At 37.4% G+C, this 72089-nt stretch overlaps 3 protein-coding genes across 4 annotated transcripts in view; all 3 read left to right on the forward strand.

Annotated features, from left to right (window-relative positions):
* LOC120314606 (olfactory receptor 10A7-like) overlaps positions 1 to 319 on the forward strand; it is a 6124-nt gene extending 5805 nt beyond the window's left edge. Inside the window, exon 2 of the mRNA XM_039357867.1 lies at positions 1 to 319. This exon is cut by the window's left edge and continues 1211 nt beyond it. The gene's annotated coding sequence lies outside the window, so the exon portion shown is untranslated.
* An 8251-nt stretch (positions 320 to 8570) lies between these two features.
* On the forward strand, positions 8571 to 41823 carry LOC120314609 (cytosolic phospholipase A2 gamma-like). Of its 2 annotated transcripts, XM_039357870.1 has the most exons (14): positions 8571 to 8825; positions 9451 to 9567; positions 13248 to 13390; positions 23416 to 23614; positions 23947 to 24055; positions 24727 to 24867; positions 25193 to 25246; positions 26060 to 26119; positions 28722 to 28847; positions 29945 to 30070; positions 30871 to 30978; positions 38394 to 38548; positions 39018 to 39186; positions 40485 to 41823. In XM_039357870.1, the coding sequence occupies exons 1-14, from the start codon at positions 8802 to 8804 to the stop codon at positions 40640 to 40642; spliced, it is 1689 nt and encodes a 562-aa protein (XP_039213804.1). In that variant the 5' UTR covers positions 8571 to 8801; the 3' UTR covers positions 40643 to 41823. The 2 variants fall into 2 exon arrangements, with proteins under 2 accessions (XP_039213804.1, XP_039213806.1); XM_039357872.1 differs by lacking the exons at positions 9451 to 9567; positions 13248 to 13390.
* Positions 41824 to 46284: 4461 nt separating this feature from the next.
* Positions 46285 to 49425, forward strand: LOC120314608 (olfactory receptor 6B1-like). Its single transcript, XM_039357869.1, has 2 exons — positions 46285 to 47028; positions 48128 to 49425. The coding sequence occupies exon 2, from the start codon at positions 48150 to 48152 to the stop codon at positions 49104 to 49106; it is 957 nt and encodes a 318-aa protein (XP_039213803.1). The 5' UTR covers positions 46285 to 47028; positions 48128 to 48149; the 3' UTR covers positions 49107 to 49425.
* The last annotated feature ends 22664 nt before the right edge of the window (positions 49426 to 72089 follow it).

Here is a 72089-nt window from a genome sequence, read left to right on the forward strand (position 1 = left end):
AATTTTTCATTCTTTATCTGCAAGAAATGGTCAGTTTGCCACCCTCCTAAAGACACTCACATGTTAGTGTTCTTTTTTGTGGAGTCCAGAAGTTCAAGGACAGCCTAAATGAGTGGTCGCCAAAGTGTATGTGTGATACAAAATAAAGCAATATCTTCCTTTTTTTCTCTTCAGTCTCCCATTACATTTCCTTTTTTTTTGCTGAATTTTATCTACTCTGTGTTTCCCAACATCCACATACATAAAATTTTATATAGTGGACTTTCACAACTTTCTATCTTCAAGATGATTTTGTATTATTATTATTCCTCATATCCCTGATCATTGGTTGGTAGTTATGGAAGTCATAGTTCAGCATATTCAAACACACAAGTTGGAGAAAGTATCTTAGGACTAGCTATTCAAAAGCCCTCAGATTCAGGTTTAATAAAATTCAATATTCCTTATTCGCATATCAGATTATTCATGATTGTGAATCCTTTGAAATGCAATGCTACTCTTTAAATACACATCACTGGAGATTTTAAAGAAGATATTGGACAGCTATTTGTCCAGAATGGTATAGTGTCTCATGCCTGAGCAGGGGGTTGGACTAGAAGATCTCTGAGGTCCATTTCAATTCTGTTATTCTGTAAATACATTTTTTTCAGAGGTGTATTATTTATATATTACTAAACCTCTTGGCATGTAAATAGGGCAACAATTTTTGAAACAAAGTATCAATGCTGCTAATATTGAATATTCTTGCTTTGACAAAATATGCAGAACTGTCTGGTACTTTTAGAGTTAATTCAGATGAGAATGAGAGAGGAGAGAAAAGTGTGCAGAAGGGAATGGAAGTGAATCTTTGCCCTCCAGGTTAATTGGAAGATGTGAATCATGACCCCAAAATAGGGGAGGGGAAATGCCTGGAATGTTATGTGCAAAGGAAGGGAAATTCAGATCTTGGCATTCTTCATGCTGTGCTGACACTCCTTTACACTAATAAAGGCTTTTTAGGTTAAACAATACCTGAAAGTTCTTTGAAGTGTTTCATTAGTCAGACACATGACATCATGCCAAGATCCGCAATTTTTTTAAACTAATTAAGGGGTCCTGAGCTCTGGTCACTATTCCTAAACTAAAGGGATAGACTGACAAAGATTTGGGGAAAATCTCATTATGGAAGGAGAAAGATGGCTTGAGGCCAGCACCTCAGCAGCAGCTGCTTTCCCAGAGAAGGGAACACAGCAGCAGCAGCAGCTTCCCCAGGGAGTGGAGCAGCAGCCAGCCAGCCAGGGAAGAAAGAACTTTGGTAGATCTCCCAGCTGGGAGCAAAGACTTCAAAAGCAGAATGGAGAGATAACAAAGTTTTGGGTAAGTCACTTGGAAAGATTTCAAAATCCAGAGGTGAAAAGCAGAAATCAATTCCTGCAGAGAGGAACCCCCCTCCCATTGCACATCAGAAAGCCTTTCAGATCCTGCCTTCCCCTGCCAGGGACTCCAACCCTGAAGAGAGAGGGAAATCCAGTTTGAGGCATCTGCAGCAATGGGGAGATTGGGTTCCCCAGCAGATGGATGGTCAGCAATCTCTGAGCTTGCCACTGGTAATAGAGGCCTTGCAGAAGCCAGGAGATCAGCAACTGGTGGGAGACCGACCACAGAAGGGAGATTGGCCACAGCCCCCAAACATGCAACCCCTGGGAATAAATCTGCAGCCAGGATGGGGTCAGCAGCAGCAGCCACAGTGGGGCCCCCAACAGCCTATAATTGTACCACTTTTCAGAGCAACCTTCGATGGGGACCCAGAGAAGCTGGTTTTTTTCCTCAACCATGTGCATTCTCATTTGAATTGCTGGGCCTATCTCTACCCGGACCCCGGGGCCATGGTCGATGTGATTGCGTCTAGCCTAGAGGGAGAAGCATCCAAATGGCTGAACAATTTATATAATGAGCAAGCCCCCAAATCCTAGGGCTGAGAGAAAGATTTGAGGACCCATCTATTGGTCTTAAAGCAAGAGAACAAATCCACAAAATAAAACAAGCCAGAAGGCCTGCCCTGGAGTATGTGTGGGAATTTTGCAAGATAGCAGGTCAAATAGAGGGGTGGCCTGAACAATCCTTACTCCATCACTTCATTGAGGGATTAGACAATCACCTCTCTCAGGCCTGCATCTATCAAGCTGTACCTGATCAGCTGCAAGAATGGTACCAGGCATCAGTGAAGCTAGACGTTCAGCTCACCCACTATAAGAACCCACCCCCACCTGAATCTGAGTAGCCACCAAAGCAACCCGGACAGCAATCACACCCATGACAACATCCAACTACTGAAATGGCTGAGAGACCCAGACCACCTGCAGGCTCATCAAATAAATGTTTTCGTGTGGACAAGAGGGACATCGAGCAGCAACCTGTCCAGTCCCCTACCTCCGACTGCAGAGCAGACCGGAGCCAGTGATGAGAAGGAAACCTGCTCAGTGGCTATGAGAGAAAAATCCAACCGGGTCACACAAGAATCTGTGGGCCAGATTACACCCCCCACACAGGAGGCACTAGCATGGATGATGGACTGTCAAACAGCTTTTGAGAATTTAAAGAGACTATTTGCTGCTGAACTGGTCCTAAAGCACCCCTGCCCAGATGAGCCCTTTGTGATTCAAGCCAATGCCAGTGATGTGGCAGTTGGAGCTGTGTTACTACAAAAGAACAAAAGTGGGGTCCTGCAACCCTGCACTTACACTTCTAAGAAATTTACTGAAAGCGAGTAGAGATGGGCAATCTGGGAAAAAGAGGCCTTCGTGATTAGGTGGGCACTATTAAACTGGCGACACTATCTAGAAGGGAGCAAGGTGCCATTTGAGGTATGGACAGATCACAAAAATCTAGAAGCACTGAAAACTCCCCGCAAATTGTCCCCAAAGCAAGTGCGGTGGGCACAGTACTTTAACTCCTTCAACTTCACTCTAAAGTACATACCAGGAGGAAAAAACTTCCTAGTTGATGCGCTCTCCTGGTTACCCCAATACAAAAGTGAACAGGAGGAGGTTAACGAGGCGATTATCCCCAATCCACAAACTGCCACTCAACTTACGCCTCGCAGAGTCCTCAATCCTGGTGACCCTGGGGTAAAGAAAATAAAACGAGAGCTCCTCACCGATCAATGGTTCAAAGTTAATCAAACCTCCCTAACGTGCAGGGATGGCTTGGCTTACAAATTGGGGAAACTATATTTGCCAGAAGCTCTCCATCTTAATGCTCTCAAACACACCCATGATGTAAAACAGGCTGGACACTTTGGATATTTGAAAACCCTACACCTCACCCACCGGCAATTTTGGTGGCTGGGGCTGAAAAGGGATGTGGAAAACTATGTAAAGCACTGTATGTGCCACAATGAAAAGAATTCCAGGGAAACCCCCTGGGTTACTGCAACCTGTGGCAGACCCTTCTCAACCATGGAAATAAATAGCTATGGACTTTATAGTAGACCTACCTGAAAGTAGAGGAAATACTGTCATCTGGACTGTGATAGACCTGTTTTAGAAGCAGGCTCATTTCATCGCCTGCAAAGGACTCCCATCTGCCCAACGACTGTTCCTGAACCAAATTGTTCCTGAAACATGTCTACTGGCTGCATGGCGCTCCTAAGCGAATAATTTTGGACAGGGGGGTGGAGTTCGCAGCGAAGTTTTGGAGGAGTTTTCTTAAATGAATTGGATCATCTCAAGGTTTATCATCTGCTTTTTATCCTGCCACCAATGGGGCTGCAGAATCCACTAATAAAATGGTGGAGCAATATCTTAAATGCTATGTTTCTTACCAACAGATGAACTGGAGTGACCTCCTCCCTTTTGCAGAGGTGACGTACAATAATTCTGTACACAGCAGCACTGGCTACACACCTTTCAGAGTGGCCACAGAAAAGAGTTCAGCCCAATACCTGAATACCCTCAGGTGCCCTCCACTTCCCAGACACTTGACCAATGGGTGAGGGGGTGGGAAGAAGTTTGGTGAAACACAAAAACTGCTTTAAAAAAGACTTTTGAAACCTATAAAAAGCAAGCTGATAGAAAGAAGGCTCCCCAAAGAACATTCCAAGTTGGGGAAAAGGTTTATTTGTCAACTAAATATCTACGCCTCAAATTGCCCAGAAAGAAATTGGACCCAAAATTCTTGGGGCCTTTCCCCATATTAAAGATCATCAATCCAATCACAATAGAACTAAAACTCCCTAGACTTTTAGGGAGAATTCACCTAGTCTTCCATTGCAGCTTGTTGAAACCTTTTCGGGGCTCCACTTTAAGACCTCCCCTGAAGAAGGCACCTGGGCCCTCGTAGCTGCAGGACAGACACACTATGAAGTGAAACATATTCTTGACTCTAGAATTTTTAAAGGGAAATTGCAGTATCTAGTACAATGGAAGGGATACCTGTTGTCTGAAGCTACCTGGGTGAAATCCAGTGGGGTGAAAGCTGACAGGCTCATCAAAAGGTTTCATGCAAAATACCCCAACAAACTGAAAACTAGTCATTAACACATGCTTTTGTTTACATTACAGGATCTGTCCTTTTTTAAGGGGGGGGGTCGGATGTCAACACTGCTAATATTGAATATTCTTGCTTTGACAAAATATGCAGAACTGTCTGGTACTTTTAGAATTAATTCAGATGAGAATGAGAGAGGAGAGAAAAGTGCGCGGAAGGGAATAGAAGGGAAACTTTGCCCTCCAGTTTAATTGGAAGATGTGAATCATGACCCCAAAATATGGGAGGGGAAATGCCTGGAATGTTATGTGCAAAGGAAGGGAAATTCAGATCTTGGCATTCTCCATGCCGTGCTGACACTCCTTTACACTAATAAAGGCTTTTTAGGTTAAACAATGCCTGAAAGTTCTTTGAAGTGTTTCATTAGTCAGACACATGACACAAAGTATCTCAAGCTGGCTAACTAAAAGTATTCAAACATTAGGACCCATGATTCCCAAAGGAATGAAATTTGGGGAAGTTGCACCTGCTTCAGCACTATTGGTTGCTATTGCACTTTGGACTGCTGCTGTCATATGATCTCCATTTTCAATGTTTTGTGACAGTTTCCCAGTTAGTCTCACAATCCTCAGTCCCTGCCCTACCTACCACAGCTACTTATCTGCTTGCAAGAAAGGGAAGGAGAAGGGAAAGGGGAATCAGAAAGGGAAGGGAGGAAGGAAGGGGGATTTCTGGTACTGCCTGACCAATTCCCATAAGGAAACTCAATATGGAAGCTGGCAGGAAATTAGAATATGCTCCTGCTCCCACTGTTTTTTGCCCACCACTTCTCTGTTTAGATAATGAAATATCTCTAAAATGATGTCCCAGTTGGGGGGGGGGATAATTTAGTTTATTTTCCTTATCTTCTTATTTAAGATATTCCTTATCTTATGGTCTTTATTCATTTATCTTTTGTTATTTTAAGTATTTTTGCTATTCATATCTCAGTCTCCAGTGTTCTTTTAATGGTCTCAAATTCATCTTTCTATTTCATACCCAATAAACAAATCTTTTGTGGGCTTGTGGGAAACTTGAAGATTCCTGCATATCTTCCTCCTCTCTCTTCTTCTCCACCTCCATCTCCACCTCCACCTCTACCTCTACCTCTACCTCTGCCTCTGCCTCTTTCTCATTATGTTGCTATGTAAACTTGGTATTTTTGCTATGTAACAGTCAGTTTTTGGACACAGAATGCTTATAAGCAGTACATTTATTAGTTCAAATCTGACTGAGCCCTTATCAGTACCTTTACTTATTCCATTTTTTATTTGGAAAATTGATAATTGATTCATATTCAATTAAGTTAAAGATAGATATGAAATGCCACAAGAAGTAGAAGGTAGTAAACTTTTTGGCATGGTTTTAACATCATGTACTTTTGAAATAATAGAAAATATGTGTAGATCATGTTTTAGATTTTGGTTGTGGTTTGTTCTCCCAGTTTGTTTCAGTATAATTGCTGAAAGTTTTGTTACCAAACTAACAAAGTTTGATAATAAAATGTTCAGAAATTATATTGAAACAAGCTTGGAGAACAAACCACAGCTCAAATCATGTACTTTTCCCCAATAAATTGAACATTTAATTGGTGATTGGATATACATCTTACTCATTTATATTTAATTTAATAAGGACATAGAATAACATTATTATGAAAAGTCTCAGAAAGTTTGATTTCTTCTATAAAGTTTTGCCAAAATTTTCTTCAACAATCAAGAATGTGTTAGAGTTGGATTTAATGCTAGAGTTAGTTGAATTGTGATTTTCAGCTCATGTCTCTATATTGCAATAATTGTGAACCTGAAAGCATTATCTCAAACTCTACATGGAAAATATGAAAATAAGACAATAAACTTTTTTCTGGGAATTGACATCTTTACTCTGGCATAGGTTTTTGAAGGTTAACATACTTTGTTGGATGTTTGCAATATCATTTTGAGATAGGACAAATGCATACACTAATAATTGTCATATGAAAAAAATATTCAAACTTGCTGGTCATTTCCTACTCTCCATAACTGCTTACAGGCAACCACACTGAATCTCATTCCTTATTCCTGATTTGTCATGGCTCAGAAATTAAGCAGAATTGGGCATTGCTAATACTTTGATTATAAATGCCAGAGAAGCCCTGAGCCACAGTCCAGATAAGAAGTTGAAGCAAGAGTGGTGGCACACCTTGGAAGAAAACAATGCAAACATTTTCTGTATTGTTATCAAGAAAACTATATCAATCTATTCATGAAATCATTGGATTCAAACATGACTTGAAAAACTTTAGATTTGTACCTCAAGAATACATTTATGTTAATCTTGAGACTTTAGACTTATACCTATACATTTTAGTCAAATGAAAACAGTAATTAAAAAGAGTTATAATAACTTCACTCTTGCAAAATTATGCATGGAAATCTTCCTTTTCTTTTCTGTTTGAAAATTATTTTGGTGCTATTGTTCGATTTGAAATTGTTCAATTTGAAATGTCTCCCATGATGGCAACTTCAGTGGGTTATTAAAAATAGTTTGAGATGCTTGTGATAACTCCCAGAATTTTTTTCAGAATGACATTTTAGTGCACACCTAATTTATTAGAAGATGAAAACCTAATTAATACATAACTTTCTCAGTTAATACATATTGAAGAATTACATTTATCTGTTTTAGATGATTAGAGAATGGAAGGTTTTTTCAGCATCAAGTATCTTTCAACTTTTAGAGATACTTGAATTACTTCAATGTTGAAGTATTATGCTGCAGTTGGTTAGGATATAATAATAGGAAAGTACTTAAATATATGGTTATGTTGAGGCTTGAAGGCATAATTTCATATCCCATGTGAATGTGTCTGTCTCCAATCCAATATGCATTTAAACTTAAAGCATTATTTTTGTTGATTTTCAGTCATTTCCCCCTTTTCCTTTCATGTTTGCCTTTTTCTTTTCTTTCTCTTCTCTTTTCCCTTTATTTGCAATTTTCTCTAATGCCCTTTTAAGGGAAAAAAGTGGCTCACACTGATTCTGGGAAATCAGGGTGTTCATAAGCGTCAGACATGGTTGTGCATGACAAAGAGTACTTTGCTTTCTAAATATTTAAAAGTAATATTTCTATAATGTTTCAAATTCAAAAATGTTGGCAAATGAAGAAATATTCAGCCCACTGTGAATTTTAAAATTTACAGACAAATCCCAAGTTAAATTATAGATTTATTTTGAACTCCTCAACTTGTATATTGACATTTTAATCTGGGAAATAAATATTGTGAAACTCCTAAATAAATTCTGAATGATCCTTTTAAATTGTTCATTCCAGTTTTAACTTGCAGGTTACCTAAACTAGACAAATAATTTACACTCATTTGAAACTACAAAAGATATGCTATATAGCTATGAAGTATATGCTAGATAGTTGTGAAGTATCATATATAAAAAACTATAAGTGGTGCCTATGCATTTATAAATTTTTTCTCACTCCTGAATCCTTTCTGAAGTGACTCATTAACATTCCTGAGGTATGACTCTGTAAATACAGTATTCAGGCAATAATCTTATTAACCCTTATTTTACAGAAACAATGCAACTGTTTTTCAGCAACTGTGCTTTGAAAGTGTTCCAAGTGCTACATAATAGGAACTTGTGAGATACCTGTCACTTGAGATATCAGGTTGCCATTCTCTTCTATAAAGCAAGAATTTGAAAGAGAAAAAGGTCAAGTTTCGGAGGCAACAAAGTTATCAATCAAACAGTGGAAGGGTTCTTTCAAGACAGAAAAATACTCAACCACCTTGTTTTAAAAATAAGCATCCATCCAAGAGTCCTTTATTTCCCCAAATCTGAAGCTTCACAGAAAAATAAAAGAGAGATGGGGGGGGGGTTATTAGCACAATTAATTTTATTCCCTGTGAATATATCAACCAAATAAACTACTCTTAACTTTTTAAAACTAGCCCTGTCTTCTCTATGCCTTAGTTTCCTTGTAAATGCCACATTAACTGACCTCTTGTGGAATAGAATGAGTCATCAGCAGTTAGAAAGCCAAGAGGAGCACAAAGAAGAACTGTTGAAGGGATCATATTACTTATCAGCAGGTTCCAGACTATTCTGGGGCAATATTCAGCACTGTCTGCTTCCAGGAGAGCTGTAACTTACCATTTCATGAAACAAAACATTGTGGTCCTTCTGTAAACAGAAGAATTTTTTTTTGCTTGCCAGAATTTATAAAATCTGAATATTCAGAGAAAAGTTACTATTGACTCCGTGTTCCCTATATTGACCCAAAAAAGCCTGGAATACAAAATGGAAACAAATGTGGCTGGAAAGGTAAAGTGACTGCCTCTATTTTCACACATCAGTAAAATTAAAAATACAGCTGTACATTTTATTTAAAAAAATAACGTTGCACATTAAGATGAAATCACTAAGGTTTGTCTACAAGATGCAGTAAAGTAGTACTAATGAATGCAGACATTTCCTTCCTTTCCAATATTGCAAAAGTTTAATGTAATGGAGCATTAAAGGGAAGGGACATTTGTTAAATCTAAATTTCTGTCTTTGATGTAATTCACATTATTTGCATTTATATAATTTGTAGACAAATTAATGAAAATGACCTAAAAACAAAATATACATTTATACAAATGATGTAAATTGATGTACATGAGTCTCTTGTCTGAATTGCTTTGGAAAGAATAAACTGTTAATTGTGTTTGGTGTTGGGGAGTCTAAATAAAAAGTATGGCATCCAGTCTGAACAACTGAGGCTTTAATACAATGTTATTTGAAAGAATTTTATGTGTAGACTGAGGGAACATCATCTCTACAGCAATGATTCCAGTTAATCAGTTTGCCTGAGAGTCAAAATGTGGTATTAATTCCCCTTGTTGTCAAACTTGCTAGTAAAGTTGAATATATTTTCGTGTCTTTCTTGTGTATGTGTATTTGGTAGGGAAAAATCGAAGTACGAATTTCAAAATCTCTCTCAGAGGGTGAAGAAGTAGCTATAAGTGCTCGGAAGAAAAAGGTGGAAAAAGCTCTTGCTAAGCTTGGGATGCAGTGTGATATGGTAGGTTTTCATTAATATGTCTACCTGAGAGAGACTAGTAGCAAACCATGATAAATGCTACAAAGTCTCTGAAGATGTTTTATCTAATGAAGTCAAAATTTAAGCAATTGTTTAATTTAAAAGACTTTCTATGTCACTACCATCCCATTTCCCAGCTCTTTGAAAGCCACATTTAATTGATATTAAAATATTTCCAGAATTACCTTTTTCCAGGTTTATGGCAGTGTTTAAAGTGTTAAATATATCTCCTAGACAACCATAGACATACAGGTTGAAAAAAATCTACATGATGGTAGGAAACCAGAGAGAGGTACTGCTTTCTTTACTCCTATCTCATGGTCATCCAGAGATTTTCAGCTCAGATATGGTAGTCATGATCAGCTTTGTCTATTTCTCACATAAACTTCCCCAGGTTTTGATTTTTTCCTTCATTTCCTCTTACCAGGGGGATTTATTTATTTTATTTATTTTTAAAATTTATAAGCCGCCCCACTCCCGAAGGACTCTGGGCGGCTAACAATAAAAAACACATAAAACATAACAAAACAAACAATGCAAAGACAGTCATCCAGGGGTCAGGTTTTATAAATCCCAGGCCTGCCGGAAAAGCCAGGTCTTAAGTAGCTTACGGAAGACCAACAGGGTGGGAGCGGTCCTAATCTCCGGGGGGAGCAGGTTCCAAAGCATGGGCGCCATCACAGAGAAGGCCCTCCTCTGCGTCCCCGCCAAATGGCACTGCTTGGCCGACGGGGCCTGAAGGAGGCCCAGCCTGTGGGATCTAACAGGACGTAGGGAAATATGAGGTAGCAGGCGGTCTCGCAAATAGCCTGGCCCTGAGCCTTATAGGGCTTTAAAGGTAATGACCAACAGCTTGAATTGGACCTGAAGACCAATAGGAAACCAGTGCAGCTCACGGAGGATAGGTGTAACGTGGGTGTATCGAGGAGCACCCACTATCACTCGCACGGCTGCATTCTGGACCAACTGTAGTCTCCGAATACTTTTCAAAGGTAGCCCCATGTAGAGCGCGTTGCAGTAGTCCAGATGTGAGGTGACAAGGGCGTGAGTGACTGTAAGGAGAGCCTCCCGGTCCAGGTAGGGTCGCAACTGGTACAACAGGCGAACTTGTGCAAAGGTCCTCCCAGGCACAGCCATCATTTGATGTTCCAAATTCAGCTGTGGATCAAGGAGGACACCCAAGTTGCGAACCCGCTCCGAAGGGGGTATATTTTCCCCCACAAGAGTCAACACTGGACAGTCGACATGATCCTTGGGAGGCAACATCCAAAGCCACTCGGTCTTGTCAGGATTGAGCCTGAGTCTGTTAACCCCCATCCAGACCCTCACGGCTTCGAGGCAACGGCCCATCACATCGGCCGCTTCACTGAGAGAGCTCGGGGAGGAGATATATAACTGGGTATCATCAGCATACTGATGAAACCTCACCCCATGCTGTCTGATGATCTCACCCAGCGGCTTCATATAAATGTTAAATAGGAGGGGAGAGAGGACCGACCCCTGTGGCATGCCGCATTCAAGGGGCCTTGGGGTTGACCTCTGCCCTCCCACCAATACCGATTGCGACCGGCCAGAGAGGTAGGAGGAGAACCACCGTAAAACGGTGCCTCCCACTCCCACCCCTTCGAGTCATCGCAAAAGGATACCATGATCGATGGTATCAAAAGCCGCTGAGAGGTCAAGTAGCACCAAGACAGAGGAATAACCCCTGTCTCGGGCCTGCCAGAGATCATCCATCAGCGCGACCAAAGTGGTTTCTGTGCTGAAGCCGAGCCTGAAGCCAGATTGAAAAGGGTCTAGATAATCCGCTTCATCCAGAGACCATCGGAGCTGGAGCGCCACCACTCTCTCTACAACCTTCTCCACAAAGGGGAGATTGGAGACTGGGTGGAAGTTATTTAAATCAGCCGGGTCCAGGATAGGCTTCTTGAGCAGGGGCCTCACAACTGCCTCCTTCAGGGATTGCGGGAAAGACCCCTCCCTCAACGAAGCGTTGATCAACACCTGGAGCCAGCTTCGTGTCACCTCCTTGGCAGCCGAGACCAACCAGGAAGGACACGGGTCCAATAAACAAGTGGAGGCGCTCATTGCTCCCACCACTCTGTCAACATCCTCAGCAGTCACAGACTCAAATTCATCCCATAAAACTGAGCTAAGACCTGCCCCAGTCATCTCAGAAGGTCCTGCCCAATTGGAGTCTAGGTCTGTCCGAATCCGAGCGATTTTGTCTGATAGGAATTGCACAAATTCCTCTGCTCTACCCTGTAAGGGCTCCCCAGCTTCCTGAACATTAAGTAGGGAACGGGTCACCTTAAACAGGGCGGCGGGGCGAGATTCTGCAGATAAGAACGCCTGTACTTTAATCAAGCATCTGCAGAGATTCTGCAGACGCATTGAAGAATGCCTGTACTTTAATGAAGCATCTGCAATTTATCTGGCAATAAACAATAAAAAACAATAAAATATAGAGAGCAAGGGAAAGTAATAAAAGAGGGATTGTAAGAAAAATCTTTGATTCTTGGGTCAAGGTGTAGAAATTTGCCTGCATCTATTGAACTTGTCATAAGGCAGTTGAATGATTAAAAGAAAAAGAAAATCTGAGAGGCAGGATAATAATTTTCTGGGAAATAAGAGTTACCTTCATTAATTGCAGAGATATGGCAACTAAAGAAATATTTCCCTCTTTAATTAAGAGAAATGATGGGAGAGGGTGAGAGTTTCCAAAGCGAGAAGTATGATGAAACTAGATGTTAATTTATGATACATTCCTTTGGAAGGGTAATACAGCTGCATTCTTAAAGTTCAAATTTGCAAATTATTTCCTTGAAATTCAGGCATTGCTTTATTGCTATATTTCATTGGGGGTCATATATTAATTGCAGGCAAAAATGTCAGTTATGCACTACTAAAAATACTATATAATAAGCTATGTTTGTTGTTAAATAGTTTTAAAAATAAATTATGCAAATATCAAAGTATGCAACCTACTTGAATGATAATACTATTTTTAAAAAAGATTTGAATATACAGAAGATATTTATTGAATGCTAGCTTTATGAAGCACTGAAAATGGTCCAGAAGAAGTGCCTTGAACAAGTAATTTATTTCTCTGTTGTTTATTTTAAAAAATTCAACTTTTTTTCAAGCTTCCACATGAGCCTGAAAAAAGAGGAAGCTGATTTAAGAAGTCATCTCAAATGTAATGCAGTTCTTAAAATAGCCATATTTTTTCTTCTCCTTTTTGTGTCTTACAGTATCCTGAAAAAAAAATGAGCTGCTTTAATAAATAGTAAAAAAGTGCTGCATTTATGCTCATGCTTATTATGAAGTATTTTTTCTGAATCATTGTTAAACAAGTTTCAAGTACAACCCTATTAAATGCCTTCTTATATTCTTAAATATAAGAATCTCAGCAAGTTATAACCCCTTGCTGACCTTGTTTGATTTTGAAAACTAAAGAGATTTGGACAGAACAGTATTGATAAAAGAGTACTAAAGAATCAGATGATTATTTTAAAAAAAATCTAGGTAGAAGGCAAGAGCAAACCTGTAGTATTCTTTTATCCAATAAATTGGATGGATGGTTCCATGAAATAATAATAAGGAATTGTACTTAATTCATAGGAGTCATGATCTTTATCTTCCCTTGTTGATCCCATTAGGAGAACATCCCCAATATTGCTGTCCTAGGAGCAGGAGGAGCTATGAGGGCTATGATTGCACTGTATGGCACTCTAGTAGAGCTGAGGAACTATAATCTTTTGGACTGTGTCATGTACTTGGGTGGGGTGTCGGGTTCTACCTGGTAAGTCTATGTTACCATTTTTGTGTAATAATTAAGGCATCAGGCTTGAAATTAGGAGAGTGTAAGTTCTAGTGCTGACTTACACACAAAACCAGCTAAGTCAGGGCTCCCCAACACCTGGGCCTTGAGCTGTTCAGAACTGAGTCATGGAAGCTGTGGGTGAGCATGTGTGTGCTAATCCACACTTGCCCAAGCAGCAGGGCAAGCAGTGAGCATATGTGCATGTGCTCTATTTGCCAGAGTGGCATCCCCATTTGTGTAAAGCAGTGGGTGAGCAGCAGGGGAGCATATGTGCACACACTTCATTTGACCACCACTTGTGCAAATGGAGCTGTACAACTGTGTGAGCTTGCTGGCCACTCACATGGCCCCTGTTCTCCTCCCCCCTGCCAGTCCACAAAGCCAGAAAGATTGGGAAATACTGAGCTAAGTGACTCTGGGCTAGTTTCTCTCTCTTTCTCTCTCTCAGCCCTAGAAAGAAGGCAGTGGTAAACAATTTCTGAAAAATCTTTCTAAGAAAACTGGAGGGACTTGTCCAAGAATTGAAGATGAAGAAAGAAAACCTTTTACATTAACTCAGAATATAGATTTGTTGGTTGTGACACAGACTATTATATGAAACTAGTGAAAATGATTTATCAATAATTGTTTATGGTTTAGATTAGTGTAGGAATCCAGCTAATTGTGTTTTTTTATTAACACGTAATGCTGAAGTATACTAGATGTTAGCAAAATGTATAAACCTAGAATGTTGAAACCTTTAGAAGCCGATTTAAATTAACTGAATATACACTGGCTCTTCAATTAACAATATCAATCTGTCCCCATATTTTTCTGTCTCTCTTCTAAAAATAAATTGGAACTATTCTTGTAATTTCACACTAATTTTGTTTGTCTAGAGACAAGAAACAGAAGGCAGTGTCATTTCACATTGAAATTACCTTCATTAAAACAAAAGAACCTCTGAAGAGCCCCTATGAAAGTAAACACAGGGCCACCCACAAAGGACTCAAATGTTTATACACCAATGCACAGAGTATGAACAGTAAACAGGGTGAACTAGAAATTCAGGTTAATGAGAGAAGATATGATATTGTTGCCATTATGGAAACATGGTGGGATGAAACCCACACATAGAACACAGAGCTAGAGGAATTTAAATTATTTAAAAGAAACAGACCAAATAAAAGAGGAGGTGGAGTCGCTCTCTATATAAGAAATAACTACATCTTTACAGAAATAGAGCACAACAATGGTGAAAACTGTCTTGAATGCATTTGGGTCAATATAAAATGGGGAAAAAATGACATTGCCATAGGTGTATACTACAGGCCACCCAACCAAACAGAGGAAATAGATGAACTTTTTTCTAGTAAGCTAACTAAGGTATGTAGAAAGCACATCACAATAGTAATGGGGGACTTTAACTACCCTGACATCAACTGGGAGACAAACTCTGCACCAAACAGGTTCCTGGCAAACCTAGCAGACAACTTTGTCTCCCAAAAAGTAGAGAAGGGAACTAGGGGATTAGCCATTTTGGATCTAATTCTCACTAACAGAGATGAAATGATAGAAGGTATTGAAGCCATAGAAACCTTGGGAGAAAGTGATCATGCAATATTGGAATTCAACATTATGGAAGCACAAGCAATAGAACACAGTCAAACTAAAGTCTTGGACTTCAAGAGAGCTAATTTCAATAAACTTAGAGAGGGCTTGGGAAGGATTCCATGGATGAGAATCCTCAAGGGGAAAACAACTCAAGAAGCTTGGGAAATTTTGGAAAATGAGATAATAAAAGGCCAGTCTAGCACAATACCAACAAAGAGGAAAAATAACAGCTCTCTAAAGAAACCAGCATGGCTGCATAAAGAACACTCTGACAAACTGAAAGATAAAAAGGATAGAAAGTGGAAAGAGGGGCACATAACTAAGTCAGAATATCAGCAAATAGTCCGAGCCTGCAAAGATGAAATGAGGAAAGCTAAGGCTCAAAATGAACCAAGGCTTGCAACCAAAACAAGAAAAAAGTGAAGGAAATGATTGGCCCATTAGTGGGTGAAAGTGGCAAGAAGGTGACAAGCAACAGGGAGAAAACAGAACTATTTAACTCATTTTTTGCATCTGTCTTTACACAAAGGGAAAAAAACAAACCAACCTATCAAAAATAGTGCCATAAAAAACAGAATAGAAACACAAGTTAAGATAGGCAAGAAAATGATAAGTGAGCACTTGTCCAGCCTAGACGAGTTCAAATCACCAGGACCAGGTGGATTACATCCCAAGTGTTAAGTCCTTCGTGAAATGGCAATGATACGAGAAGCAGTTGTAGTTCTCAGGAACCTCTTTATTTCTGTTCAGCATACTGGTTACAAGACGCCGACAACGCCCAAATCTCCCTGCCCTTTTTATAGGCGATTCCCGGGCCAAACTGCAACATTTGGCGCGCTTGCACTTGCGCATGTGCGCGAGTGCTGGCGACAGCCAGTCTGGTCCCTGGAAGCTTGCACCTGCACGGGACCGTTGCAATGCCCCGAGCCTGTTTTCACAGGCTCAGGACATAACACCCTTCCCCCCCGGCTAAGACTATGATCATACAAATAATAATATACAACCCAATACGAGTGTGGTACCCATACTAGCTTTGTACCAGTTATCCCTTTTGCTTCTATTGTTTCCCAGTATTCTATTTCCTATGTGTACAGGCATACTCTCTGTTAACTCTGTTTTGCCAGTAGGGTTACAAAATCTTCTAAATACTTAGGAGATCTTTTAGCTCTCTGTGACCTCCTGACTTCTGGGTACCTTCCAAGTACCCCTTGACTGAGGGGTGATGTATGCTTGTCCCCCTTCCTAGGCCCTGGTGATCCCCAAGGACTGTGCTCCAATGCCTGGCCTGCTTGCTTGCCCACCGGGCTCGTCAGGCCAGGGCTTCTTCCTCTGTTTGACCTGGTTGTCCTGCCTGGCTGCAGACTCTCTGGCCCTCTTAAGTGACTGTCACTATTGGGCAACTCTGTAGAACCTCCCAGGTCTGTCCTAGACCTGTCAAGAGGTTGTCTTTCCCTGTGTTCCCGTTCTGTACCCGGGCTTGCTGGGGGTTCAGTACTGTCCCAAAACTCAGTTGTCCCCTGAATAATGCCAGAGGTGTTGTAGTCGGGATTCGGTTCCTCGACCACCTCCCTGTGTGCTTGCCCCCTTCTAGGGACAGGGGCAGTGTTGGGCCAACTAGACGGAATGTATGCCAGCTCTCTTGCAGGGTGTGGGTTGTTTGGACGCTCCCGGATATCCTCCCTGACTGGAGTACTGAGTGATGCAGGTGAGTAGTGATTATGCCCCCGGGGTAACTCCCTGGCTGGAGTAGGCACTGGTGCCTGAGTTCTAGTTGGGCTCCATGAATTCCTGTTTGGAGCACTCACGGAATCTCGGAATGAGCTGTCTGTAGTTCCCTCGTTAATGATAGGCAGCAGCCCACACTCTTCCCTTTGCCCAAAGGGGTCCCCCTCCCCCCTGGAAAAGAATCAGGAGTCTCAGTGGGAAGGTCCCGTCTAGTGTGGAGCTGGTCGATGTGTCATCGCAGGACACATCCGTCATCCAGGGAAACCTCATAGGACAAAGGACCTGTGACCCTGGACACAGTAGCAGGGACCCATGAATGACCAGGCCTGTAGTTACGAGTCCAAACCGGGGCACCCACAAGCAGTTGTCTAGGTGCCCTGGGGTGTGTGATTGTGGAAGGTAGTCTGTCCGGGTGCAACCGGTCAAGCTTGGTAGTCAGTTTGCGCCCCCAACGAAGTTCAGCTGGGCTCCTCCCGGTAGAAGTGGAAGGTGTAGTGCGATAAGAAAGGAGGAGGTCAGCCAACCTGTGATGCCAGTCTCCATAGGTAATTTTCTTCAAGGCGTCCTTGGTGATGTGAACCATGCATTCAGCCATACCGTTGGTGGAGAGGTGGCATGATGAATCATGTTGGCCTGTAAGAAAGCTTGGAATTCGGAAGAAATGAATTGAGGGCCATTGTCAGATACGAGGACATCTGGAAGCCCGTGTGCAGCAAAAATCCCCCTCAGTACTTGAATAGTCTTTGTAGTGGTGGTTGAAGAGACAGGTACAATCTCAAGCCATTTTGAATGGCTATCAACTAGGACCAAGAAGAATTGACCCTGAAAGGGCCCAGCATAGTCAATGTGCATCCTAGACCATGGAGACTGTGTTTCCTCCCATCTATGTATAGGAGCTTGGGGCATATCAGGGCGCGAGCGTTGACAAAGGTGGCATGCATGCACCTTAGCTTCAATGTCTCTGTCTAACCCAGGCCACCTTAGCTTCAATGTCTCTGTCTAACCCAGGCCACCACAAATGGCTGCGCGCAAGCGCCTTCATACGTACAATGCCAGGATGACCTCGTGGAGGGAACCTAAGACCCTAGTCCTCATTGAGGTAGGAATGACAACTCTGTTCCCCCAAAGCAGACATCCCTGGAAGGTGGATAACTCGTTCCTTTTGGACCAGAAACTCTGAAACTCAGTGCCTGGACAGCTCTCTGGCCATCCAGATAAAACCCAAGATAGGACACGAGAAAGTGTGAGATCTGTGGCTGATTCAGCGGCCACATCCCTGGCATCTAAAGGGGACTCAGGCAAGGCCTGAATGGAGAGGATATTGATTGTTGGTGCAGGGTCAGCCTCTATTACTGGCAGGGGTAATCTACTGAGGCCATCAGCATGGCCCATTTCTTTCCCAGGTTTGTGAAATAAGGAAAAATCATAGGCAGACAGGAAGATAGACCATCTCAGCATTCTGGGGGAGATGATTTGGGGAGTTTGTTTATGTGTGGTAAACAACCCCAACAAAGGCTTATGGTCAGTGAAGACCGTAAAATGCCTGCCATATAGGAAATCATGGAACTTTTTGATTCCAGCAACAACAGCTAAAGCCTCCCTGTCAATTTGAGCATAATTTCGCTCTGCTGAAGACAAGGTTCTGGAGTAATATGCAACAGGAACCTGAGTTCCATCCGGTCTGAGGTGGCTTAGTACAGCTCCCACCCCATAAGGAGAAGCATCACAAGCGATGCACACAGGAAGGGATTCATTGAAATGTGCAAGCACACTGTTAGCAGTGAGTAAGGCCTTAACCTCATTGAAACTTGCTTCGTGTTTTTGTGACCACTGCCACACTGCCTGTTTGTCCAGGAGCCTATGAAGAGGCTCGGCTACACTAGCCTTGTTTGGAAGGAAGGAGTTGTAAAAGTTCAGAAGGCCCAGAAAGGCCTGTAGTTCGGCCTTTGACTTTGGCCTAGGAGCATGCATAATAGCTTTCAATTTGGATTCAGCATGAATCCCGGTAGCAACAATTTTGAATCCCAGAAAATCTGTAGAAGGCACCCCAATTTTACATTTGTCCTTCTTAAGTTTGAGGCCCATTTTCCTGAACCTCAGCAGGACAGCCCTTAATCTCTCAGCTAAGTTGTGTGTAGAGTCTCCAGCAATTAAGACATCATCAAAATAGGGGCAAACCCCTGGTATACCCCATAGTGCGTTTTCCATTATGCTTTGGAAAATTCCAGGACCAACATTTACTCCAAATTGTAACCTCTTTACCTTGAATGCCCCCCTGTGGGTCACAATGGTTTGAGCTACAGCAGCATCATCATCAACAGGCAACTGTTGATACACCTGAGCTAGGTCAAGCTTTGCAAAAACACGCCTCCCCTTGAGGGAGGCCAGAATATGACTGACCACGGGGACAGGATAGGCATGTTGCTGCAATGCCTTATTTAGAGTGCATTTGTAATCAGCACAGATGCGAATGTCCCCATTAGCCTTAAGAGGCGTGACAATGGGGGTCTCCCAAGGACTGGAGTCGACAGGTTCTAAAACTCCTTGCTGAATCAATTTGTCCAACTCAGTGTCAATTTTATCTTTCAAGGCAAAAGGAACCCTTCTTGCTTTAATTCTAATAGGGGTGACAGTGGGGCCTAATTTCAGTGACACAGGGGGTCCTTTGTACATGCCCAGCTGTGGGCTGAAAACATCTGCAAATTCTTTGCAGAGTTCTTGTAGGTCTACTGTTTGCAAGCTATTGAGCCCTGTGACATGTATTCCCAAGGCCTCAAACCAATCGAGTCCTATGAGACTCGTTCGCTCACCCCCTACTACTATTACATCTAGTGGACCTTCAAAATCCTTATACTGTACGTTAAGGGTGGCCTCCCTCTTAACACACACTCTGGAGTTTTGAAAGTCTTTTAACACAATGTCGGAAGGCCTCAGCTTGGCCTGAAATCCGCTGCCAGAACAAATCTTCCTAAACGTGTGCATGGAAATGATTGAAAGTGCAGACCCCGTATCCAGTTCCATAGCCAATGGAACCCCTTGTAGATTCACTTTAAGTGACAGCTTTTTCTTGATGGGCTTGTGTGTGCCTGTCCTATAAATGCTTCTTCGCGAAGCACAGAAACCCACCCTGTTTTGGCTGGGGACCCTGGTACCTTTCAGGCGCAATTCTTCCTGAGGTTGTACCTTCGGACGGCCCAGACACACAGCTGCAATGTGTCCCTGTTTTCCCCATGCCCTACAGATAGCGGAGCGGAATCTGCAGTCGGTCCTCTTGTGGCGACCTCCACAACCGAGGCACTTGGGGAGAGCTTAAGAGCTTTCCTTCTGTTTCCCTTCTTTCGTGGGGTAGAGACGGTCTACTTCATCGTCAGGATCCTCCTCTGGGTTCCTTTGGACTCCTTCCTGGTGCACGGACACAGCTTCTGGAGTGCTTCTGATTGGCCTCATGTTCTTGATGGCTCCGCCCGCTGCCTCTTCTGCAGTAACCTCTCTCAAGGCATCTTGGAATGATAAGTCTTCTTTAGCGAAAAGCCTCTGCTGCAATTCTCTATGCCTCAGTCCGCATAGAAATCTGTCTCTCAGCCGTTCTTCTAGATCCTTGAACTCACAGTGTTTAGCGGCTTTTCTCAGTGCAGCAATGTATTCTTTGGCTGATTCTCTGGGTCGCTGATCCCTCTGTTCGAAGGTGTAGCGCTAAGCGATGACGGACAACCTGGGCTGGAAGTGTTCCTTTAGTAGTTTTTTGAGATCTGTGTAGTTAACAGATTCTAGAGGTACAGGTGCTGCTATGTTTTCAGCGATTTCGAATGCGTCTTGACCTCAAACGCACAGCAGGGTGGCGGCTTTTAAACTATCTTCTCTTACTTGATTGACTTTAAGATAGTTTTCCACCCTGGCTACGTAGGACTCCCATCTTTCCGGATACAAGATGTCGAATTCTGAAAGTCTTCCAACTTTTGCCATTTTTATAGAAAAGGAAGGGTCTATCAGCCAGCTTACTCCCGATGTTCGCTGGATTGGCGGGCAGCTGCTGAGTTGACGCCATTCCTACTGCTCAGGACTCTAGGGTAAGCTTACACCTGTCTTCGGTCGATGTAAGATAATCCCACCTTTGTCGCCAGTGTTAAGTCCTTCGCGAAATGGCAATGACACAAGAAGCAGTTGTAGTTCTCAGGACCCTCTTTATTTCTGTTCAGCATACTAGTTACAAGACGCCGACAATGCCCAAACCTCCCTGCCCTTTTTATAGGCGATTCCCGGGCCAAACTGCAACATTTGGCGCGCTTGCACTCGCACATGCACGCGAGTGCTGGCGACAGCCAGTCTGGTCCTGGGCAGCTTGCACCTGCCCGGGACCGTTGCAATGCCCCGAGCCTGCTTTCACAGGCTCAGGACATAACACCAAGGTTCTCAAGGAACTGGCAGATGTGATCTCAGAACCACTGAACTATATTTTTCAAAGATCCTGGAGCATTGGGGAACTACCGGAGGACTGGAAAAGAGCTGATGTAGTTTCCATCTTCAAAAAAGGCAAAAAAATGGACCTAGGAAATTATAGACCTATCAGCCTGACCTCAATACTTGGGAAGATTCTGGAAAAGATCATCAAACAACGAATCAGCAAACACCTAGAGGCAAACAAAATCATTACTAAAAGGCAAAAGGGGTTTGTCAAAAACAGATCATGCCAGAGAAATCTTATTGCATTCTTTGACCAAGTGACAAAATTAGTGGATCAGAGGAATGCTGTGGATATAATTTACTTGGACTTCAGTAAGACATTTGATAAAGTAGATCATAACCTACTACTTGACAAGATAGAAAAATGTGGGTTAGACAGCATCACCACCAGATGGATCCATAGCTGGTTGACCGGCCATACTCAGCATGTGGTCCTCAATGGAACCACATTTACATAGAGGGAGGTGTGCAGTGGGGTGCCCCAGGGCTCTGTTCTGGGCCCAGTGCTCTTCAACATCTTCATTAACGATTTGGAAGAGGGGATAGATGGGGAACTCATTAAATTTGCAGATGGTACCAAGCTGGCAGGAATAGCCATCACTCCAGAAAATAGGATTAAGATACAGAAGGATCTGGACAGACTTGAACACTGGGCACTATCTAACAAAATGAAAAAAGCAAGGTTCTATATTTAGGCAAGAAAAACCAAATATACAGGTATAGCATAGGGGGTACCTTGCTCAATAGTAGTAACTGTGAGAGGGACCTCGGTGTCCTAGTGGACAATCACTTAAATATGAGCCAACAGTGTGCTGCAGTTGCCAAAACAGCCAACACAGTGCTAGGCTTGATTAACAGAGGTGTAGAATCAAGATCACGTGAAGTGTTAATACCACTTTACAATGCCTTGGTAAGGCCCCACTTGGAATACTGCATCCAGTTTTGGTCACCGCAATGTAAAAAAGATGTTGAGACTCTAGAAAGAGTACAGAGAAGAGCACAAAAATGATTAGGGGACTGGAGGCTAAAGCATATAAGGAATGGCTGCTGGAATTGGGTATGTCTAATTTAATGAAGAGAAGGACAAGGGGGATATGATAGCAGTGTTCCAATATCTCAGGCACTGCCACAAAGAAGAGGGAGTAAAGCTATTTTTTAAAGCCCCTGAAGGCAGGACAAGAAGCAACGGATGGAAACTAATCAAGGAGAGAAGCAACCTAGAACTAAGGAGAAACTTCCTGACAGTTAGAATAATTAACTAGTGGAACAACCTGCCTCCAGAAGCGGTGAATGCTCCAACACTGGAAGTTTTTAAGAAGAGACTGGACAGCCATTTGTCCAGAATGGTATAGGTTTTCCTGCCTGAGCAGGGGGTTGAATTAGATGACCTCCAAGGTCCCTTCCAACTACTTCTTCTTCTTCTTCTTCTTCTTCTTCTTCTTCTTCTTCTTCTTCTTCTTCTTCTTCTTCTTCTTCTTCTTCTTCTTCTTCTTCTTCTTCTTCTTCTTCTTCTTCTTATTCTTCTTCTTCTTCTTCTTCTTCTTCTTCTTCTTCTTCTTCTTCTTCTTCTTCTTCTTCTTCTTCTTCTTCTTCTTCTTCTTCTTCTTCTTCTTCTTCTTCTTCTCTTATACTACAATAGCTGGTGTTAAATAGAAGAACCTGATTCTTCATCAGGTTCTTCATACTGATTCTGCCTTCCTTTTATTTTTGTATTCATGTCTGCTGATTAAAATAAAAGTTTAAGGTATTCTGACCTCCTAATAATGTGGCTTGCAAATAATTAGACAGCAACATATCATAGTAATTGACATATTTTTATAGCATGAATTTTTTTGGGGGGGGATACAGCTTCATTAAATGCATAAAGGATTGTTTAGCATTCATATGTAAGCATGTATTCAACAAATATACAATGTTAAAAGCCCGTTACATCATTATTTTAAAGCCTTCTTGAAAGTCATATTTGCATTCCAATTTTCTATATAAGTAGAGAATTTCACATACAGTTACCACTAAAGAGTTAGCAAACTCTGTTTTCTCTAATATTTAGAATTTTGAGAGTTTTATTCTTACATGAATGTAGTTTTTGTTCTTATCAGAATGAAAATCAGATTTCAGACTCCTTATTTTACAGCATTAGCTGTTAAAATAAAATAAACTCTTTGAGAGTGACTTCCATGCACTTTTCCATTATTCTAAAGACATTTGGCCTGTTCTTTTCAAAGGTGCTTACCAGCCCTATACAAAAATGAAGATTGGTCAGAAGAAATAGAGAATCTGAGTAAATGTCAGTTTGAAAATCTTATCCAAGGCCAATGGGATTTTAATAAAGCAATGAAAGCTGTTCTAGAGGCTACAGAAGATGAATGTTACTCTCTCACTGATTTCTGGTCCTATTTTCTTGTGCATAAAATGCTAAATAAGGTAGGTGAAAAACAATATTCAGATTTATTTGATAGTTAAAACAAATGAATAGCCTTTTCTGACTCTGGGTCCCACTGGATGATCTCGCCTGATGCCCTAGGAATTCACACTCATGCTGGTCATATTCATGAAATCATATTCATGAAAAATATAATGTAGTATAATAAGTATAGTACAATGCATTACATATAATGTAATGGATATCATTTAAAAATAGGACACTCATATCTCCCTGCATGTCAAGAGTCAAGGTAATACTGTATCTCCCTTAAATACAATAATGAACAGTGAAAAGAAAAAAAAGTAATTAAATGAAAATAAATTTATTTCAGTTGGAGGAAGAAAAATTATCTGAACGTGCTGGAATCTGTGAGAGTGGAAAAAACCCTTATCCTATCTATGCAGCTGTGAACAAGCAAACTTATGAGAATCAAAATGTAGGTAAGTATGCTTGTCTATATATGCAGATTTTGCTGTTTAGCAGATGAAAACTGTTCAAATCACAAGTTCTTACTTGATTTAGAAATAACTGTTCCTCTTTTTTTTGCTACCACTAATGTTAAAAAATTCTAAAAAACAATTGTTCGAAGCTTCTAAATGAGACATTTGCAAATAATACTATTACACTTATTAGGGATCAGAAATATATTAGTGATTTATGCCTCACATAGTGCAGCAAACTTCTACAATAATAATTTTGTGGTTGAACTTTTCCACTGGCAATATCTTAGCCACAACAAAGTGACTAACTGAATGACATTTCCAGTTCTTCTGTGGACATCTGGAAAAAAATAGTTATAAACACACGGTGACACTGTTGGATCAGAGCCACTGTACATGCTGCAAATTAAATTTAATTTCTTCTGTATCCCATGTATTTCTACAGTAAATTCTGTTTAAAAAAATGGGGAGTTAATAGTCTGTATCCAGATGCCATGATAAGAATAGGCAAATCTACAATAAATCATGGTTCTAATCTTATTCTTAATCTTAATCAAAGTCTTGGCCTGTGTAGACTTGGGTAAAGTCCAGGTCTGGACAATGTAATAAATCTAATTTTACTGATTTTATTAGAATGCTAATTTTCACATTTTTTGCTGTAATGTTTTCAGGTACCTGGTTTGAGTTTACTCCTCATGAGGTTGGAATTCCTGGATTAGGAGCCTATGTAGACAGCAAATACTTTGGGAGCATTTTTAAAAATGGGCAGCTAATCAGAGAGAAAAAAGAAAAAAATATTTGTTATTTGCAAGGTACGTCATCTGAATTTTTGTCCTTCAAACAAAGGAACATTTTTGTATTTGCATAGCTACTTAATGCAAATGCAGAGAGGGAACATGTTCCTGAAAATTTAAAATATGTAGTTCAAGCAAATCATTTCATCAAGGGCTCTGTGGAATAAGTTGTTTAAGAACATAACCAAGAGCTATTAATAATAATCCGAGGTACAAAGAAAGGATGGGGTATGGCTACATTTCCTTCCTTTTTCCTGTGTTATATGATATAATTTTGTTTTTTTTTAAATGGATCTTTTATAAACACTAGATTGTAATGTGGGGGTATTTTTCTTATTTTTAGGTTTATGGGGGAGTGCCCTTGGAGGCAAGCAAGAGATTTCAAAGACTATATCAGGTATTGCTCTTTTTGTGCTTGGATAGTGTGATATTAAATTAGTCCATGAGTCAGGGGAGATCACAAAGAATCCATGTACATGCTGAGTTATATATATTGAACCAACTGTCTCTTCGCAACCTTAGAACCTATGATAGTAGCTTTCAAATCTTTAAGTCTATGAATTCCATTATCTGTAATCATATGGCTAAGGCTTATGAATGTTGAATTCCAAAATATCTGGAGAGCATAAGTGTGCTTACCCCAGTCCTAAGAAGTCAAAGATATGGAAGATATGTTCTACGTTGCCAATAGAAGAGAATATATGTAGCTCAGAGTTGAACTCTGGAGGCCTTGGTGTGCTTTGAGCTTCTTTTTTTCTTGTATATGTTTTATTACCTGACTGTTGTTATTCTCCAGATATAAAAACCCAACAATAGCATTTTCCAGATGTGTTCTTACACCTTCTTTCTTTCTGTAATTATTGTAGTTATCGATAGTGAACAGGCTAAACTCTAATAGTCTTGAAAGCCTTTCTAGTAGTAAATAGACAAATTTAGTTGATTCTAGGCTCCTATTTCCTTGTTTCTGATGCAAATTTTCAGTGCTGGGTATAATGTACAGTACCAGAATTTCCAGGTTTACATAAATATATCACTAATTATTATAAATGCCAGGGAAGTGTTATGGGTAAAAGAATCAATTATGGAGAAACCCAACATTTTGGCAACATATTGACTAAAGCATATTTCTGGTTGTTGAAAATTATGTTGCAATATTGTGCTAGAAAAAGTGAACTGTTATAGCTAAGAATGTATTCATTTATCTTTTAAGATGCTTTAAAAGATTTTGGAAAATATGAGAGATCAGAGGACCTTACTTCAAAAGATTCAGGTAAGGTTTATAGCAAATGTGTCCCTTTCTTTCACTTTTTCCCCCTAGCATTTTCTGCTGTTTTTCAGATCAAGCAAATGTTGATCCATAGGTTGCAATAGGAATTCACCTGATATCATGGGCTGAGAGAGAATGACTGGCACAAAGTCAACCAGCTGGCTTTCATGCCTAAAGCAGGACTAAAAACAAAGTCTCCTGATTTCTAGCCTGGTGTCTTAACAACTAGACTAACCAGTTCTTCTCTTTCCTTCACTTTTCCTCCCTACATCTTTATTGCCTAATTTATGTGAATGTCTAAGTCTGAAGTGGTCAAGTTGAATTTATCCAAATGACCAAATTGTTCATGATTGACTCTAGCCAAACTCTCTATTACAAAGTTTTTGTGAAGAAAAAATGAGGGGATGATCATATAGGTGCCATTTAAGTTTCTGGAGGAAATAAATCAATGTATTAGTAGTCTTCTATCTATTATACAAAATGTGTCTGTATGAAGAATTATTTTCTAAATCCACAGATTAAACAGAAACATGAGTGATCAACCTATGTCTTCTAGATGTTGCTGAGCAACAATTTCTAGCTTATTGAAATTGCTCAATGGCTAGCTGGATTTTCAGAAGCCCCTAATTAGTTTAGAATAGTATTTCTTCAACTTCAACTTCAAATTATAGAGGTTAACAAAAGAGCTTTTGTCTGTATGAAATTTATCAATATTTATTGTATTAAAAATTAACTTTAATGCAGTAGCTGCAAGTACCACTTCTCAAGATTATAAAATGAGATTTTGATATGTATTATTTCTTTAATGTTTAATTTTCATTTTACAGACTGCTTAACTCCAGGGGTTCCCAGATCATACTTTGACAAACAGTGGTCTCTCATATGGGCCCAAGGTCCTTGAGAAAAACAGAATTTGGGAGTTGTCAGGATGAATCCAACATATATGTCTTAAAAATTGAAAGGAATGACAAATACATTTTTGTTACTGTCCTCATTAATAGGGTGATATTTTGATATGCTCCCTGATCACTATAATGGATTAATAGTCTTTATTTTATACTAGCATTCATCTCTTTTTGTTTTATTGTCCTACCCCAATGTAAAAGTAAAGTAATAGATTCTGTGTTCTGTCGTAGTAAAAGTACTCTATATGCTCTTCAACTTAATCTTGCTTAATATTAATATTTAACCATTTTGAAATGTTATATGATAACCCAATGGACAGTGCTCTAATAATTAGAAGGGTGCTATTAGAAAAAGCAAGAAATTACCAGATCTATACAAAACTTTAGATCACTTTTCTAAAGCACAGTTTGTTGATATCAAAGCATAAACATACCAATTTATACTGTTAATGGATTAATCGGTTTTGTTTTATTTATTTACCTAATTTTCTCCTAAATAACTAAATTACAGCAAAAGATTTCTGTGTGAATTGCTCCCATATTCAGGATATTACTCCCAATGTTCTGTATACTCACTAAGTATATCCAGTCCCATTTGGATTCTTGTTAAAAGGGGAATGTTCCTTGAAGTTTTTTGTTCCTTCAGTTTTTAACAAAAATTGAAAGCCATTTTTGACTAAAAAGTGACATTTATAGCTTGACATTTATGTCTTCATTGCTCGTTGGGAGTTAAGGAATTATGAAATAAAAATATGAAAAAAGTTCTTCATCCAAGATTACTGTTTTCACAAGAGGTGAAAGATTTGGTTATTTAAGTAAAGTGCCTGACCAAGAAACATGTTATCTGATTCTAGAACAAGGCAGAATTTTTATTGCTATTTTCTTGTGCTGCAACTGCAAAAAAGCCAATGCATTTCTAGACTGAAGCAATAGAGGGATCATGTAAAGTGCTTTATACTGCAATGGTAAGATACTGTATCCAGTTTTGGTCACCATGATTCAGAAGAGATGCTGAGATTCTAGAAAGAGTGCAGAAAAGAACAACAAAGATGATTATGAGGCTGAGAGCTAAAGCATATGATGAAAGGTTGCTGGAACTAGGTATATCTAGTTTAATGAAGAAAGGACTAGAGGTGACCTTGTAATACTTCCAATATTTGAGGGGCTGTCACAGTGAAGAGGGAATCAACCTATTCTCCAAAAGGGCAGGATAAGAAATAATGGATGGAAGTTTATAAAAGAGAGATCCAACCTAGAATTAAGGGGAAAAAATCCTGTCAGTAAGAACAATTAGTCAGTGAAACAGCTTGCCTCTAGAAATTGTAGGTGCTCCATCATGGAAGTTTTTGAGAAGACAGCCATTTATCTGGAATGGTATGGGGCAGTGGTTCTCAACCTGTGGGTCGGGACCCCATTTGGGGTCGAATGACCATTTCACGGGGGTCGCCAAACAAGGCTGTCCACCATTTTTTCCCCTTTTCTTTGGCCACACCCTTGGTACCCGGTGATGTATAAGTGGTTGGGGGTCACCACAACACGGGGAACTGTATTATGGGATCGCGGCATTAGAAAGGTTGAGAACCACTGGTATAGGGTCTCCTGTTTGAGCAGGGGATTGGAGTAGAACCTCCAAGGTCCCTTCCATCTCTACTACTCTATTATTCTGTTAATCTGTTATTCTTATCTTTTCAATTGTCAAGAAACAGACATTAAGAAATTAAATATACTCTATGAATGCTATCAGACACTCCTGGATCTGCAGTTATTGGAATCTACAGATAAAGAAGAACTAGATAAACTTGATCATCTAGAAAATATGTTGAAAGGTAAGTAATATGAACCCCATATAAAACAATGGTTGGGAGCAGGATGGAAATGCAGAAGCAAATAAAATCTTATAGGATCTTTCAAAATCATTGTTGAAGGAGCTTTATGGGTCTCTTAGGGAATAGTGTTCCAAAGGGAAGACAACTTGACAGGTCAAATACTTTCCATTTTGGATCAACAATTTAACAAGTGTGCACAATAAAGATTTCTAAGAGGACAATTTCCCTGAGAAAATATGAGTTATATACTTCACATCATCTACCTAATCCCTAAGAAAATGTGACCATATCAAGGTCTCTAATAAAGATTTCAATAAACCAGAGTGGGGGTGAGGAATATTCAAAAGCAAGTGCCATGCAATATAAACATTCCATACGTCATTTGACTTACAATTAATTCATATTGCCACAGTGTAATCCAGAAAATTAAAATTAACTTCAGGCCTAAGAAACCAAAATTACCACCCATTAGAAGAAAACTCATTTTTAAGCATTGAATAGTCTATAAATCTTCAGAGTCAAAATAAATAAATGTATCTCAATCTAAGACCATTGAATAAAATTTGCTACTATCTGTTAAAAATCTGATTGCAACTTTAGTTGACCCAGTTTTCTTTTAAACTCATAAAAGTTTAAATGTTTAAATAATTAGTAATTATTTTCTATTATTATATTATATTCTGCTGAATCCTAAAACATTGAAATGAGTCTTGCTGATTTAGATGAACTGAATTAGCTTGCCATCTTAAAATGCTTCCTTGTAAGCCCAAACCAAATGTAAATTTAGGATACTTCTTGCATGGAATGTGCTTACTAAATAAAACAGGATAAGATGTGTAGCTTATGTGTAAAATTTGTAAAAATAAAGCGAATATCATCAGTGGGGAAATTGCTGCTCCAACAGCATCTTTAGCTTTGACTTCAATTGAATGTAAAAGTATATTTTTGAGAAGGCATAAACAGAAATGCACTGTAAATTGGTTCAAATGGTTTACCTCTGTATACTTGCTACACCATATAGTTTGCTGCCTGAAAAAAAAGCATTTTATTTCCTGCTGCTTAATTCACTAAAGTTCTCCTCTTCCATTTCCATAAAGATTATAGTTCCAGCAAAAGCTATCAGTTGATCAGAGAGATGCATGAGACCTGGAGTTCTGCAGATGAACAGAGAAAAAAGGAAAAGTATATGATATTATTCCAAACTTTGGATGCTGATTTTGGAGGCAAGTGGTTGTCATGTTGCTTCATTCTTCTTCAGAGCCTCTGGCTTTCTTCAGGCGATTAGAATTTAATGGATTTTTTTAAAATAGAAAAAAGTTACACAATCTATCAGTAGGATAGAATATTAGGATACTTTATAACTTACAGAGTGGCAAAAAGAATAGCATCTGAGAAAGAGTAGACATGAAAAAGATATCTTAAAGATATGATATGGCTTCTTTAACGTTTTTGTGTTATTTCTTTAATAGATGTACAAATCACCTCAGGTTCTAGGTAGCAAACAATGAAACATGGTACAAAACCCATATTTAAATTTACAATTATTGGAAAAATACTGTAAGTGATCTTAAAAATGGTGTGGATCTTCCACTAGTAATTTATTCACTAAAGGCTTTCTGAAAAAGCTGGGTTTTAACAAAACACCATTAAAAGGGTTTGATAGAAGACTGAGATTTCATTGTCATAGCAAATTAATTTCAAGTGAACAATCATCTTGGACACATCTAATTTTAAAATTTTCCATAAGAACTCCTATAGGGCTTGACACTGGGTCACTGGGAGAAATAAAAATATTTCACTTGCAATGGAATAACTAACAGATGTTAAGCATGCTTTTGTGGGAGGCTAGCAAAATAATAAATATATTCCATATATTTTCATATTTCATGTTCCATTTCTTTATTTCTTAATAAAGCAACATCTAGATTTCAAAGGTAAAAAAAATGAATGGGGAATAGCTGGCATTTCAGCTCTTTACAATTTTATTTTTTTCATTCCTACCTTTCACTGTTATTCCTTTTAGATGTTACCAATGACTCCAATAAGATGTATTTTAAAATGATGAAAAAGACATGTTTATGCCTTTTGAATTGGTCATGGGGAACTATCAATAATTTCCTGTACCATTGTTGTAAGTTTTTATCCTTATTGTACTAGTCATTTTGTATACTGTAAGATCACAACTGAAAAATTATCGCACTTTTGCATTAAAAACAGAGTATATATACAGTACCCCTTGGTGGGATATCATTAAAATCTCTTCCCATTTGCCATTTATTCCTGTGTCCTTATAGAAGAACTGGAAAATACTCAGTATGGGAAATTTTACATTGGATGTCATCTAACAATATGTGTAACATGAGAGGGAGGAGAGAGAAGCAAGAAGGATTACTTAAGGTAGTGGAAATGAAAAATATAATAGCTGTTTCTCTTTGGATCCTCCTCCTTTTTTATTTGATAGGCAATTTACTTGCCAAACAAAATTCTTTTGCAGAAAAATATTCCTATCTAATCGACTACTTCTGCAAGAGTATGCTCTAAGCATTCCATACTCACAGCAGTGCTTCTACAGGAATGTGCTCTGTCTACTTCCCAATTGCATACATATGTTCTCCAGTCACTTACTGACAGACAATTCAAGTGTTGTTAGATTTCAGTTAAAATATTTAGTGATGTCAGGTTTCTTGCCACTTGAACAGCCACTTGAACAGCTTTGTCGGTGTGTATAAAGAGTTATTCTTGTCTATAATGATTGATTTTTTTTTAGAAAGAATGAGATATGTGATAAATGTGAAAGATCATTTGTATTTTAAAGAACTGGGAATTATTTTTTAAAAATAGAAAAGACTTGTTCTTTTTTTATTTTTTTATTAAATTTTTTTAAAATTTTACAATAAAAACCCCTTCCCCAATCCCTCCCAACCCACCCAAAAACCCTCCCCCATTCTTCCCAGAGCTGAATACAGGCTTAACTAGATCTTAAAAGAAAAAAAGTTTTAAACCCAAATAAACCTTAAGCAAATATAATTACACTCAGTAAACAAATTATAAAGTACTTTAACTCCATTATATATAAAAAAACAAAAAGAGGAAAAAAAAGAGAAAAAAAAATAAAAAAAATAAAAAATTAAAGAATAATAACGATTACACTTCTAAATAATATCTTAAACTTATATAAATTATTCAAAAGCTAGATAATATTATCTTATATCGTACTTATATTGTATAAAATTTATCCATCTTCTCCACACCAATAAATACTTCTCTTGCGATTGATCTTTCAAGAAAGCCGAAATTTTTGCCATTTCCGCTAAATAAGAAACTTTAAAAAACCATTCTTGCAAAGTAGGCAAAAATTCCTTCTTCCAATATTGCCCTATTAACAACCTAGCCGCAGTAATTAAATTTAACATTAAAATAATCTCTTTATCATCCCAATCAGAAACAATACCCAACAAAAACAATTGTGGAGTAAATTTTATCCTTCTTTTAAAAATTCTTTGAATATTCCACCATATCTTAATCCAAAAAGCTTTTATACTTTTACATGACCACCAGATATGATAATAAGTAGCATCCAAGCAACCACATCTCCAACATTTAGGCTGCAGGTTTGGATACATCCGAGACAATTTTTGTGGATCAAGGTGCCATCTATAAAACATTTTATAAAAATTTTCCCGTAAGTTTTGGGCTTGCGTGAATTTAACATTCCTCACCCAAATAATCTCCCATGTATCTAATAAAATCGGTTCATCAAAATTTTGTGCCCACTTAACCATACAATCTTTAACTAGCTCTGCTTCTGAATCCAATTCCACCAAGACACCATAAATTATTTTAATATGGGTTCGACTTTGATCTCTAATTTATTTTAACAAATTCTCATCCTCTCTAAGCAAGCCCACTTTATAATCTATCTTCCACCTTTCCAATAATTGTCTATACTGAAACCATGAATAAATAATATTTTCTTGTGCTAATTCATCCATAGATTTTAATTGCCAGTTTTTACCATCCCACTTAAGTAATTGTGTATAAGAAATAATATCCATCTTAACTCCTCTCCTTATTCCTTCTATTGCATGCCATGGAATAGCCCATAATGGAATTCTTGAATCACTTCTATAGTATTTCTTCCAAACCCGAAGTAAAGAAATTCTTAAGATATGAGATCTAAAAATCCTATCAACCTTTTTATTATAAATTAAATAGGCATGCCATCCGAAAAGTAAATCCCATCCCTCCAAAAGGAGTATATCTACATTTGTTAGATTAACCCAATCACTAATTGATGTTAAGACCACACATCATAATACAGTTTCAAATTCGGTACCTTGAGTCCACCTTTCTCTCGTATATCTTGTAAAATTTTAAGTTTTACTCTTGGTTTTTTCCCTGCCCAAATAAATTTATTGATACCTTTCTGCCACTTATCTAAATTTACTTCTTTCTTTAAAATAGGTATCATTTGAAATAAAAAGAGAAATTTTGGCAGAACATTCATTTTAATCGCTGCTATTCTCCCCAAAAGGGACAATTGCAGTTTTTTCCAGTTGTCCAAATCCTTTTGTATTCTAACCCACAGCGTTTCATAATTATTTTTATAGTTTTGAATTGAAAGCAGATAGAATAACACCCAAATATTTTACTTTATTAATAACCTCAAAACCTGTCAATCTAACCAAGGTCTCCTTATCCAAGTTGGTCATGTTCTTAGGCAATATTTTAGTCTTGTTATTATTAATTTTAAAACCTGAAACTTGTCCGTATTGATTTATCAATTGTAGCAACTCCATTACAGAATAAGTTGGTTGAGATAATGTAACAACTAGATCATCTGCAAAGGCCCTTAATTTATATTCTTTTTTATTAATTTCTATTCCTTTTATCTTCGATGATTCCCGAATTTTAATCAATAAAATTTCCAAGGTTAACACAAACAGCAGTGGAGACAATGGACAACCCTGTCTAGTCCCCTTTTCAATTGGGAATACCTCTGATAAACCTCCATTAACTATAAGTTGTGCCGTTTGTTTTTGATAAATAGCTTGAAGGGCCTGTAAAATTTTATCTCCAAAATTCATTTCCTCAACCAGTCTTAGCATAAATTGCCAATTTAATTGATGAAAAGCTTTTTCAGCATCTAAAAATATCAATCCTGCAGAAATTTGATTATTCTTATCCAAATATTCTATTAAATTAATAATTTTCTGACATTATTTCTCATATACCTTCCAGTTATAAAACCAGTTTGGTCCATATGTATTAATTGGTTCAACACAACCATAAATCTATTAGCTAAAATTTTCGAAAAAAATCTTATAATCTACATTCAAGAGAGATATAGGTCTATAATTCTTTGGTAACGTAAGATCTTGGTCTTCTTTTGGAATCAAAGATATAAAAGCTCTACCCCAAGACAAGGGAGTCTCTAAACCCTGTAATATATTATTAAAAAGTTTCCTTAAAGGTTCTATCAGCTCATCTATCAAAGTCTTGTAATAAATTGATGTGAATCCATCAGTACCAGGTGCCTTACCTAGCTTTAATTCTTTAATTGCTGTCACAATTTCCTCTGTGGTAATTACTCCATTGATTTCTTGTTTCTGATCTTCTGTTAGTTTAGGAAAATGAGCATCTTGTAAATATTTATCTATATCTAAAGCCTGTACTTCTCTACCCATGTATAATTTTTTATAATAATCTAAAAAAGATTTCTTAATCAAGTCCTTCTGAAATACCAATTTACCTTTATAATTTATTTTGTCTATAATTCTCAACTTCTGTTTCTTTCTCAATTGATAAGCCAGCCATCTCCCTGGTTTATTAGCATTACAAAATGTGATATGTTTCATGTATAATAAGTTAGTTGCAGTCTGATCTGCCATTAACATATTAAATTGCGATTTAAGCAGTTTTATAGATTCCTTAGTCTTCTCATCTGTAGGATTCAAAATTAAAACTTTTTCTTTTAATTTAATCTCATCTTCCAACTCCTTACGTTTCTGCACCTGTTTCTGTCTATAAATCTTATTCATTTGCATCAAAACCCCACGCATATAAGCTTTACCTGCATCCCGTACCATTGACATTGAAGTACCCTTATGCATGTTTAAAACAAAATATTCCTTTAAATGCTCTTTAAGTTTCTGAACATTCATTTCTTGCCTAAACAAATTTTCATTCAACCTCCAAGATCTTCTCTCCTCTTTTTCAGAAGCCAATTCCATTCATACTGGACTGTGATCTGTCAATGTCCTTGGGAATATATTTACATTCTTTACTCTAAAGTATAAATCCGTTGTAATAAAAAAAAGTCAATTCTTGAAAAAGACTGATGTCTATCCGAAAAGAAAGTGAAGTCTCTCTCTTCCAGATTGTGTTCTCACCAATAGTCTCGCAACTCCCACTCCTCTTTCAAATCAAAAAAAGCCTTAGGTAATTTAGCCTGTTTAAAAGAAGTAGAAAGTCCTTTTTTGTCTCTACATGTATCTAAAACTCCATTCCAATCTCCCATCAATATAACAGATCTGTAATCCAATAAAATCAATTTTTGATGCAACAACCTATAAAATTGTTCCTGTTGTTGATTTGGTGCATACAAATCTACTATAAGTATTTTCTTACCATACAGTCCCACTTAAATCATAACATATCTCCCTTGAAGATCAGAATCTACTAAACAAGCTGATAAATTTTGCTTAACATAAATAACTACACCCCCTTTCTTCCCAAGAGCAGAAGATACAAAGTGAGATCCCAATCGAGCATTAACTAAATATTTTTGATCCTTAGAGATGATATGCGTTTCCTGCAAACAAATAATATCATTATTATGCTGCTTCAAATAGTGAAATATTTTCTTTCTCTTTTGAGGGGAATTAAGGCCATTAGCATTCCATGTCAGGAGCTTTACTATCTCCCTCATCCAAAAGCCTGGAGAAGACTGCTTGAAGATCTGCCATTGAAGATTGTACCGAAGATCTCTTAGGTCTTGCTCCTCCCACAGGCTCAGAAGCAGATTCTTGTAAAACTTCTTTGACATCTTTCTTCTGTTGTTCCTTTTCCTTACGTCTATGCACTGCCCGAGTCATTCTTTGCTCTTTCATCTCAGCTTGTTGAAACCACTCAGCCTGTGATTTTCCAGCTTTCATCAACACAGCTTCTTCAGACTGCTGCTCAACCTCCTTCCCGTCCAAGACTTTAAACATTATAGGTGGTGATGAGCATGCTCCCAGGACCGAAGTATAAAACTCCTTTGCTTTAAAAACAGTATTAAGTCTATAACGTGTCCCCACAAAGCTCACCACTATTCCAATTGGAATATCCCATCTGAATGGCATTTGCCTTTTTTTAAGTTCGTCTGCCAGAAAAGCAAACTCTTTTCTTCTTCTTAAAATTTTAGATGGGATCTCCTTTAAAATTATAACATCTTGTGCAGCAATCTGAAACTTCTTATTATAAAAAGCTTGTATAATTTCATTACGCAGGGATCTTTTCCCAAAGTAAATTACCACATCTCTTGGCAGGTTTCTTTGCTTTGCAACCCAGGAATTAACTCTAAATATTTTTTCAATTTCTCTAGATATTTCCTCTTTTTCTCTGTCCAAGATCACAGCAAAATCATTCACTACCATCTCTCTCAGGTCTTGTTGCATATCCTCTCTCAAGCCCCTGATTCTTAAAGCAAACTCCATCTCTCTATATTGGGACATAACAATTTCATCTTGTGAAATTTCCACCTTTTTTTCCATTCCTTCAAACTTTTCCTCCAAAACCTCCACCTTGTCTTCAACTTCTTCAACTCGAGAATCCAGTTTTTCAACCACAGAAGTAAGTCCTTTTAAAGCCAAAACTATATCTTGCCTCAAAATGCTATTATTCTCCACTAAAAGCTCTTTCATTTCACCTCTGATTTGAGATATAGCATTTCCCATTATGTCTTGCATATCTTTTACCGTTATTGGTTGCAGAGGGGGAGAAGATGGTGGTATAAGTTTAGGTTGTTGTGCTGGTAATATTGCAGGAGAAGAAGCCACCTTCGGTATTGTAGAAGTTGCTTGATGCTTTGAAGCCATTTTCAAAAATTTATTTCTCCTTTCCTCCTTCTTAAGAAAAAAATACAAAAGATACAAAAAAATCCCTTAAAAAAGTAAAACAAAAAGTTAAACAAAAAGGGAAAATAATCCTCTTAAAGCCCAAATCCACTTTCAAAAGATCATTATAAGTAATCCAATCCATTCCATTCCATTCCAGTCACTTAAAAAAAAAAACCCTGCCAATTGCCATTTTACTTTCCCTTTCAGCAAAAGAAAAAAAAAGGGAATAAAAATAAATCTTTAAACTAAAAGTCCAAATAAAATCAAGAAAAATAAAATCCTTTATTCAGCTCTGTCTGCTTTTAAAATAACTCACCAGGTCTCTATAATCATGAAGGTGGGAGCGGCGTCTTGCTTTGTCCCTGGAGACAAAGACAGCTGAGAAGCGGAGACAATCTGAACTCTGTGGGAGCACTCTTTTCACCCCCCCAAAAAAGTTCCTCGGGGGGTTTCAGAGGCTTTACCACTATTCAGATGATACCCCCCTCCCTCCCTTTGCCCAGGAAGGAGGTTTTGAACCGCAGAACAGCTGATGCCTGCTGTTCTTAGCGGTTCTAACACTTTCTCAGGAAGACAGCTACAAAGTAGCCACCATCGCCAGTGCAAATCCACCGGAAGTCCAAGACTTGTTGTTCTTTGTAGGCAAAGACGATGCAAACATGCAAAGCATCAAAATATTCAAAATGATTTGATCCATGTCATTCACGTCTGCTTTGATTTCAAATTTGGGAGAAAACAGATGATTTACTGGCTGTATTTCATATATTATAAGCCAGTGTTGGCAAACCTATGGCATGCATGCCAGAGGCGGCACTCAGAGCCTTCTCTGTGGGCACACATGCATTGCCCCAGCCCCACCTCCCCCCATGGCCCCCTTCTCATCAGCAGCCCCTTTAGAGGAGAGTCACCCCGAGCATGGCCCATGTGGAGCAGCATAGCCAATGATATGGCAGCCAGGCAGCAGGGACAAGACTCCACTCTTATGCCCCGCCATGCGCAGTTGATGCTGTGGGTGCGGGCAGAGGGCAGGGATGCCATGGCACTGCTGGGCCACCTGGGCAATCTGTGGCAGGCCGTGGAGTCAGTGAGTGGCCCTGTGGGTAGGTGGGTGGGGACAGAACAGGGTGGGGTGGGGGCAGGGCAGGGCAGGGCAGAGCGGGGTGGAGCAGGGACAGGCTGGGATGGTTTTGGGGCACTCAGTCTCTAAAAGGTTCGCCATCACTGTTATAGGCTGTAGAGAATAGATTTATAATTTCTTTATATCTCAGGAGATGCAAGGACCAACACAATTGCAGTATAAAGATTTCTGTAATCCTTTTATTATATATTGTACTGTGAGCATAAAAACATCAGCAATAAAAACACCCATCTTCATTCAACACCTTTCATAGGAAAATTTGCACTGTTTGGAACACTGACATTCTGTTTCATTTCATATGATTAGCTGATATTGAATTTCCTGAACTCACAAGCAATCCCATCTTATCTTTGATTGATGCTGGTCTCACTATAAATACAGCATATCCATCAGTTCTGCGTCCTGAGAGGCAGGTGAAGTTGATTCTGTCTTTTGACTTCAGTGCTGGAGATCCTTTTCTGGTAATTCATTTAAAATAAAGAAGCCATTTTACATGCATAGAATTTAGGTGAAGGATAATATCTCTTCCATTATTCAGGAAGACATAACTTATTTGTTTTTAAAATTATATTTGAAAAGTAATATTGATAGGAGAGAATTAGAATGTTATTCTATAAAATCTCATCCTGAGATTTCCTTAGCAGTGCTGTATCAACCTCTTGATAATTTCTTTTCATAAAATTATTTATTTCTATGGGAAAACCTTCAGAACAATTTCTTCATATTTTGGTATTCCTTAGTTCCCATAAAATTTTGGCATTATTATACAAATGTTGAAGGGAAACATGATAAATTGTTTTCCTCTTTCCAGGGTTGAATTCTTAGGGAACCTAAGCTTTAAATGCAACACAAGAAATAACTATAAATATTCATTCTAATTAGCCAGCAACTATTTCTTTATATTAAACTTTTCTTTTCCTCTTTGGTTAGACAATTAAAAAAGCTGCTGAATATTGTGAAGCACATGCAATTCCATTTCCAAAAATAGATGAGAATGAGTTACAAGATCTAGATAGTCCATCAGATTGCTACATCTTCAGAGGAGATCACACCCCAACTATTATACACTGCCCATTATTCAACAAAATCAACTGTCCAGGTAACCTGGATATGAGAATCATTTGAGAAAAATGTGAAAAAAATATTGGGGGCAAACAATATTGAATATGTTACATTTGCTGAATCCTCTTTATGTTTAAACTAAAACCATTTCTCTCTAATTCTTGTGTATATTGTTTTGGCATATTTTCATCTCTAATATGTATAATTTCTTTCTTTTACTTCCTATGTTTTTCTATTAAAAATTTCACATAATTAAACCCTCTTTAAAAAGTCAAAATGTGCTGCTCGCTTCCGCAGCACATATACTAAAATTGGAACGATAGAGAGAAGATTAGAAAGTCAAAACAGGATTTTATAATGTCAAATATTTTGTTGTATTGGTAGTGGTCAAAATCTGGGTAAGGACCTTTTGAAATATGAATGTTCCTAGCTCTGGAATCCTCATAGCCTTATAAAATAGTCCACTTTAAATCTGATTAGTTGTAGAGTTTGCTAGGTTTCTGTCAAATGCCTCGTCACATGATTTTTCTCTTTAAGATAAAGAGATAAATTATTATTTTTTAAAAACAAACTATGTAGATCAGCTGGAAGTCATGACCAGTAATTAAATATGCTTGTAATCTATAAATTACCTTGGGAAAGAAAAAAGGAGACGCTGCCTAGGAAGCAAACGGACAAAAAAGGCAAGAGAAAGAGGCAAGATTCCGGGAAGACTTGCCTTAATGGATCAAGTAGTTAACAGTGGAGGTGGGAAGTTTATGCTTCAGACTTGCAAGATTCTATTAATGTAGTCTTGCAATAAGACAGAATTAATTCATCTTGTCATGTTTCCTGTCTGGTTTACCTGGGAGATATGTCAGGATTGAAGAAGCCTCTGAACACTCCTGTATAAAAATCTCTTAGCATTTTTTGGTACCTGATTGGAAAGCTTTTCTACATATTAGGGCATGTGGAAGTCCAAAAATAAGCAAAGTAAATGAGCATACTTTCTTACTCTTAGATATGAGGGGACCATATTGCTTCAGTAAGCATCTTAAAGGGGATGATTTGTCAGGCCACTGCTGAAATGTTGTGCCCCATTGAAGAGTAGCACCACCCTAATTGCTACTGTTGTCACTAATTATTTTTATTTTATTTTATACCTTTCAAACAACATTTACTTTATCCAAGGAAGATTAAAGATGATTAGAACCTGATAATGGCCAACATTCTCTCTTTTGCTACTCTGTAATAATTCCTTAGTAAAATATCATTTTCTTCTAGAATTCAGATAATCTGTATACTCTGTGCTTCTTAGTTCAATTTTTTAAAATTTAAATTTTGTCTCATTTTTAGGTAAAATTGCTGAATACAGAGAACAATTCTCCACTTTCAAGTTGAGCTATTCTGTTGAAGAGATTGATAAGTTGCTTATAGCAGCAAAAAAGAATGTAGCAAATGTTCAGCAAAAGATTCTGGAGGAAATCAAGCACATTGTAGGCTCTCTTTCATAAACTGCTGAAACAAATGTTTCCCATTCTAATGATATATTGATTGATGAAAGCTTGTTCTCCAACAAAAAACATTAATTATTAGTATCCAAGAAGGGTTATGCAGTTTTCCTTTCTCCTCTAAAAGAGAGTTAATTAATATCTGTTAAGTTTGGGGTCACATGAGATCTGTGATTGCTGCTAACATTATAGAAAGTAAATGTGTAGTACCCATTAAATTCAGAATATCCAGAGAAAAAGTAAATAATAGGAAAAATTAAAGAGAGAGTGCTATCTAGTTTGGGTAGTCGTTAAGACATCAGACTAGAAACCAGGAGACTGTAATTCTAATCTTATCTTAGATATGAATCTAGCTAGCCATTTCTAACTAATAATGACAAAACAATTGCAAGGGGCAGTGATTAGGAGTAAAAAAATAACTTGGAGATACAACTTTTATGACTCTTTATGACATACTGCTATATTTTCTAGTTTAAAAAGTATATAACCATTTTTCACGTTATATGTATTTTCAATTTATTCATATTTAAATGCAAAAAATTATCCTTCATTTGGGAAAGAGGCACAAAATATTTTTTTCTACACACAGCAATTAGAGGAAATTTTCTAATTTCTATATCCCTGAAAATGATGGAGAATTTATTTTAATTCATTTGTTTATGAAATTACAATATATTCAGCACCATAATTCTTTTCCTTTTTGTGTATTTACAATTCTCATGAATAATGGTTGAATATTGTTTAAAGAAGTATGCACCTAATTTCTCTTACAATAATAATTATGTTCATATTAATCTGTAAGATGTGTGTGAGCAAGAAATTTGTTGCAGAGTAAGAGTGGCAGAAAAACAAAGACAAAGCTATATTTGATTACATTTCTTAAAGGTACAGTATAAGCTTATGTTCCCCTATAGAGTATTTTATTAACATGATTCTTAACCATAGTTTGTTTGACCATGACTTGCGGAGTAAAGTTTTATTGGATGCTACAATTATTCTCTGCTACAAAGCTTATCAAAACAAGGAATGGATTTAAATGGAAAATAAAGTGGAAGCAAAGAGATTATATTTAGCTTAATATGTTAATCCAATTTAAAATCGATATGGTATAGATAAGAAAAGGAAACAGGATGGTCATCCACCTCTGTCAACTTTCTCATTAAACTCCATATATTCATGATAAATATCTGTGATATAGAGACTTTTTTGTCTAGCCAAGCTCCCCATAAAATATAAATCTGTTAAGTTGTACATTTTAAATGCAACCGACATAGAAGTCTACTTCCAGTGTCCCTATTGTGGTAGATTCTGTGCTTCCATGTACACAGATAAACTGCACAACAGTGTGTCTTTTTTCAACCCAAGGTACTTCCATATTTATATACATACACACATACATACATGCACGGATATAAACAGCATCCAATTGTCTGAATTCAGATAACAGGGAAAAATAAATGTGACTTCTTCATAACTATAATTTCCATTCCGTAAACCTGCAGGCACCAGTTTGAACAATTTTCAGAAAAAAACAATTTCCAATTGTTCTTTCTGTCATTGCTTTCAAAACAAAAAGATCATGGGATGAATTATCCACACTCAAACCAACAAATATGGAAATGCAAAAATGGGCATCCAGCTAGTGCTTCCTCACATTCCATTTTTTTTTGTCTTTACTCATTCAGAATTTGTTTTCATGGCAACTGGACTCAGTGAAAGGAAACTATAAAATTGTCATCCCATTCCTCATTTAGTGAAATTATACCAAGGCACCACCATAGAGACTTAACAGGAACAGAGAAAGCATGTGGGGAAGGGGGGGAGAGAGAAGCAAGAATTCTCATCATGAGAAACTAATCATTCAGATGACCTGGCAGGACTATTAGAACACTGTCTTCTTGATTATTCTATGCATTCTGTAGCTGAGCTAAAAATAAATTAGTTCAAGATTCAAAGAAAAAATAATAAGGTTGAGGACATAAAGATCCCAGTCTAGTGCAAATAAAAATATCCAAGGAAGCTAATAGGAGCAGTGCATCATTCATAAAATGAAGCCAATTTTTTTTTAAAGATGATGTATTACAATATTTTGCCATGCTCTACAGTTTATTCCCAACATCTGATTGACTTAGACAAAGACCTAAGTGGTGAAATTTAAACTGCTAAAGAAAGTGTAGTATTGAAAAGAGGACAAACACATTTTTTTAAGTTTGAAAGAGGAAATGGGTTGTACTGAACAACATATGGAACAAATCAATGAACAATCAAATGCCTTATTGTCTAAGTAAAACTTCTTTCACAAACAGAATGGCAGCAAGGATTGGAGGTTTTTTTATATGAATTGCTTTGCTATGTAGAGCTGATGACTTGCCAAAACCCAATTTATACACAACTTATATACAATTTAAGCCCCGAAGATCTTCACTAAAAATTGGATTCTCTTCATCAAGTTAAAAATGCCAGATTTTAAACTATTTTTTTCAAGAAGTTGCATTTTCACTAGTCACAGGAGGAATCTGCAGTTTCAAGGAATGCTGAATTTTGTAGTTGTTGCCGTGTTCTGCTCAATCAGATTAGATGAGTTTTAACAACAAAAGAAAAGGAAAAGGGGATAAGGAAGAATTTTTTCCCTTCTTCAGCTGTAATCACACTGTACTGATGTATTGAAAGCAAACTGTTGCTTGTTTTCTTGAATTAGTAAGTCACTAAACATTTGATAGTATTGATAAATCAGTATTTCTAAATTTAATCACTTTGGCTCAGATTTATCTTTTTTCCAAAGATTTATTTAAAAAAAATTAAAAAAAAATAAAAACAAAGAGTTTGAAATCTGAACAAAATAACATGCAAAAATTGTATATTCTTCCATGCTACTGTTCAAGCAGGGGTAAGATATGATGTTACAAATGTTCCTATACATATGTAAAGTCTATCCTAAAAATAAGCCCTAGCTTGATTATTGGGGGTGGGCCTAATATAAGCCCTACCCCAAAAATAAGTCCTAGTTTTGGGGTGAGGCGCATGCCTAAAAATCAAGCTAGGGCAGGGGTGGGGGGTGGAGCTGTCCCACATGCCCCATACCCACTTACCATTGCAACCTGCCTCTCCTTGGTGGCCCACTTCTTCTGTGGCATCCCCCGGCCTGCATTTTGCTGTTAATGGCCTTTCCAGAAGGCCTCTGCATCTGGGAATCAAGCTACAGATTGAATCCATAGCTCGGTTCTTGGCTGGAGAGGTCTTCCGGAAAGGCCTCTGACAGCAAAATGTAGGCCAGAGCTCCATTCTCAGCTGCAGAGGCATTTCCTTGAGCTGCAGAAGAAGTGGTCTGGCTGGGCAGGGCTGTTAGTATACTAGGTGAGTGGAAAAGACACTCCCCGAAAATAAGACTTGGTGTCTCTTTTAGAGGCAAATAATAATAATAAAAATAAGACTAGGTCTTATTTTCGGGGAAACATGCTAAATAAACACATGTTGGACTGTCTGGATAGCCTGGAATTTCTCAAATAATGATTATTTTTGCATGACAGACTAGGTTAGGGTAAGGGTTAGGGTTAGGGCAACTGACAGAATTTCATAAATGAGCTGTATATTCTTAACTTGGTAAAGATGTTATGGGATTCATTGTCTAGTTGAAATAAAAATCACAAGCCAAAACTTCCAAGAGAAAACAATGGTAATTTATTTGTATTTCTTTTCAAAGGGGAGTGCTCCTTGTGCATGCAAGCACATAGTGGACACACCTTAAAACTTTAATAATCATTCGTTATATTCTCCATTGCCATTACAAATTTACCTCCCACTTCTTCTTTATTGGCTTGAAATCTTTCTTCTTCCTCCCCCCCTCCCTCCCTCCCCCCCCTCTCTCTTTCTTTCACAAGTTTTTCCTTCATGAAAAAGGAATATCCTTGAGATGAATTCTACTGATACTGGAAATGGATTTCTCTTTTTGGAGACTTGTGTATTTTTGTTTCTTTTGTCAGGTTAATATAAGAATTACTAATAGATATGGACATAAATCTTCATAGGTATAGCAGAATGCTTTCTTTATTATTCAGTTAAAGGAATTATCCTTTCCTAGTCAGACAGATGGAGAGTTGATCTTTTATTTTTAAAAATAAAAAAGTATTATATTCATTTTTGTAATATAGTATTTTGAAACTACCCTTGAAATTCTTTTGGATGCTTCAGCTGATGAAAAGTATGACAGTGAGACCAATCTTTGGGATCACTAGGATGGCCCATATTATACCTCTGCTCCAAGAACTTCACTAGCTATGTCTATTTCTGGGTGCAATTCAAGTTTTTAATTATCATTTCAAAGCCCTTAATGGCATAGGTTGAAGCTACTTGATGAACTGTCTCATTCTACTAGGACAAGCCTGTCTTACTCATGCTGGCAGAGAAGGTCTACTCTCTGCCAGCATGAGTAGATCCCACCAGTCAAAGAACTCTGTCTGTCAGGATCCAGAAGAAGAGCATTTTCTGTTGCAGTTTCTCCCTTTGGAACATCTCACCTCTAAAGTAAGATCTTCTCCCACCCTCCGATCCTTCCACAAGAGTCTAAAGACCTGGTTCTGCCAGTTGGTCTGAAGTCCAAATGGAAGAGTCATGCTAGAGGTGGCTACTGGGTTGATGCAGTCTCCCCTTCCTTGTTCTCTGCTCTCTACTTTTTCATCTTTCTTTTTGGGTAATCATATTGTTGTAGTGTTGTTGTGTTCTTTTTATTTTTGTTCTTTTATTATTCTAGTGTCTTAACTTCTGTTCTGTTTACCTGATAAGATTCTTAATCATCTAGATCATAGTTGTCTCAAAAGTGCTTTTTCAAAAGGTAACTGGACTATTCTTTCCCTCAGGAAGAAGAGGAAGACATTTTGCTTCTTATCCAAGAAGCTTCATTGGTTCTGGCAGGATTGTGGGGGTAATGGTAGGATTAGTTCTCATAGGATGGGGGGTGCAGTTGGAAGGATCTATTTCATTAGTACTCTCCATAAGAACTCTTGAGACCACTTGGGAATGTATCTGTGCCCTTAGATAAATCACTTTTTTTTCAGTGCCATTGCAAGTTCAAATGATCATTGAACAAAAGGTTGTATGTTGAGGGACTATCTATTCACACATACATGCACACAAATCATTTTGAGTACAGGTTGAACTTGCTCAGTGGAGTTGTCTGGTTTTCAGAGTGGGAGCTTGCAAATCCAGAAGATGGACATCGATCTATATTATGTCAACAAAGCATCATGATTATTATTTATTAAATATCTGTATGGCAATATAATAATTATGCCAATGCAGGAAGTTTCCCACTTGTAAAATTAATACTTGTGTGCACTGAATTCTGGAGATTAATCTGGAGAAGTTAGACAACATGGCATCACTCATTAAATTTTGGGCACTGCCAGCAAACAATGCCCCCTCAATATCAAAGAACAAACTCACTACATTTTAACAGTGTTGCAGATAACTCTCTCCATTTAATGTCATAGGATTTTATTATTGCATTAGTGAACTTGCCTCAAGCAGTTTCTAGGCAAAATTTTTACTGAGGTTCAAAAATATCAGAAATTTGTCAATTGACTTGACTAAATTTATTTTTTAAGTGTCATAAAATCAGTTTCAGCCCTGAGTAATCAGATGAATAGATTTTCTCCATAAATTGAAACTAAGGAGAACAATTCTGAAGATTGAGTGGCTAAAAGCTGGTAGCTGTTAAATAGTGAAAAATGAAGCAAAACATATAATGGAATAAACATAATGAAAGCTTTCAGAACATTAAAGAACATATGTATTTTGTATATACCTTCATCTTATTAATATTTGTGCTGTGTTTTCAAATCATTCCATAAACTGGAGATAATGCAGGACTATTACAGTTGTAGTCCTCAACTGAAAAGATCCTAAGCATCAACTAATGGTGTGGAAAACTACATGTAAACGTGGGATGGGGACATATTGAATTATTCATAATTAATTCCACTCAAGTTATGACCAGGGATGGAAGTATCTGTCAGCTTAATTTCTTCCTGTGTAAGTATATTCCCCATCAATCTGTGCAGCCAAGTTTATATTGTATTACCTTAGTCCAAAACAAATTTCTGGAAACAGAATACTGTATCAGATGTTTATGATACTATTTTTAAAAACTTCAACATTTCCCCTGTGGTCAATTAAATATAAGTGCTCTTAAAATATTCTTCAGTCATTATACTTAAATAAGAAGCTCCGGGCTTAAACCAAACAGATGTTCATTTTCAACATTATGGATCCTTAAGGATAACAGATAAGATTCAACAAGTTTGTGTTTAAGGAACATAACTGAAGAGTCAAATTGAAGAGTAATTGAAAATGGACTTCAAATTTTTTCAGTTTTCCACTCTTTTGGATTTCTGGTAAGAATTACCTGCCTATGTTGGATACAAGATTATTCAGGATGTGAAGAATATTTTTCTTTGTCAGAGTCATTGATGAAAATGTCAAAAAAGATGAGTACTCTGCATCTAAAATGAGAAAGGAACAATTGCCCCACTTAGATACAAAGCACAAGCACAATATATGATCACAAGAGACAGATTGAGTTGAATGAGTCTTGCCTTTACTCCATAAGATTAAATCACCAACCTTTGGAAAACAATGGGCAATCTCAGCTAAATCATATAATTTTATTTATTATTTCTACTGTTTTTGCATAAAGGCTGATTCATTATAATAGCTACATACAAAAGAGGCCAAGTTTGCTATTCCTGTTCCTGTTTATGTAGCCCTGTGGTATTCTTTTTCTACATTTTGCAATCAGTACAATTATTAAAAGGAAGAATGGATGATTTCTTACTGAGCTGTTCTAAGGACTTAGTAGCTTCCTTTATCTTTACTGTCTTTTATTTATTTACCTCACTCTATTATTTTATGAATAAATAATCTCCCTTAATAAGTCTGAATACTTTTAAGATTCAATAAGCATTTTCTTAGAGGCAAGGATCTTCTAAAAGAGGAATGAAATGGATGGGATATAAATTTAATAAATAAAAATAAAACATCAGTAATCTGAGGATACAATGTTTGCAATAATGTATCCATTTCCTCATGCAGCATTTTACATATTCTACAATAAAATACATATCCTGAGATAAACTGTATAAGTTTTATTAGCCCTGCCATCAATTAGAGACAATAATATTTATCTTAATAATAGTGAGCAGTCATAGCATAATTGTTATTTAAGATGTTATTTAAATTGTTATTTAAGATGTTATTTAAATTGTTATTTAAGATGTTATTTAAGATTCATAGCATAATTGTTATTTAAGGAGAAAAAGTTAATATAATTATCAAAATATTTAGGGATGATTAGATGGGCAATAATATCTGACTTTTGTTTTAAGATTTTCAGCATTAATTGAGCTTTTATTGTTCAGATTTCTTTGTAGATGTGAAATGCATAGACAAAGGGACAAAGAAATGAGTGTTGATTGATATTGTCCTTCCTATTAGAATTACAGAATGTACCGTAATAATGAAGAAAATAGAATGGAGAAATGAGACTATTATTACGGAATTCATCCTTCATGGCTTTGGAGATCTGAAAGAGATACACAATCTTCTGTTCATACTGTTTCTAATAATCTATATCATGACTATGGCTGGGAATCTTCTCATTATAGCCCTAATTGTGACTGACCAGCATCTCCACACCCCAATGTACTTTTTCCTAGGCAACTTGTCTTGCTTAGAGACCTGCTACAGCTCAACCATTCTTCCCAGAATATTAGTCAGCCTACTGAATGAAAACTACACTGTATCTGTGAATGGCTGCATTCTGCAGTTATGGGCTTTTGTTTTTTTAGCTGTTACAGAATGCTATCTCCTTGCTGCAATGTCTTATGATCGTTACTTAGCAATATGTAGACCCCTGCATTATTCCACACTTATGAATTTCAAAATATGTCTCCAATTAGTGGTTGGATCCTGGACTGGTAGTTTTGTGATAGACACAATATTGTTAACATTTATATTGAAGTTAAGCTTCTGTGGCCACAATTTGATAGAACACTTCTTCTGTGATTTCATTCCAATGATGAATCTAGCTTGCAGTGATGCAAGTCAGGTCAAACTTGTGTCAGCTATCCTAACATCTATCTCTACCCTACCACCATTCTTTTTAACCATAATATCATATGCTTATATCATTGCTGCCATCCTTGGAATTCCTTCCATCATTGGGAGGCAAAAGGCCTTTTCTATCTGCTCTTCTCACCTCATTGTAGTGACTATCTTCTATGGCAGTCTCACAATTGTCTATCTTTTGCAAGACAGTAATGAACTGAGAGAATTGAACAAAGTCTTCTCTGTCTTTTACACAATTTTAACACCACTGTTCAATCCCCTTATATATAGCCTGAGGAACAAAGAGGTGAGGGGAGCTCTGGGAAGGACAATTAGCAAATATACAACCTGCATACAAGTTCACTGAATTCTTATTTTCATTTAAAGAGAGAGAAATTATTCTCATTATATCATTAAAACCCTTTCATTTTATTAATTCAGCAGTATATTTCCTGTGATTTGGGTTCTGTAGATAAGTTGTTATACTGGTTGAATAAGAAAAAAATGTAGAAAAACTATTGACTTCTGTATAAGACTATTTGGGGAGAATAGGACGCTGCAAATCACCCCTCCTTGCACTAACTGTTTTTAAATAGTACTGTAAGTGGAGATTCTGTAATTATCATTTATAAGTATTAATCTTGTGCCTTAAATTTGGAATAAGTTACCAGGGAGCTCAGATAAGATCATAATTTATGTTTTTTTCTGTTTATATATATATATAAAACAGAAAAAAAACATAAATTTAGAATATATATATTCTAAATATATATCTTCTAAATATATATTTAGAAGATTTGTTAAATTATTTTATATATTATTCTGGTATCCCAATATAAAGAAATTAAAATTCAGTGTTTGCCTGTGCCCTCAATTTATCCCAAATGGTGGATTACTGTAATGTTTGAACCAAGGTGCCTAAAATATGCTAATTTAAAGAATGTATAAAATATTTAGGATCATCAGTGGAATTGAAATTTCTACTATGTTTTGAACAATTTAATTCATAAAGTTGTAACTGTGGTCACATGGTCATGATTTCTGATGCTCCCTGCCAGCTTCTCTCAAGCAAATTCAGCTGGGAATTCAGCAGGAAATTGGAAGACACTAACACTCCCAATTTTTCTTTGTTCACCAATGGCTGTTTTGTTTATATGTTTATATGTTATTTAAGTTTGCCTGCCACTATTACTCTTCTTCTGTTTATATATATGCTCTTTTTAGATGATCATGGGACAATCTAGCATGGTCACGCTAAAATTTAATGTTTACTCTGATCACATCAAATTGCATTATGTTTCACTCAAGCAATGATCACAGGGTTATCTAATATATTATTATTATTTATTTATTAAGCTTGAATGCTGTCTACCTCACTTATTAAGTTCAATCTGGAAAACTTTCCAAAATAACCACACAATAATAAAAACCAAAATAATTCTCTGCTTTCAAGTTTAACATGAAAAAAAGACAGAATAATGTATAGTGAAAAGAGGAAACAGTTTATGCAGTTCTATCTTAGAGTTCTATGTTTAAGGATGACATGCTAGCAAAGATAACATAACATCATCCCCTTGTTATTCTTCCTCCTCAAACAACTGATTAGGATATGAGGAAGGACTCAAAATAGATAGAATTCAGAAAGTTACCACATATTCTAATTAATATGATAGTTAGCTTATCAAATATCCATTCTCATAAATATCTCTCCAACTCTTCTCTAGCAGAATTATGATTATCTCTCACATTGTTTGTACATAGCACTTTTTTGCTTACTGACATGCAGTTAGTTATATACAGTTAGTTAATTATATAGTTAGTTATATAGTACAAAATTAAAATTCTAAATGTTATGATGCTCTGATCCCAGTGGAACTTCATTGTAGTGAAATGCAGCCATTTGATTTTTGAGAGGTAAGATAAAAAATGAGGTGGTAATGATGAATACTGTGGTTTCGTGTGTGGTACTGGAAACAGAATAAATTTGATGATACATTTATTCATCAGATTTATATGGCTTTGCATCTCATAAAAAGTGACTCTGAAATGCATAGAACAAAACCATAAAATAGAATATTTAAAAAATTATTATTTTTTAAAAATGCTAATTTCCATTCTCAACCTTTGTAATAGTCTTACCAACTCTTAAACCTTCCAGTTTAAATTCCCTTAGATAAATGTCCAAATTGTTGCATTTCTAAAATTATATCAAATAAAATTTCCTAAGGAATGATAATTTTCATTAAGAAATGCAAAGATGGGGTGGCATCCCAATGACACGGGTGCAGGGGAACAAGGATCCATTCCCCATACCCGATTTCTACCTTCTGGGGGGTCCAAAAGGACCAAGGGTCGCCTGGTAGAGGTGATGGGCCAAAGGGCGAAGCTTTGTAGATTGATCCAAAAACCCCTCAGGACCGGCAGGAAGAAAGGCTGGCCACAGCCATACTGCCAGCCAGAAGCTGCTGATCATCAGAGACAAAGAACACAAAATAAGCGGAAAGCAAAACAGTTGATCTGGGTGAGACAGCTTTCCTTACCTCTCTAAAAGTGAAAATACCAGTTCTGGAAAAAGCTCCCAAAAGTAAGAAATACTATACGGATGGGGGATTTTTCTTTTATTCCTCCCTCCAAACTATAAGCAGCAGTTTAAGCTTTAGGGGAAATTAAAGTGACTTATAATAACATTTTAAAGATAATTGAGGGACAGAAGAAGGATATCTTGGGAAACTTTTACATTTATATTTTCCCCCTATTTTTTGTTTAGAAACCATTGGATTATAACTTTGTAAACTTTTTAAAGTTTGGCTGGAATGGACATCTAATGACACCTAGTGGCAAAACTAAGAATTACATCTAGCCTTCTATCCTTAACCTTATCCACTTATTATGAGTAGAGCCTCAGAACTTGACTAGACACCCAGACACAGCTTACAGTTTAAACTCTGTAATATCCTTGGAATCTATAGTCCTGGAGATTGTGGCTGGAAAAGAGAAGAATGTTTTTGGGTTGCCTTTCCTTACAGGATGGATTACAATTAAAAATAAAAGTTGTTTTGAAGTCATCTGACTTCTCTGGTTACAAATACAGCTTGACCTGGAATTTTTACAAGCTGTTTTGAGACAAGTGAATAACAAGAAGCTTCTACTAGCAGAACACTTTGGATTACAATTTTGACACTATACTTTTTCCTTTTGTCCCTTTTGTTCTATTATTATTATTATTATTATTATTATTATTATTATTATTATTATTATTATCGATCATCGCATAGTCAGCCAGATGTTCAGACTGGATTTGGCATTTTGTCTATCTATCGAGTCCTTACCCAGGACCTGGGATAGGCAGATGTGGATGTTTGATGGTATTACAGATATCGTCGCAGGATGGAAGCAGTTCCTAATAAGGCTGCCTTTTGCAATTGACTAATAACGAATTTGTCAATGCCAATTGTGTTCAAGTGGTGCTCCAGTTGTTTTGGGTTATTATTATTATTTACCTCTCCTATTTATTAGGAGGCTATTGGATTACAAATTTTGATTTACTTGGTGGATTACAAAGTATGACTAAAAGATAAAGATGAATGTCCCAAATTTATCTAAAGCTGGAAAAAAAACTTTTGCTCCCTCTTCTGCTTCTGCAAGTCCAGTTTATCAGAGATCAATTGATACAATGCTCCAACAAGAAAAGGCTAACAACTTCCAGAAGGAAACACAAGCAACACTACAAGCAATCCAAGAGGCAATTGATACTCACATGGCAGCTACACAAGAAATCATGAGGAGATGAAAGGTGATCTTGATAAAATGAATTAAAAAAATAATAATTATGGACTCTCAATTCGAAAATTTTAAACATATGGTCTCAAAAAAATCAACAAATAATTGAAAAAATAGAAGATAAATCAACTGAGGTTGACCAGAAATTATAAAAGTTAAAAGATGAAAACCAGAAATTGATGCAAATAAATGGAGAATTAGAGGACTTGATAGCCCTCATGGAAATAGAAAAGGCTTCTTACTTCTTAAGATTCCAAAATATAATGGAAGACAAGGAAGAGGACCGTCTAGACCTGATAACGGAATTATTGGCAGATGCATTAGGAATTGGGAAACAGAAAATGGAAGGAGAATTGGATCAGATCTATTGATTCAATTCAAACTATGCTAGAAGAAATAAAGTTCCTAGAGAAATACACGTTAGATTTCTTAAAAGATCCATAAGAGATGAGATTTTGAGAAGAGTTAGAAATCAACTTCTGAAATACAAAGAAAAAGAAATCATAGTTCTCAAACAAATTCCTAGGAGAATAAAAGAATCCCAAAGAGAATATCAATTTTAGCTAGAAAATTAATTGAAAAAGGAGTGAATTTCAGATGGCTGATCCCAGAAGGGATTTTAATTTATTGGGACACGAAAAGATATAGATTGGGATGCCACTTAAAGCAATGCAATTCTATGATGACCACAAAGTGTTTATGGAAGGAGGTGATTTTGAATCTGATACAATGAGAGAAACAAAAAAACAGGAAGAGACATCCATAGAAGGAGCAGCTAAACCAAGAGAGGAAGAAGAAATTAAAAATACATATACAGATGAAGGGGCAAACCAAGGGAACAGAGACAGATAAGATCGACTAGAAGATTAAGACCTAGATATAATTGAAAGAGATGGAGAAAGAAAGTGGGATCCTGTCACTGAATATAAACAAACTGAATTCCCCCTCAAAAAGGAAAAAAAATTACACAGCTACAAGAAATAAATATAGATATATTACTTTTATTTCAAAATGACAACTATAACCATAATTTAAAACATTTGCTGATCCAGAAAATATTATCATCTTTCCTAAATATTAAAATATTGCAGCTTTTGAGAGGTTGGGTTGGAAATACTATGGGAAAAAATTATCTAAAAATGATACTATGAAATCAGTGATATCTTTACAAAGCCTTATCCTGTTGATTACAATGGCTCATAATGATCTGAGTGACCCCCTGTTAAAATTACATTTCCATGATAGTCTCTGCAAGAATCAGGAAAGCAATCAATTCAAAGGAAATTAAATTTGTTATTCCTAATAGCCTTGTTTCCATGACACATTTCATCTAGCCAAAAATAATTGGTCAAAAATAATTATTTTGAGAATAGACTATTTTGGAAAAAAGGGAAAGATGGCAAGGCCTCAAGACATAAGTATTCCTTACCTAGATACCTAATAGTAGGTATGACAGCACATTTTTTAGCCAGTGTTTTGCAAACCATATTATGTGGCCCTTGAATAACAGAAAGGCTTCATTTTTTCAGTTCTGCAGTTTACTTCATGTAGGTATGCAAAATGAGCCCAATGAATGGGCTTAGCTTCTTCCAAAGATGACTGACATGGAAGAATTAGTTTAAACTTGCACCTGCCTGTATCTGTTTCATAATAAATTTATTCCATTTCCATTCCATTAATTAACTGAATTTATTCTCTCTCTCTCCCCCTCCCTCCCTCCCTCCCTCCCTCCCTCCCTCCCTCCCTCTCTCTCTCTCTCTCTCTCTCTCTCTCTTCTCAGGGTTCTCAGTCATCAAGTTCATGGTTTTTCAAGAGGCAACTGGAAAGACCAATTAAAAAAGAACCATGACCTGGATGATTGATAATTTCTATAGACATTCAGCTATGTAGTTTGCAAGACATTCAAGATGTTCTAAGAAAGTAACTGCCAATTGCTTTCCTTCCTGTGGACACATTGGTTATGTGTGTATGTGTGTGTATGTGTATGTATAGTGGAATATTAAACAGATTAAAAATTATCTACAATTGTTTTAAGATAATTTTTAATCTATTTGTTGGCTGTTTCTGCCTTGAAATTACATTGTAAGTATTGTATGAAATTACATCATGTAAGTATTGGTATGAAATTACATCTCATACCAATACTTACATTGATATGAGAAATAATTTGTTTATGCTGTTTATCCAGATCAATAGTATAAACATTGTCCCTAAAAATAAAGAGAAATTAGTTTGCTTTATGCTAAACAAACTCTTTGGATTGTAGCATCTTTCATAGTTTTTGTTTATGTGTGCACTATTTGTATGTGTGAGTGATCCTTCCTTCCTTCCTTCCTTCCTTCCTTCCTTCCTTCCTTCCTTCCTTCCTTCCTTCCTTCCTTCCTTCCTTCCTTCCTTCCTTCCTTCCTCAGACAAACTGGGAATAGTTAAAAATGGAAAAGTGATAGTTTTCTAAAATTCTGGTAAAACAAAAACAAATTGAAACAAAAAACAAAACAAAATACTAAAATGTTTAGTCACTCTTATTGCCTGTGAATGTTTTGGTCAAACCAGAAGATACAGCTTGGATTTAGTTAGGCAATTTAGTGGCTCTACAGCAGGACTTTTCAACTTTTTCACAGATTGTACCACTTTTAGGATAAGGCAATATTTGAGTACCACTTAGCAAGGTGTCAAAAACTTGATGATAAAAAAAAGGGGGAACAAAATGATAAAATACAGGCAGTCCTCGACTTACAACAGTTTGCTTTGTGACTATTTGAAGTTACAATGGCACTGAAAAATGTGACTTATGACCATTTTTCATACTTAGGACCATTGCAGCATCCTCAGGATCACATGATTTACATTTGGATGCTTGGTAACTGATTCATATTTCTGATGATCACATGGTCACGTGATCCCCTTTTGCAATCTTTTGACAAGCAAAGCCAATGGCTGGGAGTCGCTTGTGGGGGGTTGGGGCTGTAGGGGGGATCCAGGGGTCTCCAGTGGAGGGGGTGGGACTGAGGTGGGTACCAGGGCATGGTCCACCAGAGGAACCTTACCATCCCTCTTGGGCCATGAGGGGGACTCCCAGAGAGTGGCTTGGGCTGCCCAGAGCCCTGAGCAGCGGAGGGCAAGCACCCAGTCTGGCCCTTAAGCTCCCAGGGCACCAGGATCCTGCAGTTCAACCCAGTCGAGCCCCACTTTCCTGAGGGGGCAATGGCTGTGCTTACCTCCTCCTTGGTTGCTGCTGATGCTGTGCTCACTCTCCTTGGCCAGGTTGGTCATGGTGGATGCAGGAGGGCAAAGTGGGTCAGAAGGAGGCCCACTCCCTCTCCATGCAAGGAAACTTGATTTTGTAATCAAAGCATAATTTGCGATAGGATGAGAGACCACCAGGTTAGGCCAGGAGGAGGGGGCAAGGGGATGGCAAAAGCAGCAGGGATGGCAAAAGCAACAGGGCTACTGGTGGCCAAGTGCTAAGGCAGGACTACCTTCAGAGCCTCCCTTCCTCTCATTATAACCTTCCTTCCTTCCTTCCTTCCTTCCTTCCTTCCTTCCTTCCTTCCTTCCTTCCTTCCTTCCATCCTTCCTTCCTTCCTTCCTTCCTTCCTTCCTTCCTTCCTTCCTTCCTTCCTTCCTTCCTTGTTCCCTTTTCTTTTTTTCCTTCCCTCTGCATTTTTCTTCTTCCCCTCTTTCCTTCTTTTTCCTCCTTGCTCTCTTCCCCTATTTCCTTCTTTTTCTTTGTCTTTCCTCTTTCCCTTTCTCCTTACCTGTCCCTTCTTGGATGCTCAGTTGCAAAAGGGGAAACATTTCTCGATGCCTCCTTGGCTTGTGATCAAATGCCACCTTTGCTATTAGTTTGTGGCCACAAAAGTTTGAGAAAAATCAGGCTCAATTTGTCCTGTACTTGTATTTAGTGGGGACATCTACAGACAACAGTACAGCAAAACTGTAAAAATGGTGGCTGTGATAGTTGATCAGAGCTCCTCCATTTTTTATGTGCAATAGCTTTAGCATTTAGGAACAGAAGTAGCTTAGTTGCTTTTCTATTAATACATAATCCTTAAAAGGGCTCTCTTGTAGGGACACTGCCTGGTCTAACTGGTCTGGGGAAATATAGCAAAGAAAAATATTTTCCCCACTCTGCTTTGTCCTGTTTTCCCCACTGGAAATGACTGTTAGCAACACACAAGGAGGGGATACTTTCCTAAGAGCTCACAATTCAAGAATACCAATGTTAACTTGGATTGCCAAAAAAGTTCTGTCTGTGACAAAACAGAACACAAAATTGCTTTCTCCTTTGAACTGGGACATTTCTAATCAAGTTACCTTTCGTCCCTCCCTCCTTTATTTATTTATTAGTAAAATTTATATGCCGCCCAATCCCTAGGGACTCAGGGCAGCATACAAAATTAAAACAACAAGTATAACAATTAAAAATGAATACATTCACACAGCATGTCCCAATCGAATCCCTCCCCCTGGGGACATCAACCCCAGGCCTGCCGGAACAGGAGAGTTTTAATAGCTTTCTTGAAGGCTGGCAAGGTAGGAGTAGTTTGAATCTTGGAGGGAAGTTGATTCCACCACGTCGGAGCCACCACAGAAAAGGCCCTTCCCCGAGGGCCCACCAGCCGACATTGTCTGGCCGACGGGACCTGAAGGAGGCCCAATCTGTGGGACCTCACCAGTCTCTGGGAACTATGCGGCAGTATGCGGTCCTGTAAGTAACCTGGTCCTAAGCCATGAAGGTCTTTAAAGGTGACAACCAACACCTTGAATTGCATCCGGAAACCCACAGGAAGCCAATGCAGCTCGCAGAGGATAGGTGACACGTGGGTGTACCTTGGTGCACCCACAATCGCTCTCGCGGCTGCATTCTGAACCAACTGCAGCCTCTGAAAGCTCTTCCAGGGTTGCCCCATGTAGAGCGCATTACAATAGTCCAGTCTTGAGGTGACAAGGGCATGAGTAACTGTGAGTAGAGCCTCCTGGTCCAAATAAGGCCACAGCTGGTGCACCAGGTGAACCTGGGCAAAGGCCCCCATGGCCACAGCCTATAGATGTTGTTCTAAATTTAGCTGTGAGTCCAGGAGGACACCCAAGTTGCGTGCCTGCACTGAGGGAGGTAAATTCCCCCCCCAGGACTAATGATGGACCATCAGAATGATCTTGGGGGGCAAGATCCAGAGCCACTCGATCTTGTTGGGGTTGAGTCTAAGCCTGTTCACCCCCATCCAGACCCTCACATCTTCCAGGCACCGGCACATCACGTCGACTGCTTCACTGAAAGGACAGGGGTGGAGATATATAATTGGGTATCATCCTCATACTGATGATACCTCACCCCTTGTCGCCGAATGATCTCACCCAGTGGTTTCATGTAGATGTTAAAAAGGAGGAGGGACAGGACTGAGCCTTGAGGCATCCCATAATCGAGGTGTCTAGGGGTCGATCTCTGTCCGCCCGCCAACACCAACTGCGACCTGTCAGAGAGGTAGGAGGAGAACCACTGCAATAAGGTGCCGCCCACCTCTCCGAGACGACGCAGAACGATACCATGGTCGATGGTATTGAAAGCCGCTGAGAGGTCAAGAAGCACCAAGATAGAGGAATGACCCCTATCCCAGGCTTGCCAGAGGTCATCGGTCAGTGCGACCAAAGCAGTCTCAGTGCTGTAGCCGGGCCTGAAGCCAGATTGAAAAGGGTCCAGATAATTGGTTTCATCCAAGGATCGCAAAGAGTTGGGACGCCACCACCTTCTCTACAACCTTCCCCACAAAGGGGAGGTTGGAGACAGGACAAAAGTTCTTCAAAACAGCTGGGTCCAGGGAAGGTTTCTTGAGGAGGGGCTCACCACCGCTTCCTTCAAAGGTTGCGGGAAAGACCCCTCCATCAAAGAGGCGTTGATTATCGCCTGGAGCCAGCCTTGTGTCACCTCCTTACTGGCAGAAACCAGCCAGGAGGGGCACGGGTCCAATAAACAGGTGGTGGCATTCATCGCCCTCATGTCCTTGTCCACTTCATCAGGGATCACAGGCTCAAACTCGCTCCAGATAACATGAGTAAGACCAGCCCCCGGCATCTCGGCTGGCACTGCCCAGTTGGAGTCCAGGTCCCTCTGAATCTGAGAAATTTTGTCCGAAAGAAACTGAACAAACTCCTCAGTTCTCCCCAGGAAGGATTCCTCCGCCTCCTCCACTTTAAGAAGGGAGCGGGTCACCCTAAACAGGGCGGACGCAATAAGTGCAGAAAAGTGAACACTAAATAAGTCCTAAGATAGGCTCTTAATAGTGATCGGTCAGATTCAGAGTTACTGGCCCTTCAACGTCGCTCTAGACATCTCTTGTGGCGTTTCATCTCCCGGAGCTCCTCAGTAAACCAAGGTGCCCTCCGGGGACCACTACCACAGAGAGGTCGCAAAGGCGCAATTCGATCCAGGGCCCCGGACGCCACCTCATTCCTGGTGCCCCCTCTGCTGAGTGCAATAACAAAAGCTTCTCTTATTTCTTCCATTCTTTTCCTCTCCAATGTCACAATATGGGGCTGCAAGGAGTGAGATTCTCCCCCATGCATGCACAAATACAGACAAATAAACACATGCATGGATCTGGGAGAGGCTATCTGAGAACCATGCAGAGACCCTTCAGGCACAGAGTCAATGACAGGTGGGAAATTGCAGCATGACAAAGAGGACTATATCATAAACTGAGAGCACCCAATACATAAATTAGTTATATGTAAAGCACTAAACTCCTCCACAGGCACTCCATCCACTCATTGATATGGATATGTGAATGATACCTGGGTCAAAATTAAAACTCAGGAAGTGGAAGCATCCAAATTACATCAGTACTATGGACAGCTACATTAAATTCAGATGGGAAGGTGTTGAGGAAAATAATCTAGCTTTCCTGGTCTGTGCAGTACCGATCACACAGAGACCAGTACTTACCTTTTGATTCTCACTACCCACTGGACCACAAACTGGGACTCATGAAAACCCTATCACTGAGCTGAAGCTTTGTTCATCAGCAAATGGGCAAAAGAGAAAGAACAAAAATACATCAAGAAAACCCCACAGAACCTGTGGCTACTCTAATCGGGCCTTCATCAAATCCACAAAAAGAGCATCCTAACAATAGATAGAAAAGAAGATATCAGCAAACATTCCAGATATTGCAGGAATATGAGAAAATCTCAGGAGGATTTTCAACAATACAACATACTTGCATATTTTAAATTCAGGAATAATAAAGATAGAAACTCGTTCTCCCCAAGGACAAAACACTTAGACACAAACAGAACAATGTTGTATATGCAATGGAGTGCATCAAGACACATGCAGACCTGTACATTGGGTAAACTACATAACCACTTCACAAAAACATGACATAACACAAGAAAACAAACTTATCTCTACAGGATTCAGCAGTATGTACATCTGAAAGACAAAGGTTAATCTTTTGAAGGCAGCAAGTTTCATATACTGGAAACAGAACCACTGGCATGAAATAGGAGTTAAAGAGACTATCCATATTAAAACTGAATAGCCCTCCCTCAACTAAGAAGGAGTGATACCTGTTTATAATGTGTCCTTTTAGCGGTCCCCAGAAAGTTCCACAGCTGTTTGCACTCTGATTCAGATGACTCCAAAGATACAGATCAATCCTCCAGTGGCATCAATATTTCTCAGAGAGCTAATGAATGATCCTCAGAGTGCTAACCATTGGATGATGAATATAAATATGTCCATTCCCTACCAGTTACTTAGAATTGAAGAAGCTTCTTGAATAAGAAATGAAATGTTTTCAAATAAAAAAAGCCAAAAATCCCTAAGAAAGTCCAGTTGCCTTTTGAGAGAGGAAAAAAAAAAAAACACGTTAGGACAACCATGACATAGATGATTGAAAATTTCCATAGACATTTTGCTTTTATACACTTTTGTAAACAAAAGTACATGATCATTAGCAAGCAGTAGACAATAAGCAAAAAAGTATCCACATCCCTGTTATAGGATGGTTTATTAATAAAATGTTACAGTCCTCACTCTTCTGTTTCTAACTGATAGGCTGATAATTAAGTATGCAGCACTTTCCAGTTAATTTATCCAAAAAGAAACACATTCTAACTAATAAGTTTACAAAAGAAAGAGGCTCATCCTTGATTCTACCACTGCCCTTCTTCAGGACAGCATACATTCTTTGATAAGGCTATTGTGCAGCCTTCCAGCCTTTTATTCATCAGAATGAAGGGGTTAGAACAAGTTGAGGCCCCAGAGCTACTTCATCCTCATAGTTAAGTCACCAGGCTATAAAGTGAGAGACAGTGAGTTCAAGTCCTGCCTTAGCCATGAAATCCAGTTGGGTCTTTCACTCTCTCTCAGACCAGCTCACCATACAGAGTTGTTGTGAGGAAAATAAAAGGAGGAAAGAGTGTTGCATATGCTCATCACTTTGAGTTATTTGTAAAAATAATAAAGGTGGGACATAAATTAATAAATAATCTCTTTTTTCATGTTCCAGATTTACACTCGATAATACTTATTCAAAAGATGTCAGCTGCAGCCCATGATGATTAAAAGTCCAGGATAATTCATAATGGAGAAACCAAAAAAGTAATACTAAAAGGTGGTAGTAATGTCATTTAGTTATGTTGAAAGAAAAATGATCAGGTCCAGTTCCAACCAATAAAATGGAGGCTAAGATGCTGGAAATAAAATGGAGGCTAGCTGTTTGGAAAGAAGGTTTAATGATGAGCAAAATGAACAACAGCATGCAGTTCTGGGACAGCTAACAAAATGGAATTGAGGGAGGGTAGATCTTTATACCTTCTTTGGGCTTTGTGCTTGAAATGTCTCTTGTGAAATGTACTATGATCTGTGCTTGAGTGTGCTCTTTTGGTATTCTAATTTTGTTGCCTGACTCCCATTGTGGCTGGGAAGTACTGTCCTGTCCTTGGAACTGGATGAGGGAATGTAATTTCTTAATCTCATCATCCATGAGGGCTGAAGGTGTTTTGCTTATGAATAATGTATCCCAGTCTTTCTGAATAGATTACCAAATTTCCATTTCTAAAAATTGGCCTCCTCAGTTTTCTTAGTTTGAAGCTGTTTTTTTCCTATGGCAGGGAGATTGGAGCTGCTTTCTGCCTTTGTTAAAATTTTACTCCATTTCTCCTTTAGGGGAAATATTCTATCCTGCCTTTTTTAATTCCCCCCAAAATATTTTATTTTCTAGGGGAGGTGATGCTGACTTCCTACAATTAGATGAACAATCATTTTAGCACTGAATATTCTTGGAAGAACTGTGTCATCTATTTTTTGTTAATAAGTTATTTTCCTCATAAGCTATATGTTTCTATCCACTTAAATGAAAGTGAAAGTTGGAAAAGTCAGTTAAAAATAGGGAGTAGGGTTTCTTCGGAGATAAATATGATGAAGAACTTTGCATTTGCCTTAGTCATGATGTAATTAGAATATAATACTTTAATATTTATCTGAATGAGGAAGTATATTTGATAAAACAAGAAGAAGTAGGATCAAGAATAAATGGGCAATAGATGAATAAAGATTAAATAAAAATGAATAAAAATGACATTGGGGTAGCTTAGTTATAGATAGAGAATGAAGCAGAATCAAATCTCAAAATTTATTTGCATGAAGGCAATGAATTAAGAACAAACTGAAGACTGAGAAAGATTTGCCTGTATGGAGTTGATGAGACTGTGCATCATGACCCTATCGGATCCCAATTTGGGGGAGGAGGAGGAGTTGGAACTGGGACCTTCCAATGTACATGGCATGTCTCCCTCAAAATGTTTGGATAGGCCAGGGCTGAGGACGATACTCATTGTTGAGGCATTGGGGAGGTGATTGAGTGGATAAAGAGCTCACAGACATGGGGGAAGATCAGCTGCAGACAGGAAATTGTGATGAGAGGAAGCAGATCCCCTCTGCCTCCCCCACTTGATCCAAGGGCACAAAGAGTAGAATGGAGGCAAGCTCAAAGGAGGTTTGTGAGGCTGCTTGGGAAAAGGTCACTCCAGCCCTCCTCATAAGGAACACCTGGTTCCTTATTTGTCGGGAACAATTTTTTGCTTTGGCATACACTACCCTGGCTTTGGAAAAATTCAGACTTGACTTGTGTTTCTTCCTATGCCTTGCCTTGTGCCTTTGTCTTGTAGACTAGCCTTGTCCTCTGGACCTTTCCCCAGGAGCATGCACCTTCTCTTTGGACTTCCTCTCTGCCCTTCTGAACTGATTCTGTTGCTTACTGGCTTTTGTTTGTGGGACTGAGTGTGGCCGCCCTCAGGAAGTGTGGAGTGGAGACTTACCAGCTGTTGTAGTGCCATTTGCTATGGAATATGACAGAGCAATAAAGGACTCTATTGAAGCCCTCCTCTGCCTAGACAACCTGCTGTTATGGTGCTTTTTCTTTATATAAGTGGGTTTTCCAAAATTAGGATTTTAGTCAATAACTACATTTTCATTTAACAATACCATTCAATAGGAAAGACATGCTTATGTATGATTTATTACCAACTGATAACAATGAAAGAAATTTGGGAAAATAGGTCATGCAGTTCAATTGAGGTTGAAAAAGGCATCAGTGAAGGAAAAAAATTACTTATATTCCCACAGAAAGTTCTCAACACTTCAAAATTTAAAGTTCAATTAAATTATGAAGCCTTCATTCATACGGAAGTACTTTCTGTAAATAAGCAAGAAATATTTTACTATGGAATATTATACAGTGGGCAATAAACATTGCTGTTCTTTAGAGAAAGAGAAAATCTGGATTTCTTCAATAATAGTACCAACAAGAGTCAAATTATTTAGGAAAATAGTTTGGCCAATTTGGAACTCCCTACCACATCTTAGCATAATTAGACTAAGACAGATATCTAGGAATCATGAAAAGTAATTGTTTCATAAAGAATTGACTAAATTAAAATTAATATATTTTTAAAATGTAAATATATGATTTAAGTCAGGGGTGAAACTTGCAATGTCACGTGATGTATCATGACACATCACAACTTTTTTTCTATTGTCAGCAATGGGGTGGGCGTGGTTTTGCCATGATGCATCCAACCTGCAGGTCAGCAATTTGACATCCCTGATTTAAGTGTAAATTAAATCATAATGATATTGTTGCAAAGTTTCTAAAGATTCAGTATTGAATCACTATTATGCTTTTCAAGGAAAAGTAATGCTTTAAAACTAAAAAAACCCACCCAATCTTGTTACTGTAAACAAACAAAAGGTTTTTTGTTGGTTCTGCAATGAAAAAAATAAATTTAAAATTAAAATTTGGGACAAATTTTTGCATACAATCACAGTTACACAGCTAATCACACTAAGCTGTACCATATTTCATTTCATTTTGATGCATTCTACAAATCCAAACTTTGTGGTTTGTAATATATGGTTTATGGCTCAGTGTGTTGTATGAACTCAATGAATTGCAATTGATATGATAAACCATGATCAAATACACTTAAAGCTATGAAACAAATGCCTTTAAATCTTTAAACCATCTGAATCAATTTGTAAACAAAATTTACAATACCAAACACTAAATCTTCTTAGAAGAAGAATCACCCTGGCCAGCTATGCTAACTTTTCTTGGATGTTAATCTTGACTCATGTAGCTCATATAGTTGCTTTAAATAAGCAAATATAAAACCTTAAAAAAATGTCCTTTGATAGTTACACTCTTTGATTTCACAGAATGTTTTATTAATCCTCCCAAACAGCAGCTTTAACTGAACATTAACTAAAATTACCTTTTCATTATGTTCCTAGAATAGTTTGAATGCACAGTACACAAAAATATTAATTATCTTATCTTAATTCTTTGTACCAGAAACATAATAAGAAAGATACAAGGTATACTAAAAAATAGAACACTATTTTAGTTGGGGGGAAAAAGATGAGTATTCCCATGGGTGATAAAATTTACCATAGGTTCCAGCTATTCCAATTTCAAAATGAATTTAATTCTCAGGAAATATTTATGACTGCTGAATAATGTTTACTATTTCATCAGTAAATTGTTAAGCCTATCTAGCTTGGCTTTATTCTATTTTCTATCCTTTGAATTGTTCCATCATGCTCTGTACCAATCATCCTTATCCTGAAACAGCTTCTAAAGATCATACTAATGGCCTGGAATGGAATCTCTTCTCTATTGAGTGTTGCATGACTGATCAAACAAAATAAATCAATGTTTACTTTGTGATGTCTTCAATATGTAATTCATTGCCAAATAAGGCTCATCTGATATCATTACTTCAGACATTTAATCATTCTTAACATTTTCAGTTTTTTTTAAAAGCCTTAGCTTTCTTTTCACTGGGTTATTGTTTTGCAAAAGACTCTAATTGAAACTGGGATTTTAATCATTTGAAGATATTTCAAGGCTCTTGATTTCATAGAGATCTGTAGATGGGAGGGAAATAGGAATAAATGATGAAATGTATTGTGACATGATGAAAACCATGTGTCTTATGTACTTGGTATGACATCAGAATTCAAGTATGAAAGGTTGATATTTGCACTGAGATATCACAACACATGTTTTTCATAGTCATTGTCAATGCTGCAAATACTGTATATTCTTGCTTTGACAATATGCAAAACTGTCTGGTAATTACTGGGTTAATACATAGCTTAGAGTGGGGGGGGAAGCCCGGGAAAGAAAGAGGAAGTAAACTTTTGACCTTCACATTAATTGGATAATGTGACTTGTGACTGCAAGACAAGGGAGGAGTTTAGCAAGAAAAGATTGATGCCAGCGAGAGGAAGTCAGATTCTGGCATCAATACGTCCATGATGGTGACTGGCAAAATTGTAGCTCTGTAATAAAGACTTTAGGAAACATGCCTGAAAGTTCTTTAAGTGCTTCATTAGTCGGAACCTGTGACAGTCATGACATCATGATTAGTATCAGATAATATCGCATTGCACTTGTGTTAGAAGCACTGAGGTCAGTGGTAGGATTTAGCTGGTTTGCACCAGTTCAATAGAACTGGTAGGTAATTTTTTGTTGCCCATGCCCAGAATGGACTTTCGGAAGCAGCATCCATACAGAGAACCAGTTGCGCACATATTTGAATCCCATCACTGGCTGAGGTGTTTCCAGGTTGAAAGGATTAGCTGATGACATCACTGTTGCCTGGGGGAGGCCCAATTTCAGGTCCTTTCATGTCCCTAGCACAAGCTGGAGTGAAAGATGGGAGTTCTTGAACATGGGCTTGCTAACCTCCAACTCGGTGTCCTAACCACTCAAGCCACCATACTCCCAAATATCAGATACATAACAGTTTCAATTTTTATCAAATGTAGATATAAATAATAATTTAATTAGCATGTTATTCACTTTTTATGTAATTTATTTATAGACATTACCAATGATTTCTGTAGAACATGTATTTCAGTTTGCTAGGATAGCATAATAACCTTTAATAACTTCATTTAGTACTCCATAAGAGTCTTAAATTACTTCACACATTAATCATAACCATTAATCTACCCACTAGTATTTTCCTGTAAAGATCAATTGGACATGTACTTTGCTTTAACATCACATTAAATTAGAAAGGCCTGTACACTATGTTCTATCCCACTTAACATATCTGAGACTTAATTAAACCTTTTCCATTATGCCTCATTACAGCTATTGATGTAGTTTTTATAAATAAGGGCCAAAGATATTAGAAGATTTGTACTGAAGTTGAAAAGAAAATTAAAATGTTTGGCATTAGGGAAGGAAAAGTACAGCCAGACTAATTACCAAAAGGTCCAGAAATTGAAATTCTACTTTGTAGCTTGCTGTTGGATGAAAAAGTAGGTGTTGCTGAGAAAAAAATAAGGCTTTTGAGATAGAAAAATGTGAGATTTGGATGGTACAGCTATTGGACAGTACATTTCACAAGAGCCATTTGTCTGAAATGGTATAGGGTTTCCTTCCTGAGCAGGGGGTTGAACTAGAAAACCTCAAAAGTTCCTTCCAACTCTATTATTGTTATTAGTCAGAGATGAAGAAGTTTCTTGGGTGAAAAGCAAAATGGCTTCAAAAGAAACACAAGAAAGTCCAAGTGCCTCCTGAAAAAAGAACTGTTGGGTTGTATCTATTGGTTAAGAGGGTAAAAGGGAAGATGCTATGTGTAATTGAAGAGTTCTTTCATTAGACTGGAGGAGTTTAGAATGTTGTTTGCAAGATTTTAGGTACTCCCCGGCAACTCTAATTCTACAGTTCCATGTTAATTATGTTGAAAAAAATATATGTTGAAACTAATTTCAACATACAGTTTTATATCCTCCAGCTTAATTGTACAAATGGGTTCATTTCATCACAAGCATTTTTTGCTGTTGTTTCAAGCTTCCTTATTTAAAATTTGAACCATGATCTTTATCATATATAATAACATTTAATATCTGATTTTAATATAATTCAAATTTGTTTTTTTAAATATAAGTAAATATCTCAGCATTTTGATGCTGCTGTTTTTAACAAGTAAATTAATTAGAAAGCAGATTTTAAAAAAGTATATGAATCTAACAAATATTTGAAGCACATTGAACAATAATGTATATACAGATGAAACATTTAAGTTGTTACAGAAATTCTCTGTTATTGGAATACGTAATAAATAAATATTGTCACTTACTTTGCAAAGCCATATATATTTACGAGTATTTAAGTCTTGCTCATAGTTATCATTAAACAAAAGAAAAAAATGACATTGTGTGAACCATTGTACTGACAGCTTAATTGCAAAATGCAAATATAATCTGAAAATCAGTTTGAAAAGTCAGATATGCAAAAATAAGAGAATTCCATGACAGAACTGTTGCCTGTCCTCTAAAAATGAAGCATTATTTTAATTCATTGCAAAATTCCTATTAATTACCATATTATTTTATTGGTAAAGAAGTACCCTTTTCAACCTTTTTATCTTGAAATAATTTTTAGGTCTTGCATGAATTTAGTGTGATATGGCATACTAAATTATATATATATATATATTACAGTGCTTTACAGATTGACAGTGACTTTCACAGAACCCTATGATTCTGTAGAACTGCAGTTGAGAAAAGATGCAATAGGGGTTCAAGAAAATTGTTTTTGTAAGTCCCAGCAGCTATAGAATTCTCTCATTTGAACAAATGCAGCATCTGAAATATTCTCATTTAATCTTTAATATCCTTATAATATTTGGGCTGCAAAATTAAAATGTCCACTAAGTGGCAGCAAAAAGTCATTGGACCTCTCTGCTGCTGTATTGTCATTTGAATTGTTGCAGCAATCTTTGTCTCAGAGGACACTTTAGTCATAGTCAGTGGACCTTACTCAAAGAGTTTGCCAAAAAGTGACTGTGATAATAACTATGTTAATACAGGAAGGGTTAAGCAGTGGGAGTAGGATTGGCTTAACTCCAAATGTGCTAGCCATATTTCCTTTAGTAACTTTGCTTGGGAGAAAAGGACGGAAAAACAGTTATATCTGTGAGCCCTGGAATACATTTGTCTGCATATTAATAAGAATGTACAATTCCTGACCCTCTATCCATCAACACAAGTGCTTTTGAAATGGACAACTTTACCTTCCTTAAATAAAGACTATTCAACAGGATCTACTGTGGCACTTGGCTGCATACTTTTTTTAAAAAAATCCTTTTAAAATATCTTTTTTTCAGAAAATTAAATACTCAGCAAATGCTGCTGCTATTTATTGAATCAAATTTGGACCCTTCTAGGAATGAATCCAAATCCCCTGGCCAACAGTGCTACTGAGCATATTTATTTTTGAGGGAGGAAAAAAACAACAACCTTCATACGTCAATAAGAAGGCAGATTTTTTAAAAGTGGAAGCTGTCATTTCTCAACCGATAGGTCAACTATTTCCTCTTTTTCATTATTTTCTGTGTTAAAAGCAGCACAGGTATTCTTTGGAAGTATGCAGTCTATTGTAGTATTTCCTGATTGTTCCAAGTATCATTGCAATAAAAGAAAAGCTTCACTAGAAGAGAGCTCTATTCTTTTCCAAGTAAAGCATTATTATGAAACAAAAGGGGAAGAAACTCCAAGTGTGGTGTACATTTTCGAAAGAAAATGTAATGATTGATAAGTACAACCTGAATGAAAACATCTGCTGCTAAATGATTAGACTATATATGTAAATGGACTGGATATTTATAGTTCTACCTGTTCCCAAAGCAGAATGTTCATTACCAGCTATATGGTTTTTTTTTTTTTTAAATGAACCAACATAATGTAAGAGGTTTGGTGGTGCAGTGGTTAGAATGCAGCATTGCAGGCTAACTCTGCTCACATTGCCAGGAATTTGATTCCTTCTATCCTGACTAGCTCAAGGTTGACTCAGCTTTCCAGCCTTCCGAGGTTGGTAAAACGAGGACCCAGATTGTTGGGGACAATATGCTGATTCTGTAAACTGCTTAGAAAAGCCTGTAAAACACTGTGAAGAGATATAAGTCTAAGTGCTATTGACAAGTGCTATTGCTAATTAAAGCAGAGACAATAGAAAAGGGGAAATACATACTTATCTATTTTATCACCAATTATTTCTCTCAAAGATATTAGACTTAACTTTGTTCCAGCTTTGTTCTCATTAACCCATTCACAGTATGGATCTCTAGAGGCAAGACAGACACTTAAGAAAGAAGAAAAAGAGAATTCACTCTAAAAATATTTTATTGTCCTTTTAATACTTGGCTTGATTCTGAAAAAAGGAATGGATTTGAGTAAATATTGACAAAAGTTACTTTTTGCATGGATGATGACGCTCACAGCTTCCAATAGAAACTCTTATTATACAGCCACCGAATACTACATAAATGACACTTTCACTCTGTGTGTCTGGGCACCTGATTTGAAAAACAAAAGAATTCTATCATTAATGATTAATTTGAAAATATTTTTAAATCTAGTTTTTTTTCCAGAACAAAGAATATTTAATTAATCTTATCATACAAAATAAATGTTGGTAATTTTTTGTTAAATAAGAACAACTTGGATTTGGATTATCAGCTAGTTTTCTATAAACAGAAATTCAATATTGTACCATATATTCTGGCGTATAAGATGACCGGGCATATAAGATGACCCCCAATTTTTGAGAAGATTTTCAGGGTTTAGAAAGTCGTCTTAATGCCGGAAAATATGGTACAATATTGAATTTCTGTTTATAGATGAGCACAATAGGAGCTCCATTCCTTTGCTTCTAGAAAGCGAGTGTTGCCCACCACTGCTTCCCTAATGCTTCCTGAACTCAGCTGGTATTTTTTCCCCATATATTTTATTGATTTTTTAAAAACATAAATCACTTAATAGTTGGTAAAAAGTGTGTTTGCTGGGTTTACATTTGTAAAGAAAAATCATTAACAATTGGTTTCTATAATCTATAATCCACATAGTACATTTAGTTGATTTCCCCTTTTCCCCAAAATGTCTTCTTTGCAAACCTTGAAATAATATAGTTCTTATTATTTTGATAAAATATATTTAATCTTTAAATATTCCATTTAATGTGCCTAGTCATCTAATCCTTTAGGTCTTATTCAAAACATTTTTTCCTTTTTTATATATTATAATTTCCCTAAATTCAGACACATTTAATTATCTAAAACATTTCCTTTATCTAGGCCATTTCAGCAGTATTATATTACTTATATCAAGAAATAAAATAAAAGGGGGGGAAAGCATACAGTATTATTTAAGGAATTCATCTCTCTTAGAATGACATATGTATTCAGAATCTTTTCTGTTTCTTTAACCATATTCAAACAAATGTTTCTTTTTTAAATATTCTCTCTGGTGGATCCCATCATCTATTTTCTTAATTTTCACTTTGATCTTTTTCCTTTGACCAGTATCTTTCTTAATCAATGTGATTTGCTGAATCAAAAAGTTTTTCCATATATTCATGACTGCTGCTATAGGTATAAGAAGTAAATCAAATGTTTCTTTTTTGTGTAGATGTAATGTCCTTAATTTATATAGCTTACTGTTTTCTACTATTTAATTGCTTTTCTTGAAAAAGAATAAAGTGATGGGCGATGTAGAAAAATGGGATTTTTGTATGCTTTGTCCTGTTAGTGCTTATTTCTGTAAAAAAAAATAGGGCTGGCCATTAGGGGGCAGATTGGTTTTAAATTCAGAGAACAGCTACCCGTATATTCCGGCGTATAAGATGACCCCCGACTTTTGAGAAGATTTTCAGGGTTTAGAAGGTCGTCTTATATGCCGGAAAATACGGTAGATGCAGGTGACACCAGTGCCTGACCTTTGAATGCAAAAACAAACATACTGGATATCTATCACATCCAACATTTTATCTTGTGAGGAAATTAACAGCTGACATTCAATATTTTGCCTTTGAAATAAAAGCTTACTGGAGAGTGACAATATAAAATAATTACATTCTTAGTGAAAGAGTTACAAAATAGGATATTATCTTCCTCTATTATTCTTTCAAGAATATTCAGTGAAATATGTGTTATGGAGATTGCTGAATGAAAGAATAGGCTTTGTATTTGGCTTATTACGAACCATTTATAAAAAACCCTTTAATTTATGCCTTCTATGGCCAGCATAATCAGTGTACTATGGTTTTCATATAACAATTAACACCAATATTCTAGGCATGCAAAGAAATTAAAGTGGGCATGCTTTGCTATATTCTCTCTTTCTTAGAAATGATGGTAGTGGTTTAGTTCACATGCACATAGCATCTTTCAGATAAAAGGATCTACTTGATTTTTGAGGATAAAATCAGGACAGTATTGTAAAAGAATGAGTTTACAGTAGGAGAAAAACTAATGAAATCTAATTGAAGTATTTGATAAGCAATACAGGTAGTCCTCAATTTACAACAGTTCATTTAGTGATTGTTCAAAGTTACAACAGAACTGAAAAAGTGACTTATGACCATTTTTCACATTTATGACCAGTGGAGCATCTCCAGGGTCACATGATCAAAATTTGGATGCTTGGAACGTGGTTCATATTTATGACAGTTGTAGTGTCCTGGGTCAAGTGATCACCTTTTGTAACTTTTTAACAAACAGAGTCAATAGGGAAGCCAGATTCACTTAACAACCATGTTAAAACTTAATCACTATAATGATCTACTTAATAGATGGTTATAACTGTGATAAGAGAGATTGCAAAAGAGGGCAAAACTCACTTAACAAACGTCTCATTTTGCAACAGAAATTTTGGGCTCAATTGGGGACGTAGGTTAAGGACTACCTGTAGTTAAAATGATTGCAATAGCAAATAATCATGAAGAAATGAAAATACATCATAAAGAAATTAACAATGATATTGGAAAAATGAGAGATGAAATTAAAAATATGAATGATAAGATAGGTAATATACAACAAACAATGATGGAAAATGAACAAAGAATTCAAAAAGTTGAAACAAAAATGGAGCTTGTTGATAGTAAAATAGAAGGGATGATACAGAAATCTGATCAAGCAAATAGGGAGTTGACTGAATCTATTGCTTTTCTGGAAATGAACAAAGCTTCATTTTGTTTAAGATTTCAAA

The sequence above is a fragment of the Crotalus tigris genome, unplaced genomic scaffold (genome assembly GCF_016545835.1).
Source record: "Crotalus tigris isolate CLP2741 ecotype Arizona unplaced genomic scaffold, ASM1654583v1 scf7180000018954.1625260, whole genome shotgun sequence".
Lineage (NCBI taxonomy): Eukaryota > Metazoa > Chordata > Lepidosauria > Squamata > Viperidae > Crotalus > Crotalus tigris.

Bases quoted from the DNA above. Each gene is read 5' to 3' on its own strand.
- LOC120314609 (XM_039357870.1), top strand. From the start codon at position 8,802: ATGGAAACAAATGTGGCTGGAAAG. The intron at 24,056-24,726 runs GTAAGTATGCTT...TAATGTTTTCAG, and splicing joins TTATGAGAATCAAAATGTAG to GTACCTGGTTTGAGTTTACT. The intron at 38,549-39,017 runs GTAATTCATTTA...CTCTTTGGTTAG, and splicing joins GTGCTGGAGATCCTTTTCTG to ACAATTAAAAAAGCTGCTGA.
- LOC120314608 (XM_039357869.1), top strand. From the start codon at position 48,150: ATGAAGAAAATAGAATGGAGAAATGAGACTATTATTACGGAATTCATC.